The sequence below is a fragment of the Nansenia antarctica genome, assembly GCF_963989245.1.
Source record: "Nansenia antarctica genome assembly, chromosome: 7".
In the NCBI taxonomy this organism is placed as follows: Eukaryota; Metazoa; Chordata; class Actinopteri; order Argentiniformes; family Microstomatidae; genus Nansenia; species Nansenia antarctica.
This window is the reverse complement of record NC_137677.1, coordinates 41,615,166-41,686,501: the sequence shown is the minus strand read 5'-3', so window position 1 is coordinate 41,686,501 and position 71,336 is coordinate 41,615,166. Positions and strand designations below refer to the sequence as shown.

The 71,336-nt window shown below is 45.6% G+C and overlaps 7 protein-coding genes across 7 annotated transcripts in view; 2 read left to right on the top strand and 5 right to left on the bottom strand.

Moving 5' to 3' along the window:
• The window catches only part of dnajb2 (DnaJ heat shock protein family (Hsp40) member B2), a 13,225-nt gene extending 7,458 nt beyond the window's left edge, over positions 1 to 5,767 (bottom strand). The window contains exons 1-6 of the mRNA XM_080535570.1: positions 5,587 to 5,767; positions 4,431 to 4,519; positions 3,460 to 3,569; positions 3,311 to 3,364; positions 3,099 to 3,224; positions 783 to 905 (exon numbers count right to left, since the gene is read on the bottom strand). Of these exons, the coding sequence (XP_080391696.1) occupies positions 783 to 905; positions 3,099 to 3,224; positions 3,311 to 3,364; positions 3,460 to 3,569; positions 4,431 to 4,495 (478 nt within the window). The 5' untranslated portion in view covers positions 4,496 to 4,519; positions 5,587 to 5,767. The remainder of the gene's footprint in view (positions 1 to 782; positions 906 to 3,098; positions 3,225 to 3,310; positions 3,365 to 3,459; positions 3,570 to 4,430; positions 4,520 to 5,586) is intronic.
• Positions 5,768 to 8,424: 2,657 nt separating this feature from the next.
• LOC308162103 (tubulin alpha chain) lies at positions 8,425 to 10,089 on the bottom strand. Its single transcript, XM_080536205.1, has 3 exons — positions 9,894 to 10,089; positions 9,621 to 9,769; positions 8,425 to 9,533 (listed from the first exon to the last, which is right to left on the bottom strand). The coding sequence occupies exons 1-3, from the start codon at positions 10,072 to 10,074 to the stop codon at positions 8,556 to 8,558; spliced, it is 1,308 nt and encodes a 435-aa protein (XP_080392331.1). The 5' UTR covers positions 10,075 to 10,089; the 3' UTR covers positions 8,425 to 8,555.
• A 4,332-nt stretch (positions 10,090 to 14,421) lies between these two features.
• On the bottom strand, positions 14,422 to 18,390 carry LOC308162615 (tubulin alpha chain-like; the record flags this gene model as incomplete). Its single annotated transcript, XM_080536760.1, has 4 exons — positions 14,422 to 15,387; positions 15,877 to 16,025; positions 16,391 to 16,613; positions 18,385 to 18,390. The coding sequence occupies 4 exons, from the start codon at positions 18,388 to 18,390 to the stop codon at positions 14,422 to 14,424; spliced, it is 1,344 nt and encodes a 447-aa protein (XP_080392886.1).
• An 828-nt stretch (positions 18,391 to 19,218) lies between these two features.
• On the top strand, positions 19,219 to 29,721 carry LOC308162614 (creatine kinase, testis isozyme-like; the record flags this gene model as incomplete). The annotated part of the gene is made up of 8 exons (XM_080536759.1): positions 19,219 to 19,244; positions 26,616 to 26,803; positions 27,057 to 27,211; positions 27,336 to 27,468; positions 28,466 to 28,637; positions 28,896 to 29,019; positions 29,210 to 29,399; positions 29,526 to 29,721. The coding sequence occupies 8 exons, from the start codon at positions 19,219 to 19,221 to the stop codon at positions 29,702 to 29,704; spliced, it is 1,167 nt and encodes a 388-aa protein (XP_080392885.1). The 3' UTR covers positions 29,705 to 29,721.
• Positions 29,722 to 35,425: 5,704 nt separating this feature from the next.
• Positions 35,426 to 43,170, bottom strand: dhrs12 (dehydrogenase/reductase (SDR family) member 12). The gene is made up of 10 exons (XM_080536473.1): positions 43,060 to 43,170; positions 40,893 to 41,026; positions 40,196 to 40,278; positions 39,418 to 39,510; positions 39,001 to 39,082; positions 38,110 to 38,171; positions 37,700 to 37,804; positions 37,496 to 37,586; positions 37,114 to 37,251; positions 35,426 to 36,304 (listed from the first exon to the last, which is right to left on the bottom strand). The coding sequence occupies exons 1-10, from the start codon at positions 43,113 to 43,115 to the stop codon at positions 36,192 to 36,194; spliced, it is 957 nt and encodes a 318-aa protein (XP_080392599.1). The 5' UTR covers positions 43,116 to 43,170; the 3' UTR covers positions 35,426 to 36,191.
• A 1,974-nt stretch (positions 43,171 to 45,144) lies between these two features.
• rubcnl (rubicon like autophagy enhancer) lies at positions 45,145 to 52,963 on the bottom strand (the record flags this gene model as incomplete). Its single annotated transcript, XM_080536758.1, has 14 exons — positions 45,145 to 45,248; positions 45,745 to 45,835; positions 46,087 to 46,240; positions 46,415 to 46,476; positions 46,817 to 47,055; positions 47,931 to 47,995; positions 48,261 to 48,400; positions 49,317 to 49,455; positions 49,783 to 49,825; positions 50,476 to 50,791; positions 51,035 to 51,114; positions 51,270 to 51,489; positions 51,832 to 52,290; positions 52,940 to 52,963. The coding sequence occupies 14 exons, from the start codon at positions 52,961 to 52,963 to the stop codon at positions 45,145 to 45,147; spliced, it is 2,136 nt and encodes a 711-aa protein (XP_080392884.1).
• A 3,495-nt stretch (positions 52,964 to 56,458) lies between these two features.
• On the top strand, positions 56,459 to 67,183 carry LOC308162612 (F-box only protein 39-like; the record flags this gene model as incomplete). The annotated part of the gene is made up of 6 exons (XM_080536757.1): positions 56,459 to 57,090; positions 57,276 to 57,645; positions 58,414 to 58,590; positions 59,275 to 59,379; positions 59,877 to 60,017; positions 67,034 to 67,183. The coding sequence occupies 6 exons, from the start codon at positions 56,459 to 56,461 to the stop codon at positions 67,181 to 67,183; spliced, it is 1,575 nt and encodes a 524-aa protein (XP_080392883.1).
• Positions 67,184 to 71,336: the final 4,153 nt, after the last annotated feature.

Genomic DNA, 71,336 nt, shown 5'->3' with positions numbered 1-71,336 from the left:
CTAAATAAGATTAGAATCTCATCATTTGCCTGAGTGCCACAGGGAGTGCTTGGCTTTGCTCACAACGTCCATAATGAACTGCAGACTTAATTAGCAGACGACCACATAAAGAACAGTCACAAAGTAACGTCTGCTAAAAAGAGGATGTAAACAGCTTGCTGTAAATTGTTTGCAAAATAACATCTCACCCGAAGAGAATTACAGAGTTATCTCAGAGGAATCGAGTCTGACAAATGTCTTGCTTTCAGACAGTTTTTTTCTTCAAACCGATCACTGTTATTTTCTTTCTCAAATTGCTATCACAGAATGCAGTATACTTTTATACTTTAGCTCCTACATAAACTAAGAAGGACACAGCTTAAAGTATACGCATGCATGTCAGTAGAACTTTCAAGATCAAGATCAACCCTAGTCATAAGCTATGAAAGTCATGAACTGCTCAATGTAAACATTGACACACTGGAGAAAGTTGTCATTTTCAGAGACACACAACAATAGGCTACAAGTTAACAATGAAATGAAGACCCCCGATTTGAAAGTGTGAATCACCATTTCCATTCCGATAGCTTAAGACAAAGGGTTGCTAAGCGCTTGAACTGAGCTTTCTTGGTACGACAACACACCTGTTTACTTGACTCCACATCACTCACTCTAGCTTTAACGTCTTGTCCTTTGTCTGATTCGATGAATACACAAATAAACAGCTGTCTAGTAGTTGTCAATGATTCATCTAATCTCTACGGCGCTAGTTATTCTCCTGGCATTAACGTGGTCTACTTTACCTCCAGCTGAAGGGAAGGAGAAGAATCTGCTGGGGCCGAGTCTGGACGTGCCTGTGTGTCCATGGAAACTACTGTGCATCCCACTATGCATTCCGCCATGCATCCCTCCGAAGTTGAAGTCATCTGAAAGGCAGTGAGACCAGAAGGAGAGTGAGACACATAGAGCAGCAATATAAGGGAGTGTTTATATACAGAATCAGAATCAGAATTGCTTTTATTACACCAATGTACAGAGTAAAATTATTAGGTTCAGGTTCTGAGACATTGGCATTGCAGCAGATAATAAATAATAAGCAATAATAAAATAAAGCAGGATATAAAATCAACTAAATTAACAATCAACAATAGCAGCAATAGCAACAATAGTAGCAGAATACAAAATCAACAATAATAGAATAAAGTAAATGAGTAGGGTGATAATATAAACAAGTAGGATGAGGTAATAAGGTGATAAGGTGATGGTAGTTTATGGGCAGAGATCTGTGCCACTAGAAACTGAATTTGAATTACTGACATTTGAATTTGAATTGCTCAATTTGAATACTTTAATTTAAAAAAATGAATCACATAAGTTGAATTTGTATTGTTTAACTTGATTCAGTTTTTCAATTCAGTTATTCAAGTTAAACAATACAAATTCAAATGATGTGATTCAAATTCATTTTTTAAATTCAAATTGAGCAATTCAATGGGGGGGTTCGGGCAAAGTTCGGGAAATAACGCACAGTTGTCATGTGTTTATACAGCATGGATGTTACGTGCCTAATGCCTTTGATGCGCACACTTGCTACTTGCCGCTTTCATAATTTTATTTAGCCTATTCATAGTTTGCAGTCACGTGACTGGCGCAGAGCCCTGGCGGGCAAAACATAGTGGAAACTCCGTAGAACTGCAGCACCGACCTGTAATTTTCCCACCTGTTTCAAGCAATGATTATTTGGATCACCTCTCAAAAGAAGGAAAACAAAGATATGTGAACAAACTACAGCACCCGCCGCAGTATTTCAATCACTAAAAACAGCGAAGTCGCTGCCAGAGCTCCAGTTCAGTGATGTCTACATCTATCTTGTGGAGAATCCTTCCCCTCACACTGCCGCCAGGATGAAAGCGTACAAAAGTACAAACGGTCAATAATGCTATTGTTAACTAGCTAGCTAAAGGACAGACACAACCAACTCCAAGCTGGTAGCGTCCACAAAAACAAACCATGTCAGAACGATTATGCAAAGATAATGACTAAAAATAGAATAATTAGTCAAAGTCAAAGTCAGCTTTATTGTCAATCCAATATATGTACAGACATACCGAGGGCTGAAATTGTGTTTCCCTCTCATCCACGGTGCATTGCAAACAAAACCAATAAATAACAATATGATACGACAAGATTAAAAATAACTATATATACAAAAAATACTAGATAAAAGATTTGAAATGTGCGGTACAATGTACAGGGGTGGAATACAATATGAACAATGACCATAGTGCAATAGTGGTAATTGGCTCAGTATAATAGAGTAAAGGGACTCCCCAGGGACTGAGGCACGTCTAATAGCACAAATCCACAATATTCTCCTCTCTGGGTTTTCTTTTTCTGACGGAATTCTGTAGAAGCCCAACCCAGGGTCGTCTCCTCGTCGGTTAGTGCACCCGATTGCACAGCAACTATCCAGCATTTTGTCAAACAACTAATTACTTGGTAAAAACCTGATAAAATAGCTGGCAGGCAGCGGAAGAAAGATTTGTTTTGCCCGCCAGGTGGGCGTTCCCATTATGCCGTGACAACACGTGCAAACTATGAATATAGCACAAGTCATGCATTGAATGTAACCTCAAGTGCTGAACAGTATTAAGTAAACCACAATATATTTGCTAAAGCTTAGGGGCGACCGTGCCCTTTTGCAGCCATAGACTGTCACTGCCTGGTAATAGCAAGGTAGGCAAATGACAGTATCCCGTTTAAAGCTTTTCTCCGCTGGAAATAATTTCCAATCAAATCAAAATGTTCCGACTTTTCTTTTGAAACACAGAACTATGGAAATACGAATCACAACACAAACTCGCTAGTCAAGCCAAAATGCTGCAATGAAATGGATTGGGTGAGTAATCCCCACTGCTACATAGTTAACTATAACACTACTTTACATTGTTAGCACGCTCACAAAACAAGCTGTGTTAGTTGACTAGCAAATACTATTGATTTTCAACAACCCGGAAATGTATTCAACTTTTTTGAAAGAAAAGTCTGGTCATTGCATCGGATCCCAACATGAGGACCAGATGATCAGACTGTGTCACATATGATATCGGCAGACTCACCGAAGAAAGTGGCGAAAGGATCCTGCCCCCCGAAGAACTCCTGAAACACCTCCTCTGGACTGCGGAATGTGAAGGTGAACCCTGGGTAATCTGCTGGACCTGGAGAGCTACTGCTGGAGCCTGAGCCTGGTCATAAATGAATGAATGAACAAGATTGAATAACACTGTTACACATTGGCAATTGCTTTAACTGTTAACTGATATTCCGTCACCTGTGTTTGGCATTCGTTCTTTGCCGTAAGTATTGTACGCCTCCCTCTTGCTTTCTGAGAGAAACATAAGACATAACATAGCATTAAACCCAGCACAGAGAAGAGACCCTCAACAAACGGGTGGTTTTAAAAACAAAATGGTTTCTTACTGTCTGACAGAACTTCATAGGCTTCGGCGACCTGCTTAAATTTACTCTCTGCCTCCTCCTTGTTGTCTGGGTTCTTGTCTGGGTGCCATCGCAGGGCCTGCTTCCTGTAGCTGTAGACACACACACACACACACACACACACACACACACAGTTAGACACAGATCATATTTAATAACAAGGGAAACAAGGAAAGGAAGGTAAAGTTGTAGTCTACTTTTGGCCTTAGGTGGCAGCCTGCTGCACTTTATTGCAGATATGACCTGACAAGAGAATAAAGTCCAAGAAGATTTATTAGTTTACTTTGATCCCTATTTAGTCAACTCCTGTAGTCCTTTCTATACAACTGTGAAAAATACCAGTGAATTTCCCCTAGCATTTTATTTTTTGAGGGGGGAATAGCTTTGCAATAACTTGTCTTGGCTGTACTAATTGCAGATTACAGATTATGTACATATTTAGCAATTTTGTACTGCACTCCTGAAGGTGTGGGTATTGTACCCATTGACCCATTAGTATGGGTTATTACGAATAAATTACAAACACCTAAACATTGGAAACCACTGTATCATATGACACAAAATGTTTTACAACTAGAGTCCACAAAGTCAGGTTATTGTCAGAAGTGTGGTGAAGACTGTTCAGGTCTCTCTTAAAAATAAGATTAAATCTCTAACCTGGATAGTTCTTTTATTTTATTTTAAAAAACCAATCAAATAAACATGAGGGCACCCACAGAGTCAGACAATTGATTTGAAAGAGGAAACTCAATGCCACCCCTGGAGAGAGACACATTAATGGTCCTTAAGCTAACACTGCTGAGTCATGAATGTTTCAGAGACGTGTGTCCGGTAACTCTATCAGTGTAGTGAGCTATCAATAGCCCATCCTGATAAACTACATCTCTCCTCATCTAAAGGAAAGCTATGCAGAAACAGAGTAGTCACTGTCATTGAAGGAGTCTTCAACTTACGCCTTTTTGATATCCTCCTGAGTGGAGTTTCGTGACACTCCCAGAATGTCATAGTAATCCACCATGTCTTCCCCTCACCTTCACTGCAACTGTTGACAACACACAAACTGAAAGTAAAACAAACTTCTAAAGTACCTTGGTATAGCTTGGTGTAAAATCTCATCTAACCTCTTACCCTATTTTGAGGCATAGCCTACTGAGTGAGTTGGCATTTTGGTACATACATACATGTTGGTTACATTATGGTTGTCTTTCTAATAGTTTTAGTCTGTGTGTGCACATTATAGGCTTTCATCAATGCAGTTATGAAGCTTTAATAACAGTGTAGCCACATACAAGCGACTTTTTTGTTAAGGACCAAAACGACTATGGTCATTTTCCACCGATGAGTTATTGATTTATGTCTGGAAATGTTATTATTAGGATTTTAGAACTAATGTATGAATTAATTACTGGAGGTAGTTAAACTACTTAGAAACCATTTATATGGCAACCATAATGTATGGGATATTATCTCTTATTGGGAAGTCTTAATATAGGCAGCATCCTAAGCACATGTCAGTGTAATTAATAAGTCTAAAACCTAGACAAGGGGGATTCCAGACTAAACTAAACTATTCCCCCTGAGGCTGAACATGCGCCTTCAGCTCCCTGGAAGCCGGACACAATATGATGTTATTTCCAGCTCGCTCCCTGGAGATATGACACCTCTGACAGCTGCGACCAAAACACACACACACACACGCACACACACACCCACACACACACACACACACACACACGCGCACACACACACACACACACACACACACACACACACACACACACACACACACACACACACACACACACACACACACACACACACACACACACACACACACACACACACACACACCCATGCGGCTGCTGGAGGGTGGGAGAACGGGTTTACACATTTGAGTGGCTCAAAAACAATGTTTCAATTTCAAGACGTGGGGAATCAGACGGTGACTAAATGTTGCCTAATATGGTAAGCGCGCTATGTGTCGGCCGTGGGGTTGTTTTAAATGCGGGTTAATGCTTTTACACCGAACAGTTCATGAAGCATTTCACGTCGCGCCATACGATTACAATGGATAATAATTGTATGCTTATGATAATGAATGTACTATACCTTCTGAGTTGTATCCGCGGGTAGTTTGGGTGTCTCTCTTCGCTCCCCCTTTAAGAATGGGAATTAACTAGACCTTCCGTGACGCGCGTCGTGACAGTCGCTCAATAGAGGGGGGGGTCCAAGTCCAATGGATTTAGAAACGTCTACACCACCACGAAACCATATCATTCCTCCTTATTCGATGCCCTTATTCCTCGGTGGCCTGGCCGAACCATAACTTGACAGCCCCCCGCCTCTACTGGCTGTGTACCCCCCTCCTCCTGCTGGCGCAGCTACGTCACGATCAGCTGAGGCCCCCGCCGAGAGAGGACAAACACAGAAGGTCCAGAACATGCCAGTGTTCGGAAACGTCATCCCTGCCTGTTGCATTGTGATCAAACAAGCCAACAAATGAACTTTGATACCAAATGTACCCATGTAAATACAGGCAGTGAATCACAGGCAGGATAAGGTATTATTGTATAATAATCAATTATGTATACTGTTTCAGTTTAAAGGGTAAATGTATAGCACATAACACATGACCTTACCAATTAATAAACTAGCCAATTCCTAATGGCTGCAGAGAAACAGAAACAAAACGTTTCCAGAACAGTTTCATTGGCGAGTGTCATTTGCCATTTGACCTTTTGCTGCCATCTAGTGGCAGAACCCTGCTGTAGACTCCCTCTCCGAGCCTTGAAACATGACATACGAACACGTGTTTCAACATTACTTAATATTAAAAAGATGTTCATGGCTACTACGACCTCATAGTGTTTGTGTGTCTCACTTCTCATATTCCGAAAGAAAAATATACAATATACAATAAACAATATACAATATGGCAAAATATATACAACAATATCTTAATGTGACAAGCTGCAATTCCCTTTAAATGTATGTATATATGTTTTGCATTGTTCAGATAAAAAATTGTGAGGCTGCTGTTGGAACCTCGAACACTGAAATGGTTTTATGAGTGGATATTGAAGGAACATATGTGTGGACAGGTCAAATAAAGACAAATATGTTGCAATTCGAATACTATTATTTATGGGACATGCTATAGTATGCCGCATGTGGCTCTTTGCCTGTCTGTGTGCGGCTCTTTAATCCATTCATTAAAAGTGCGTGGCTCACTCTCTGTGTCTCGATAGACATTGTTTTGGTATGGCAATATATGGCACTCGCCATACCTGGATTCAAAAATAAAAAAATCCCCAGAAAATTTAATCTGAATCACGTTGTGTCATTTTGGTGATTTTATTCACTCCACACAACGGTAACTCAAAATCCTCCCGGCTCCATCTCACCCCACTAGCCAAGCGCTGTAGTGGAGCGCAGGGTTGCCAGACGGGATTTGACCATTTCCAGCCCAACCAGTCTAAAAGCTGCCAAATCCACCCATCCAGTGTGACCAAAAGTAGCCCAATCTGGCAACACTGGTGGAGCGGGACATCGGTTCCTCAGTAAACAAGCCACAAGTAACGTTAATGTTAAAACCTTGTCCATGATTCTCGTTCATTCAGGTGGGTTAAACAAACTGTATAAACGCCATAATACTGTTGGTGCAAATGTAATATATTAATGAACAAGTTCATGTCATGTTCTGTCAAACATGTTGAAAAAACGGACTTAAAAAACGGACTTAACGTCACCCGCGATTGTGAAGCTAACTCTAACAAGCTAGTTAGCGAACATTAAAGATTACAACAGCTAGTTTACATATGTCAACAATGTCTCTATTCTCAATAATTTCAGTAATAATTGTACCAAATTGGGGCCAGTAAAACGAACTTGTGTGTAAGTTATATGTGTGTGCAAGCATGTTTTGATATTGTCAATCGTCTCACTTTTAATAGGTGAGCTGGTAACACAAATATGCCAGGGGAAAAAAGGAAAATGGACATAAAGACCTTTTTTGGCCAAAGGGCAGCAGAGACACGTACAGGGACACAGGTGAGGTCTTACAATACTAGTGTTTTAACAGTGCAGTTAATTTAGAGTTGAGAATAGCTAAATCTGTAATGTTTTGTTTCTAAGGAGATTGAACCAGTCTGCCACTAGGAAAGATGTAGATTACCACCTACATACTGTAGTTGTCTCCTTTATTCATTACCTTAAAGTCATATAAGTCAATTGTATAGAAACAACTCACCAAAATTGACTATTGCACAACTGATTTGGCTAAAAAAAATCCACCAAAACCCCCCCCCACTCAGACCTTGCCATACCTTGGCCTTTGCTGAAATGACAACACTGGTCTCATAGCCTATTGGAAATGTATTGCGTGTGTGTGTGTGTGTGTGTGTGTGTGTGTGTGTGTGTGTGTGTGTGTGAGAGTGAGAGCTTTTGTGAGCCCGCATGATGTGGCTCTTTCTGGTACCCCAACCATTTTTTTGGGCTCTTTAGTCTCCGACTGGTTGGCCACCCCTGTGCTATACCAAGAGAACAAAATGAGTTTGTGAATCATTTATTCAATCTACATATTTCCCTGTGGTAAAATCTTCTGTTCACACTTTTCTCATCAATGCCAGGAAATGGGAAATAACAAACCATCTTCTCTGTGTATCTCAAAAGGCTTAGAATTTACTCAAAAGTGCTTAATTTACCCTTTTTCCTTGAAGATGTAGTGGTGGTTTCCCAGAAACAGATTAAGCCTAGTCCTGGACTAAATCACACTTTGAATGGAAAAGCTTATTTTTTCTTCTTTTTTCTTATGTATAGTCTAGGGTTAGGTTTAATCTGTGTATGGGAAACCAGACAGTTTTCTCCAAACTCTATCATAGACTGATAAAAGGACCACACATTCTGGAGGTTTATGCAATATTTATTGAGAATATTGAGTCATCATGACTTCATGTAGCAGTTAGATCATTAACATAGCATTGAGAATGTATTACCGTCATGTAAAGTGTCGGTCTCCAACAGTGTTGGAATGTAACGTGGCCAAGCCTTTGACTTCAACCTGTATGTTATTTGGACCATCAATACTCCTCTCCTTCCTCATCCTCTTCTCCCACACTATCTGTGCCCACCTCTTCATAATCCTTCTCCAGGGCGGCCATGTCTTCCCTGGCCTCAGAGAACTCTCCCTCCTCCATGCCCTCACCCACATACCAGTGCACGAAGGCCCGCTTGGCGTACATCAGGTCAAACTTGTGGTCCAGACGGGCCCAGGCCTCAGCGATGGCGGTGGTGTTGCTCAGCATGCACACGGCCCTCTGGACCTTGGCCAAGTCTCCTCCAGGTACCGCCGTAGGGGGCTGGTAGTTGATCCCCACCTTGAAGCCAGTAGGACACCAGTCCACAAACTGGATGCTCCTCTTGGTTTTGATGGCAGCAATGGCAGAGTTGACATCTTTGGGCACCACATCTCCACGGTAGAGCAAGCAACATGCCATGTATTTGCCGTGACGAGGGTCACACTTCACCATCTGATTGGCTGGTTCAAAGCAGGCGTTGGTGATGTCAGCCACTGACAGCTGCTCATGGTAGGCTTTCTCAGCAGAGATGACTGGGGCATAGGTGGCCAGAGGGAAGTGGATACGGGGATAGGGCACCAAGTTGGTCTGGAACTCGGTCAGATCGACATTGAGAGCTCCATCGAAGCGCAGAGAGGCTGTGATAGAGGAAACAATCTGACCTATGAGCCTGTTGAGGTTAGTGTAGGAGGGACGCTCAATGTCAAGATTTCTGCGACAGATGTCATAGATGGCCTCATTGTCCACCATGAAGGCACAGTCAGAGTGCTCCAGGGTGGTGTGGGTGGTCAGGATGGAGTTGTAGGGCTCCACCACAGCTGTGGACACTTGAGGAGCTGGATAAACAGCGAACTCCAGTTTGGACTTCTTTCCGTAGTCGACAGAGAGACGTTCCATCAGCAGAGAGGTGAACCCAGAGCCAGTGCCCCCTCCAAAGCTGTGGAAGATGAGGAACCCTTGGAGACCAGTGCACTGGTCAGCCTAAAAAAACACAAAAACTGTTTTTGGTTCATTCTGATATTACACTCTGCTTTCATATTTGGAAAAACCTATCAAATGCTACCTCACCAGTTTGCGTGTCCTGTCCAACACCAGGTCGATGATCTCCTTTCCGATAGTGTAGTGCCCACGGGCGTAGTTATTGGCAGCATCCTCCTTGCCAGTGATGAGCTGCTCGGGGTGGAACAACTGGCGGTAGATACCTGTACGCACCTCATCTGAAAGACAAAGGCAGAAACATCAGCCAGTGATAAACCAGGACATTAAAGGAATACGTCTTACCGTCACACCTTATAAATGAACCATAATCATACAGATCAGAAGTTATGAGTCTCTGCTCACCTATGACTGTTGGTTCCAGGTCAACAAAGATGGCTCTTGGGACGTGTTTCCCTGCTCCTGTCTCACTGAAGAAGGTGTTAAAGGAGTCGTCTCCTCCTCCACAGGTTTTGTCACTGGGCATCTGTCCATCCGGCTGGATCCCGTGTTCCAGACAATACAGCTCCCAGCAGGCATTGCCCATCTGGACCCCGGCTTGGCCGACATGCATAGAAATACACTCACGCTGGGGAAAAGAGGGATAAATGGTAAAGGAGACCATTGTGGAAACTTAAGTCGCATGATACAAATGTATACATTCGAGACAAAAAGGTTTATAGAGTATGAAATGGATGGGATTGATGACATTTTATCTAAGTGAGTAAAAGTCACGTTACACTTAGAAGTGTGAATGAGTAAATAACTAGTAGGAACCGTTTGTGTACAATGAAACATTTTGCTTTCACTGTACTTATATTGTATATTATAATGTACTTAATTATATATCTGGACATGACTTCCATGGGCACAACTGTAAGGTCTGTGTCAGAAATTTGATTAGCAAATACAAGAGGGATATGGTCACCCATTTAGTCAAATGACAAGCCTAGTAAGCTAACCACCATCTGTACTACATGAGCTTCTGCTACTAAAGCTACTGTAGTCGGAATGAAAGGCAGCTTTGTAAATCATCTCTCTGTGACTCTGTATTTACAAGAGCAGTGGAACTAGATATGTGTGTCGCAGAGGATAAAGGCCCTGCCTTTCAAGGGAGAGGCTGCTGCCTCTCTCTCCGCCTCCCCCTCCTCCTCTTTCCTCTTTTCTCTCTCCTCCCACCACCCCTGTCTGGTCCAGCTCCACACCCAGTGCAGTGTAACAGGGAGGGATATCTCTCACACATACCCTAACAGCTGCAGCAAAATGGCTACCATCCCAGAGACTGCTCCTCTCTGAGCTATTGTGCCCTCATCTACCACAATCCTCCTCACTGATCAGTCAAATCATCCTCATTCTTCACTGCAAACCTGACAAAGGATCTCTTCATATGACCTTGTTAGTGAGACGGTCACTGTCAGAACAACGGTTAGTTGAACATGTCAGACAATGACAAAGTGAGAAGAAGAAAAGAGCCATCTGACTCAGGATTTGAGGCTAGTGATGATTGTCAGTAATAGTGAACATTTGTTCTATATAAATATATATATATATTGTATTATATATTTATATCAATCTAAATGGCCATACAGCACACTAATCCCTGATCCATAGAACCTATACAATTAGAGAGACAAAGGAAATACAAATCTTATTGTTTTAATGCATAAGTAAAATGAGTAAGACAGCTAGCCTTTGTAATACAAGGAGTAATTTAAGAGACTGCTTTTGATTTTCTTCCTTTTGAAACAAACACAATGAGAGATAGAGATTTTAAACTACGTCAGCACTCACCATTTTGTCTGTTAATTCTTCAGGCTGACGTTGAGGATTCAGAGAGAAAGCAGAACTGCAGAGGAGGGGAAGGGGTGGGGTTTATATAGAGAGGGGAGGCAGAGGAGGGGGAGGGGTGGGGTTTTAAGGGAGAGGGGAGGGAGAGGAGAGAAAGGGGTGGGGTTTTAAGGGAGAGGGGAGGCAGAGGAGAGGAAGGGGTGGGGTTTTAAGGGAGAGGGGAGGCAGAGGGGGAGACAGGAAGCTGCTGCTGGATGACTCGTTGGCGGGAGAGAAGAAAAGTGGGAAGTCCTTCTGAAGAGAGGCTTATTATTCAAAAAAAGATGTGTCTGTGTGTTTCCTGTGTGATCCATCTTCCTCCACTGGTTTAGCTGCATAGAATGTGTAGTATATTTTTACTTGAACTTTTAATTTTTTACTTGAATTTTTACACACACATATACGTACATGAATTGTATAATATGGGCCTGTATTATTTGTCTTTTAACTTGCTTTTGGCTCTGTAAGATACTCCTGACAATGGGGGTTTTATGACACCTTGTAAACACATCCTTTGTCTCAAGGGCCATATGTTTTTGCCTCAGGAAGTGCTGTCCATATATGGGCATTGTTAGAATGACTTCCTGTGAATCTGATTTGAACTTTAACCTGGAATGACTTTTCGGCCAGGGTGACATCATATTGGGGTCTCCTACTCTTCACACCTCAAGCATCTATACAGTGAAGGTGATAGGCCATTGTTTGTGACTGTATTTCCATACTATTGTTTATAAATAAGGGTGTGGGCCTGAGGGGCCCTCTCTCTTCTCTCCTCTCTCATTTTGATCACACAGCTCTCTCTCTCTCTCTCTCTCTGTCTCTCTCTGTGTCTCTCTCTCTCTCTCTCTGTGTCTCTCTCTGTGTCTCTCTCTCTCTCTCTCTCTCTCTCTCTCTCTCTCTCTCTCTCTCTCTCTCTCTCTCTCTCTCTCTCAGACCAGAATCCAGCTCAACATTGTTGTACTTTAATAGATCAGCTGTGATAGTCTCACACAGCACACTGTTAGCTTCCCGTAACAGGTCTGGTGCTTTGTGAGGTGTGAATAATGCACCTACTCTATGCTCATTCATGTTCAGCACCTCATGTGCATTTGTAGTTAATTTCCCCTGTTGGTTATGAATCAAAGAATCAAATCTGAGTTTAAGAATATGTATTAACACTGCTGTACTTCTCCCTTTTTGAGCAACTTCCCAGTTAGATAATAATAAACTAGATACATCTTAGTGTTTTCCTACACTGGTGTTTATCTGTGGAACAGTCTTCTCATGCACATTAAGCAGAGCCAGAGTATGAATGTATCTAAAAAGCAGTTAAATCGGCTTATTTTAATGACAGTAATTGGTACAACCCCCCTAGTCAAATTGACTACATTTAATGTATGTACTTCAAATTGTACATTAGTATACAAAAAGTATACTTTTTTAAATGTGTACTTGAGTATACTTATACCTATTATACTTCATTGTCATGTAAATACATATTTCAGTACACCTACAAAATGTATTGATTGTCATGTCCATGAATGTTCACTTCAGTATACTTACAAAAAGTATACTTTATTACCATGCTCTTAAATATGGATGGCAGTTTACTGACATGTTTACTGTTTCATTAGAAAGTAGTATACTTGAATTTAAACAATCGTAATCCCATATTATGATATACAATTATTATAAGTAATCCCATAATTATATACAATTATGTTTTATTTTGACAAATGAGAGACTCCCTGCGTGTTAGGTAACCTGGTCCTTCAACTTGAATGCAGTTTCACCTCTAATGGGATCAATTAGAAACAATTCATTTTGGCAAGTAGATATCTTGGTCGTCTTCTGCCATCAGTAAACCATCTCAACAGCTAAAACATTAGTACAATATCCGGGAGAAAATAAAATATATGAAATTATGTATGTTAAGTAAGTATACTTAATATGCTAAAAACCTACATGATTTATAATTTTAGGAAATTAAATCAAATTGAAGTTAGTATAATTTTATATACTTAAGTATATTTAATCTCATGTACCGTATACTAGAGATATAATGAAATATAACTACATTTGGGTGTTGCTGCATGTCATTGGATGTTGTTTGTGTCACCATCGAGGACTATATTGTAAATAAGTGTTTTAGTAACATCTTAGCAACCAATCAATCAACTCTCCTATAGGAAAAGACTGCTAAACAAATACATAAAGTATGTATCTATTTATGGTGAACACATAATACAATAGTCATAACAGTTCACAATTATGTTAACAAATGGATGAACTGACAGTTGTAATTGAAAATCCCAAATCATATTTCATCTGTAAACATTCAAATGGTAATAGTCAGAGATAGGTTGAAAGTATGAAATACAAATGTTCAAGAAAGGAAAAAATCGATTTCTCTAAAGAAAGACACACAAGGATCACACTGGTCTCATTGTTCCAGCCCATTGTCTGTGGTTCAAGAGAGGGTGATACAAACAACTATAGTCACTGATTCTCTCTCTCTCTCTCTCTCTCTCTCTCTCATTAAGTCATAGAATGAGAACCCATCGCTGAATTGTATAGAGAGGCTTAAACAGGAGGCCATTCATAGCATGCATTCCACATGGAGTGGAGATGGTTGGGGGAGTGGCGAGACAACGTCCAAACAGGCCTGAGACCACTAGCTTCTCATAAAGACCACTAGCTTCTCATAAAGACCACTAGCAGGTTGTTCTTAGAAAATGAGCTTTGAGAAACAATATTGATGAATCTTTCTTTGACAAAAAGAAAAATCATACTGTACGTCTATTTATATTTCAATGTAGAAAGAAACACATAAGCACATATGAGCCCTTTAAAATGCACGAATCATACATAAAGGTTGTTTCCAATGGAGAGTTAAACAATTCTCATTTGGTCATTTGGTCACTAATGAAACTAAGGACATACGGGTACACAATTCAATGGACTGCTTTGTTCAAATTTTTTATGTTTTCAAACTACAAATAACTACAATAGCATTTTCTATAACAAGATATCAGAAAATGTGATCAAATGTGATTTGGGATTAACTTTGGTTTAAGAGACACGCCTTTTACTCCTCTCCTTCCTCATCCACACTGTCTGCGCCCACCTCTTCATAATCCTTCTCCAGGGCGGCCATGTCTTCCCTGGCCTCAGAGAACTCTCCCTCCTCCATGCCCTCACCCACATACCAGTGCACGAAGGCCCGCTTGGCGTACATCAGGTCAAACTTGTGGTCCAGACGGGCCCAGGCCTCAGCGATGGCGGTGGTGTTGCTCAGCATGCACACAGCCCTCTGGACCTTGGCCAAGTCTCCTCCAGGAACCACCGTAGGGGGCTGGTAGTTGATCCCCACCTTGAAGCCAGTAGGACACCAGTCCACAAACTGGATGCTCCTCTTGGTTTTGATGGCAGCAATGGCAGAGTTAACATCTTTGGGCACCACATCTCCACGGTACAGGAGGCAGCAGGCCATGTATTTACCGTGACGAGGAGAACACTTCACCATCTGATTGGCTGGTTCAAAGCAGGCGTTGGTGATGTCAGCCACTGACAGCTGCTCATGGTAGGCTTTCTCAGTAGAGATGACTGGGGCATAGGTGGCCAGAGGGAAGTGGATACGGGGGTAGGGCACCAAGTTGGTCTGGAACTCGGTCAGATCGACATTGAGAGCTCCATCGAAGCGCAGAGAGGCTGTGATCGAGGAAACGATTTGGCTGATAAGCCTGTTGAGATTGGTGTAGGACGGACGTTCGATATCGAGGTTCCTACGACAGATGTCATAGATGGCCTCATTGTCCACCATGAAGGCACAGTCAGAGTGCTCCAGGGTGGTGTGGGTGGTCAGGATGGAGTTGTAGGGCTCCACCACAGCTGTGGACACTTGAGGAGCTGGATAAACAGCGAACTCCAGTTTGGACTTCTTTCCGTAGTCGACAGAGAGACGTTCCATCAGCAGAGAGGTGAACCCAGAGCCAGTGCCCCCTCCAAAGCTGTGGAAGATGAGGAACCCTTGGAGACCAGTGCACTGGTCAGCCTGAGGGATACATGCATTATTGTGAGAGGAGATGTTTGAGTAAGGACTAAACGGGCCAATATATTGAAGTTATTAATCATTTGGAATGAGGTGAGATTAATTAGGTAGAGCAGGTATATCATGCCCCTCAGTCCTGTTCTAACAAAGTAACTGGGCAGAGCAATACTGTATGTCAAGACTGCCCCCTATGACCACTTATTTGCGCAGAAGTTCTATAACCGCTCACAGAGGTGATACAAACTCAAGAATGCTTAGTCCAGAGTGGATACAAAAAAAGAAAATGATAAAATCTGTCTTTGTGCAGATTACATTTTGCTTTCTCTTACTAAGCCTTTCTTCCCAAGTGTATTCAGTCAATTAACACATTCAGGTCATTCTAAAATTATTTTTGGATAAATCTGAAGCTTTGCCACAAGGGATCTTTCCTGAAAATGATGCTTTGATTGACTTGAGCTAAAACAAGGAACAACCTGCCACAGCAAAGCTCACCAGTTTGCGTGTCCTGTCTAACACCAGGTCGATGATCTCCTTGCCGACGGTGTAGTGCCCACGGGCGTAGTTATTGGCAGCATCCTCCTTGCCAGTGAGGAGCTGCTCTGGGTGGAACAACTGGCGATAGATACCTGTACGCACCTCATCTGAAAGACAAAAGTGGTACATAGACACACAAGACACATAGTTTGTTTACTCGTATATAGTAACATTGAAAATACCTGTAACAGAATTGCATTTGTTGTTACATGTGTTATAGCAATGTAAAGTTGGGTGGTTTTGGTTATTAGTGAAACAGGAAATCTCCAGTACAGTGCTGTGCATTTATAATGCAATCACAAAGTACTATAGTATACTGATTTACTGTAAAGCTATAAGAGCAATTTTAATGTGAAGTTTTACATGAGGAATACATCTTTGTCATATTTTATGTTTAAATTACAGAACGTTTTGTGGACAATAACCTACAATTCATTTTGATGAAACTATTTACTATTATCACCATACACACCTATGACAGTGGGTTCCAGGTCAACAAAGATGGCTCGTGGGACATGTTTCCCTGCTCCTGTCTCACTGAAGAAGGTGTTGAAAGAGTCATCTCCTGCCTTACGGATCTTGTCACTGGGCAAGTGTCCATCCGGCTGGATCCCATGCTCCAGACAATACAGCTCCCAGCAGGCATTGCCTATCTGGACTCCGGCTTGGCCAACATGGATGGAAATGCACTCACGCTACAGAATGAAACAATGAAATGAAGCTATTGCAGTGTGTGGATATTTCCCATATTCATAGAAAAATATTCGAAATGAGTTTACATGGTTATACACTAGTAGTATATCCCAAGTCACATGCCCATAGCTGTAGGCTATGTATTCATTGTAAGAAAAAAGACCTGCATCTCACCATGTTTCAGTTTCTCTCCGAGCCGACGTCCAGGGTTCGGAATGAAGATTAAGTGTTAGTGGGAGACACCTGACACAGCTTTATAGACTACCAGGTAACAGTGATATGCGTTGGGCGTAATCAAAGAAGAACAAAGAGGCAGATACCATCATCCGGTCCAGAAAAGAGAACAAAAAAGAGAAATGAGGTTACCACCCCTATTCTCAGGGGAATACCATCTGTGCTGACAGGAATACGCCTTGTTGACAGATTATTTGTTTAGTTTTACTTCACTTGCATGAAGTACTGTATATGCACAAAGAGTGACCGAACACACTATGTTGTTTTGTTTCATGTAACTGTGTTCAGTATGTAGTAAGCACTTATTAAATGATTTGAATCACCAGTGGGCTTAAATAATGCTTTTATGAATACATACATTAACTGAGCATATTGTATTCTGTTTCTTTCAAACCAATGTGTGTTCTCACAATGACAATGCCATTCACAGGCTTCAGGATACAATGTATGTTGGACTTGTATCTGTCTCACTAAAGATGCTTAGATACCTTAGGGAGCTAAGTAACTGAATACACTTCAGCTCTGTAACCTCAATAGGTGTTTGTTACCATTGATTGAATGGTTGAAACACAATAGTTGCTCAGTTTCACCTACCAACATTGTCAGTAGCCACAGTAGGTGAGAGTCTAAGAGACAATGTGCAAATAATAGCTTACAATATTATATCTTAATTTATATTGCCCACTGATATAGTGTAGACATAGATTGGTCATCAAAATAAAGACTAACGACCTGATAGAAATGTAGTATCTACAATTCAAAAACTTTCAAAACAAGTTTGACTGCTTTACAAACTGGCATGTACTGTAAAGGGACATAATTATTAGTTTGTTTGTATTTACAAGACCAATCTGATACTAAACAAACACCTGCCAAGCTTTGTTTTTTTCCAGATCTGTGACCACAGTCAGCCAACTCAGAGTTGTTTTTCACATGAAATGTATGGTCTCATCCTACAAACCATGCATTTCAAATGCTCAAACACAAAACACACTTACTGTGTACTCTGGCAGAATGCATGTATTAAACCTATAGTGTAATCAAGCTCATAATGATAAGCAGCACTTTCGTATTATGCGAAGTGCCTATGTGTCTAAAAAGTGTGTACTGGGCAAGGGTATTCATTCAATATACACATTGCATTCCAGTCACTGTCATGTTTTGTTTGTGCAGAGAATAGATGTTGTCTGCACCTTGCTGCATCTGTGACCTTGTTTAATTATTTAGCAGGGGTGGGGATGACGACATATAGAGACATATAGGGGAGGTTCCATGTATACATGACGAGTCACTGAGTCCTTTAACCACATAACCAGTGATATACCTTACCTGTAAAGCAATGGATACCTCTCCACAACCTGATATAGGATATGCATTTGATTTTGCACATAATGCAGTACTTCCCATTAGTGGAGCGGCTACAGGCCACATTTTGAATAAATCGTGCCTTTTGAGATAAAGCACCACATCTTACAGAGAGCAAGGGAAGGTCTTAATGAGTATTTTGTAGCTATGGGGCCATCACAGATTTGCTCAGACCTTCATGGCAACCATTTTAAAAATACCAGGTATGTGTGTCCTTTAAGTGGTTAGCAAAACTGTGACAGAAAAGTACCCTATACAATACAAGTGTTTTGTTATTGTTGCAGATTTCCCCCCTGGTTTCAGTATCTTACAAGTAGGAAATTATATTACTATTCCCTAGTGTCTACTAATTAAAATGATATGCAACATTGCAACTAATGTGATGTTAGTGTTATGAGATATGACAAGTATTCCCTGTGCGCTTCACTCTATGGGAAATCTCATAGTAATGGTTTCTGTCCAGTGGAGGGATAAAATCCCAATGTTAGCAATGTGTTTTAAAGGGGAAGTTGACCCAAAATCCATTTTTATGTGTATTTCTGGTGAATCCACGATGCCTTCCATCTAATTTGTACACATTTTGTACACATTTTTTAGCAGACGGCTTTCTCCAAAACTTACAACAAATACCTTTGTCTAAGTAAGTGAATCATCTATCCATCAGTCATCATAAGAAAAAGTATATGCTATGATCAGGGGCCATTGGCAGTCACAAGGCTAGAAGAAGGAAGAATGACAATTTACTGATTGATAGTAGAGAAACTGTACAGGGGGGTAGTGGGGATGAAGAGGTCTTTAGGAGGGACAGTTAATATAAAGACCATCGCAAGAACACCATCACTTGCAAGTAGGGAGGGGCTGTTCCCTGGACGAGCACTAGGGTCTTGAATGATGCGAATTGCTACCGGGAGCCAGTGGAGGATGAGAAGGAGAGGGGTGACATTGGAGAATTTGGGAAGGTTGAACACCAGATGTGAGGCAGCATTCTGGATGAGCTGCAGAAGTCTGATGGCAGAGGCCAGGAACCCAGCCAAGTGAGTACTTGACCTTCTCGCCTCCTACAGCCTTACCCTGTTACACTCTTCTCTGGCTCATGAGACGGGCAATCAGCCCAACCTTCACCAGAGAAAGCCTGCCTGGGAAAGCCTGCCCACCCCAGGACTTCTCCATCACAGTAGAGAACGCTACCGTGATCTCCTCCCAGACATTCAAGAACCTTGGCCTGGTCCTTGACAACCACTTATCCTGTGCAGCAAACATCACAGTCACAACACGCTCCTGCAGATTCTCCCTTTACAACATCACAAGGATATGTGCATTCCTCTCGAGAAGCAGCACAACTCTTTATCCATCTCATGGCTTGACACTGGCCGGGCTCCCCACCTCCGCCATCGGACCTCTGCAGCTCATCCAGAACGCTGTCGCCCGTCTGGTATTCAACCTTCCCAAATTCTCCCATGTAACCCCTACCAGGCGGAAAAGGGAACAGCCCCATCTTACCTGTTTTGTCAGGGGGTTGGAGTTTTCGATTGACAGGAGTTAAGTCGACAGTGGGCTAGATGAATATACACACACACACACTCAATAAAGACACACACTCAATAGAAATAAATAAGATAACATATATATTAACATTTGAGAAGTTAAATAACAATCAAAGTCAACATTTTCAACTATTTTCAACATTATAAACTATAAAAGCAACAAACTTGCACATAACAAGGTCTATAACTAAAGACAATGACAAATGCACACTAATAAAAACTTTTAATAGCAATGAACAATCAATATAAGAGTGCAACATATTCCAAATAAAGAAAGTGAACACTACAAAATTGTTAACTATGTTAACTACAAAACAGCTATAGGCTACTGTAGAAACTAAATAAAAATTAACAACTGCAAAGTATTCAATAATAAATAATAAAGTCAACATATTTAAACTATAAAAGCAACAAAAGTGCACATAACAAGGTCTATAATTAAAGACAATGACAAATGAACAATAGCAATGAACAATCAATATAAGAGTGTAAAATATTCAAAATAAATAAAGTGAACACTACAAAATGGTTAACTATGTTAACAACAAAACAACAGGCTACTGTAGACACGATAACTATCCATCCTAGCACTACTGTCCAACATCAGTACTCAAAATCTGTGCTTCCTTGCTTGCTTTTTAAGTATGGCCCCCTCTAGTGGTTGTGGCCCTAATCGACCGCACTACTTATACGTCAGGCCGGCCCTGCTTCAGGCTACACCTTAACTGTCCCTCCTGTGACCTCTCTATCCCCTCTTATCTACCTACCTGTACAGTTTCTGTATTATTATTATTAGTAGTAGTAGGAGTAGTAGGAGGAGTAGTAGTAGTAGTAGTAGTAGTTTCTTGTATATAATAAGATCTGTTATGTAGGACTAGATGTTGATATCCCTCGATAGATACATACTTAAGGCACCGATGAGACTCTGTGGTGTTCAAATGAGCGATGGCATCCTTTGGGTTGTCAAGTGGGCGCTCTCCTTCATGAATGTTTCGCTGATAAGCCCACGACACCTCCAGAGGGTTCAGCAGTGAATCCCAGCGTCCCAGGTTCACTCCCTAGATGCGATCAGCTCATTTTAATGCCCGGGTTGGGTCCTTTCTCTTCATCCACAGCCACTGGCTCCCCTTTTCAGCAGCCCTGGAGAGGTCCTTGATTGCCTGCCGGTGGGCCTTCCCTCGCACTCCCATCTCCCTGAGTAGCCTGGATGTTGAGGTGGCTACGAACCCTCTGCAGCCTACTTCCACTGGGCGTACCTTCGCTGTCCAGCCTTGTTGTTGGGCATCTGCTGCGAGTTTAGTGTACCTCAGCCTCTTCCGCTCGTAGGCCTCTTCCACTGCACCCTCCCAGGGCACAGTGAGCTCGATGATGTAAACGAGCTTGAGCGAGGCTGACCACAGCACAAGGTCTGGTCGCAGGTTGGTGGATGCGATCTCAGCTGGGAAGCAGAGTTTCTTGTCCAAGTCTGCCAGCAGCTTCCAGTCCCGTGCTCTGCCCAGCTGCCCAGTGTCTGGTCTTATGGTGGTGTGTCTGGTCTTATGGTGGTGAGGCTGGCTTGACCCTCGCCCTCCCGAACAAATGGTGCTGGGCTGGCTGCCACCGGGATGACGGGGGAGGAAGGGCGTTCACACTTGTCCGTTGACTTTCCAGCACCTTAGCAAATAATACCTTAGCAAATAATAAATGAAAAGAAAACTGAATTATTCTTTCTTCTAGAATTATGACTGCCAATGGCCCCAGCATAGATGACTTTTTCTTGCAATGACTGATGGTTAGATGGTCACTTACTGAGACAAATGTATTTGTAAAGAAATCCACTGGATTAGAGGGGAAAATATTCCACTTCAATGAAAAGTTAACTTGACCATTTTAAAGGTGGTCCCCATTGAAATTTGTGTTAGTTTAGAGCAACTTCAAACGCTAATAGTTTAAAAGGTCTAAGTAATTCTATGTCTATAGAAGGGAATTAAGTACAGTAAGTTTACACATTGTAAAGTCAGATAATGCTGTCAAGCTCAAAATATGAAAAAGTTGAGATTCACTTTAATACTGTTGAAATATAAAATATAAATCATCAGAAATATGTTGATATTGTGGTATATTTTGACACACACATACACACATTATCCTGGCTGTGGGGGGGGACTAGGGTTGTCCCATTGACCCATTGTCACTCTTAAAGCCATATGGTCATCTCAAAATGGCTTCTTGTGATCTGTGCCCTACCCCCCTGACCTATAACCTGAGTGACATCAGATGTGGGTCTCCTTCTTTTCACACCTTAATCATCTCTAAATAATGTGATGGGCTCATGTAGATACCTTGTTGTGAAACTGTATTTGCATATCATTGTATACAAATAGGCGAGTGGGGCCTGGGCTCGGCCTCTTTCCACACCAGCTCATCCATACAGCACCAGCTTTTTTCTACTGTAAATCTGTAATTGTAACTTTGTAAATAGTCTTAGAACTCAGAAGTTTTACCCGTGATCTATTTCAAACAAGTTATTTAAGTTAAGAAACAACAATATTGAATGTGGCAGAATATGTTTTTTGTTTTTTTTACACAAATTCAGTAGCAGACTGAGATAGATAGATAGATAGATAGATAGACAGACAGACAGACAGACAGACAGACAGACAGACAGACAGACAGACAGACAGACAGACAGACAGACAGACAGACAGACAGATAGATAGATAGATAGATAGATAGATAGATAGATAGAAAACAACAACAACCTAGAAATTATGACACTCAATTCTAACCCTTGACCTGCAGGCAGAAATCTCCTCTCTCAAAAATAAACATTCTACAAAATGTTGTTAATCATCAAATGCATGCGGACACGCCACACACGCCACGCGCCTTGTTTAGATTCAAACATTGTATCATTTAAGTGACAGTTTATCATCAGAACTCTGATTAACAGACGGTTTATTTTCACCTGACGGCTTCACCTGAAACAGCCATGGCAGAACATATGGAGAAACTGTAAGTATATATAATATAGATATAGAATATATCCTATTTGAATATTATCCTGTATAGATATAGAATATATCCCAGTGGAGTAAACTAACCCTAACTAAACTAAACTAAACTATACTAAAGGAGCAGTTAGCTACATGAGCAGCTGTGGCTAGCTAGCCAAGGGTGCAAGCATAGCCTAACAATAAACAACCTGGAGTAACTGTACACATCTTTAATCTACACAGACAATCAAACTAGCCAGCTAGTGTTAGCCGGCAAGGTCCCTGTGCACAACTGAACTGGTCTCAACGATGCTAGCTATAATAGTAGCTACGCTTTCACCTCTCACACGTTCATCAGCTTCTTGACCCACCTTCTGAAAAACAGCTGGATTAAAACATCAAATAAAAGGTTGCTGTTGATATCACAGTGTTTTCCAAATGAGGATGGCGATCCAGGAGCTCTCACATCAGTCTCCGCGTGTCCTGGTTGGTGAGTGTTGTAACTGGGCGGAGGAGGCGCAGGTTGACAGACTATCACATCGTGTTTGCTTCAGTTACATTGACATCTGAAGTACGTTCATTCAGGGTTCAGCCATGCCTTTCAGCACTGGCGGACTCAGGGGGGGGGGGCAGGGGTGCGCCCACGGATGAAAACGTCGCGATAAAGTGCCCTTTTGAGTGGAGAAATTCGCGCTAAAGTGCCCTTAAGTGGAGAAATTGAGAGGACGTGCCATATTGGCTGCCCTTCCAATGGGAAAACATAGCAAGAAAATTAAATAACGTGTCTTAATGAGTGCTCTGTTAGTGGATACAATACAATAATAATAATACAATAATAATATTACAATAATAATAATACAATGTGATGCAGCTTACTAGGGCAGGCTTTCTAGGTCTAGGGGTCAGTCTAGGGGCGTTGCCAAATAGTTAAACCCTGCTTACATTCAAAACACATTATATGGCCATCAGCAAATATTTTCTGCGTTTTTGCATGGGGCCGATGGGCTAATATCTAGCTAACATTTAGATGTTTCTCGATCTGCACTGTTCTGCACTGTCAAAATTAATTGTTGCCAATGATTAAACATTAACGTTTAAAATACTCATTCCCAATCCCATTGTTGAAAACATACTATTCATAGCTTTCATGTGACGTCACAGCATAGTGGAAACGCCCACCTGACGGGCAAAAGGCACTTTTTGCGGGCAAAACCCACGGGCAAAACCCACTTTTTGCGGGTTAATAACTTTGATTTCCTGTGGGTTAGGAAAATAATTCCAACGTGTCCGGATAGAGTAGAAGACAGGGAATCCAACACTATTTGAATGGAGTCGATCCTCCACTCCTATCACCGTGGACACAGCAAGGAGCGAATTCCCGGATATAAATATTCCCTCGCCTCGCTGACAGCGGGAGTTGGGAGTTTCGTCCAGCAGCCGGTGAACGCCCGGTTGATCGAGTTTCATATTAAAAGTATATCTTCTCGGGGTGTCAGCGCGGTGGTTAAGGGCTCAAAATGACCGTATACTGATGGTGAATTTAGCAATAATAGTCTTATGTTTGTACCACCTCCATAACCGGTGTTATTCACGGAAAAGCCGGTCAAGGAGGCACCCTTTGCAGGTCAATAACTTTGATTCTCCGGGGGTTATGAAAATAATTCCAACGTGTCCGGATAGAGTAGAAGACAGGGAATCCAACACTATTTGAATGGTGTCAATCCTCCACTCCTATCACCGTCGTGTATCTTGATAGTTATTCATGGGTGAGGTGGTCTAAATAGTAGGCAGCCATGTTGAGCGATGTTGCTATGATACTTTTTGCCCGTCAGGTTGGTGGTTGCTAGGGAAGAAACCACGTGACTGAAAGCTATGAATTCCATCCATTTCAGTTTTAGACACACCCCCTCTCAAATGTTCAGATGATGTCAGAGAGGGCTTTTAATGCAGTCTGCTCTAACCTGGAAAAAGGACACCCTTTGTAATCCCCACTGCTACCTAGTTAACTAACACTACTTTACATTGTTAGCAGGCTCACAAAACAAGCTGTGGGTTGACTAGCGATGTGTCATTGATTTTCAACGTTTAGCTCGCGCTTTTATTTTGAAGTTGCGAAAACGAAAACAGAAGACTATTCATAGCTTTCATGTGACGTCACAGCATAGTGGAAACGCCCACCTGACGGGCAAAAGGCACTTTTTGCGGGCAAAACCCACGGGCAAAACCCACTTTTTGCGGGTTAATAACTTTGATTTCCCGTGGGTTAGGAAAATAATTCCAACGTGTCCGGATAGAGTAGAAGACAGGGAATCCAACACTATTTGAATGGAGTCGATCCTCCACTCCTATCACCGTGGACACAGCAAGGAGCGAATTCCCGGATATAAATATTCCCTCGCCTCGCTGACAGCGGGAGTTGGGAGTTTCGTCCAGCAGCCGGTGAGCGCCCGGTTGATCGAGTTTCATATTAAAAGTATATCTTCTCGGGGTGTCAGCGCGGTGGTTAAGGGCTCAAAATGACCGTATACTGATGGTGAATTTAGCAATAATAGTCTTATGTTTGTACCACCTCCATAACCGGTGTTATTCACGGGAAAAGCCGGTCAAGGAGGCACCCTTTGCAGGTCAATAACTTTGATTCTCCGGGGGTTAGGAAAATAATTCCAACGTGTCCGGATAGAGTAGAAGACAGGGAATCCAACACTATTTGAATGGTGTCAATCCTCCACTCCTATCACCGTCGTGTATCTTGATAGTTCTTCATGAGTGAGGTGGTCTAAATAGTAGGCAGCCATGTTGAGCGATGTTGCTATGATACTTTTTGCCCGTCAGGTTGGTGGTTGCTAGGGAAGAAACCACGTGACTGAAAGCTATGAATAATGTCATAATGTGCCTCTTGTTGTCTTTCAGAGAACAGAAATGCTAAACTGCCGACATGTTTGCTGTAATAATATTACACTTATATAATATTACATTATATATAATGTAGAATGTAGAATGTAATATGACTTGGCAGTAGGCAGTCATCACTCAACGGTCGTCTCATTCACAAAACAGCATGGGTGCAATGATACTAAATCCAGTGTTTCCTCCAGGATTTTTCACATTAGTGGCGGAGCGGTTGTCTTTCGCGCGCAGCTTGATTTCATTTTTTGCACGATTTTTTTTTCCGCGTGATGGGGTCCCATGTCGTGCAGTAGGTGCCCTTTTTTTCTTTTCGCCCCTGCCCTTCAAACAGCCTGAGTCCGCCACTGGTCCAAGGTCCTGACTCCCGCCATCTACGAGCGGCTGAGGAGCAAACAAACGCCCAGTGGATTTACACTGGATGACGTCATTCAGACCGGGGTAGATAACCCAGGTAAAGAGTCAAGCGGCTTTCAACCACCCAGACACCTGTCCTGCCTGCTAACGGGGTTTAGCGAGGGGCGTTTAGGGCGTCTCTGGATCCGATGTGACGGCTTCTGATCGTCACGTTTCAAGGACACACTTCTGTTCTGCACAATGACCTTGCCGATGGGTTAAAACATTACAGCAACATTTCGGCATCAAGTGTATAGTTGCAGTTTATTCAATTGGTCTGCCTCTCACTCAGTGTTAGTAGCTGGAACATAGGTCAATTATTTGGTTAGTCAGGCATGCCATAATAACATTTAACAGGCAACAAGAATGTCACTAGCTGACAGTTGCCCCCTTACATTTACATTTTTGGCATTTAGCAGACGCCGGCTTATTCCAAAGCGACTTACAATCAACACTTAACCTACCTTACTAGCCTACCAAGTTTTTTAAGGAGAATGTAGATTTCAAAAATGCCATATGCATTTTTTTTAAGCATAACAGGTAGCTTCCCCTTACCCTGTAGAATGTGTTTGTTGTTACTGTTCAGCAATGACCAAATGGCCAAAGTGACAATCAAGAGGCTGTCGCCTGACGAGGAGTTCCCAGACCTCAGCCAGCACAACAACCACATGGCCAAGTTCTTAACCCAGGACATATACAAGCAGCTCCGAGAGAGAGCCACCCCCAACGGCTTCACCATAGACGGGGTCATTCAGACAGGGGTTGATAATCCTGGTAACACACACCCATCCCCATTCTCAGTCTCAGTATAGGCCTTGAGCTTGATGACATTCTGAGCTTTGGTCAGTGACCTGGGGGTTGTTCCATCAACGTCTATAAAGGAACATCCAGGCTTATTTTGGATAACTAGACTTATCAGAATAAGCCTGGATTTTCCCTTTAGCGTTGTTGATGGAACACCACCCTGGTCATTGGTCCTGAGTGTGTGTCTCCATCTAAGCCCCCTCCTGATTGGTCTCTCCTCCAGGCCATCCCTTCATCATGACGGTGGGGTGCGTGGCGGGAGACGAGGAGACCTACGAGGTGTTCAAGGAGCTGCTGGACCCCGTCATCGAGGAGAGACACCGAGGCTACAAACCCTCCGACAAGCACAAGACCGACCTGAACCCAGAGAACCTGAAGGTCCGGTGCTGTTCTGTTCCCTGACACACGGCTGTCAGTCTGTCTCTCTGGAGATGGGAGACCCATGGTTTATTGAAGCCCTCTACCCTCCTGCAGAGAGGCTAACCGCTGTGTGTTGTTGCAGGGCGGAGATGACCTGGACCCCAACTACGTCCTGAGCTCCCGCGTCCGGACAGGCCGGAGCGTCCGCGGGTTCTGCCTGCCCCCCCACTGCAGCCGCGGGGAGAGGAGGGGCATCGAGAAGCTCTCCATAGAGGGTACGGAGGAGAGGGGCCGTGTGGCGAGGGTTTACTTGGATGTTACTTGGAGTGATGGGGGTAGGGTGGTACGTGGAGTGGTAGGATAGGGTGATACATGGAGGGGTAGGATAGGGTGGTACATGGAGGGGTAGGGTGGTACGTAGAGGGGTAGGGTAGGGTAGGGTGGTACGTCGAGGGGTAGGGTAGTACATAGTGGAGTGATAAGGTGGTACATGGAGTGGTAGGGTGGTACATAGAGGGATAGGGTGGTATGTAGGGCGGTATAGAGGGGTAGGGTGGTACATAGAGGGGTAGGGTGGTACGTAGAGTTGAGCACAGATGTTTAGATGAGGGTGACAGGGGCGGGGTTAGATGAGGATGACAGGGGAGGGGGTTGCGGTGGACAGAAGCTGACGCACCACTAAGCAGGCTTAGGATAAAGGTGGATGTTTCTGTCCAGCCATGACCTATAACGGAGCAGAGGACAGACAGCATTCTGCACAGCAACGGGTCAGGAGCTCTGCACGCCACCCTGTCATGATGCATTTCCACATTACTGTGTAGAGGGCCCCCTCTGGTGGCAAGCCGAATTAATGCAAGTTATTGACAGGAGAGTTGGCGAGTCGTATGGGGATGTCTTTGTTAAACAGTTTTAGGTCACTGGCTTTGTTTGGCTGTTTTGAACAGGTCATTTGTGGCTTGTAATGTAAATACTGGTGTTAATAATACTGGTGTTACATGGCAGGATTAGTGAAGGTAAGAAGAGGGACACCACACATTTAATCCTCCAGATGAACGGAGACTCAAACGGAGCTGATATAATAATATAATAACATACACCATTCAGCTGACACGTTTATCCAAAGACACTTACATTGCAGTGAGTAATGTAAGTCACTCATTACATTTTAGTATATACGGTCCCAGCGGGAATCGAACCCACAACCTAAGCGCTGTTAGCGCCATGCTCTACCGCCCGAGCCCCAGAGGAGCTAACATGTCCGTTCCTCTCCAGCCCTGGCCGCCCTGTCAGGTGACCTGAAGGGGAAGTACTACGCCCTGAAGAACATGACGGACGAGGAGCAGCAGCTGCTGATCGACGACCACTTCCTGTTCGACAAGCCCGTGTCTCCTCTGCTGCTGTCCGCCGGGATGGGCCGGGACTGGCCCGACGGCCGGGGCATCTGGTGAGGCGCCTCGGGGGGTCAAACGACCATAGTCTTTACAATGGGAAGCGGCTACTTACACACAACGACCACTAGTGGTCCTGGAATTTGATCAAGTGCAAAGATATAACAATAATTTTACTCTCACGGTCAAAAGACCCCACCCACGGCTGTTCTGGTGTTAATAAGGCTTATTTATACATACATTACATTTGGTGCTTCAGAAGCCTTACTTCCTGAGCTCAGAGGAAGGTTGTTTAAGGCTCTCCTCTGTCTCAGGCACAACGAGAACAAGACGTTCCTGGTGTGGGTGAACGAGGAGGACCACCTGAGGGTCATCTCCATGCAGAAGGGAGGCAACATGAGGGAGGTGTTCACACGCTTCTGCACCGGCCTCACCAAGGTGAGACCCAGGGGGCGTCTGGTTGGGCGAGCTAGACCTGCCAATCATCTCCACCGTAACTTACCATCGTCACACGTTCAGAACGTGGTGTTTTTATAAAAATGTTGCTAGTTATCGACTCTGTGGTAACGTCGATGTCGACCTTCTTAACTAAATTCTGCCCCTACCCCCCGAATCTCCTTCTCCGCAGATCGAGTCTCTGTTCAAAGACAACGGCCACGCCTTCATGTGGAACGAGCACCTGGGCTACGTGCTGACCTGCCCCTCTAACCTCGGCACGGGGCTGCGCGCCGGCGTCCACGTCAAGATCCCCAACGTCAGCAAGCACACCAAGTTTGAGGAGATCCTCAAGAAGCTGAGGCTTCAGAAACGCGGAACAGGTAAAGGAGATGATGATGATGATGTCGTCATGTAATACTGACAATACGTTTGCCAGAAGGAATACTGTATCGGTTCTGAAACCCCTGTGTTGATGGCTGGTGACTAACGGTCTGGCCTCTCCTCAGGTGGCGTGGACACCGCGGCTGTGGGAGGAACCTTCGACATCTCCAACGCCGACCGGCTGGGCTTCTCTGAGGTGGCGCTGATGCAGATGGTGGTGGACGGCGTGAAGCTGCTGGTGGAGATGGAGAAGAAGCTGGAGAAGGGCGGGTCAATCGATGACCTGATGCCCGCCCAGAAGTAAACTCTCCCCTGGTTGGACACCCCTCCCCCCCTCCCTCCCTCCCTCCCCCTCCCCATGTCTGAATGAATGTGTGACACTATCCTGGAATGCACTCTGTATTAAAGAGCACTTACTCTCTCACGCAAGGTCTTCTTTCAACGTGAGAGTGGATCTGAAAACACGACAATAAAATGTTTCGATCTGTGGTTGACTGCGTTTGTTCTTTGTCACTGCATGCGTGCTGAAGTTACCCATGATCCTTCTTGGTATTTAAATAAGCCACACGATCGACCCTTAGCATGAGAAGTCAAGACTGTGAACCATGTTTACAGACATTTTAATTGAGACACGGGTGACTCTGACCTTGTGAGCATACATTTTACATGAATTCCATGAGCTCTACTTTTAAACAATATTTTTTAAAAATGGAGTATAACAATGTGTGGCTGTCTGGAAGTAAGATACATTATGTACACTGAAAACAATGCTAAGGTTTCATGAGGAGAGAAAAGATGAAATAAATAATACCAAAGACTAGAAATGCTCTTTGTCCACGTTCACAGCATGACAAATCATATTCAACTCGTTATGTTGGCCAAATATGGCCAGATTATACTGTAGTTATTAGTAAGTTATTCAGTGATTATTGCCAAAGCATTACTCTATACATTATAATATTCAATACATACTCTGTGTATTCTTGTTAAAAAACATTTGGAAACTGCTACTTTAATGATTGTACAGCTTAAATACGTTCTAGATAATATTCGGCCCTTGTGTTCAGAGCTTTAACTCGTTGGAGACTTTGGAAGCAATATTTTTAAAAGCGATGGATGAGCCGGATATCCTCTTGAACCTCACGCCGTTGAGGGAGAGGCGGGGCAGCTTACACACCTCCATCTCCCACTGGACAAGGTTCTCAGCGTGTCCGTCTCCGTGGACACACAGCAGGAGAGTTTCCTGCTGTTCGTAGTCGCAGTTGTTGGCGTCGAGCACCTTGCGGATCTCCCCCTATGTGGCTGGGCTCCAGTGAGCTGGTGGTCCGCATACTCCAAGTGAACCTGAGGGAGCGGGGTTTACCGCCCGCCCTTTCCCCTTTCTGATCCCCAGGTACATGGCGACTGCAGGGTGGGAGACAGGAAGACAGGAAATGACACACAGGAGACAGGAAATGGACAAAATGTATCCATCAAACCTGTACAGACACACAGAGGTCTCAATAAACCGACAACACGACCATGCAGGGTGTTGATTGCGGGGTCGTGAGCATGCGACTGACTGGCGGTTATGCAGCACACAAGCAGAGCGGTGTCATGCAGACCGGGGGAGGGGGGGGGGGGGGGGGCACAATCACAACACGCACTTAAAGCACCAACAACACCAACACACCCCATTCAGATCCCCTCATAAGCTTCTAATGGGAGGAGCGGGGAGACATCCTGGATGGACCGGGGGGGCTAGGGACTGACTGACTGACTGGATGGAGGGATGGGGGGGGGGGGGTTCATAGCATGGTGGCGGGAGGAGGAGGCTTGAAGCCTGTGGGGGTCAGGACCAGCGCAGATACCTCACATTGAGCCCTCAAATCTCCCGGTTCTCTCAAGCTCCCCTGCTGGGGACATCAGGACATCAGGACATCAGGACATCAGGACATGCAGACCAGCCTGGACGTCAGCCAGCAGGGAGGCAGAGAGAAGCTGCTCCTGAGGGTCTCTGGGCTGGCTGGGGACAGGACAGGGGATAAGACAGGACAGGGGACAGGACAGGACAGGACAGAGGACAGGACAGGACAGGGCAGGACAGGCGGAGGAGAAGCTGCTCCTGAGGGTCTCTTGGCTGGCTGGTGTTCCTGCAGCATTGCTGACGGCCCAGGGGGATAGGGGGCAAGAATAGAAAGGCCGAAAAAAAGGCTCTGAGGCTGTTATGTGGGACGGGGGGGGGGGGGGCTGTGAGGGTTTTACATACACATATGGGAGAGGGGGGGACGGGACAGGACAGGACTGGGGTGTGCATCATCAGAGTTTGTTCTCTCACATAGACTTGAAACACAGACAGGGTGAGAGCTCTCTTTGGGGGGGGGGGGGGGGGGGGGGGGTAGGGGGTTTTAATGATCCCTTACTTACGCTGTCGCTATATCTCCATCTGAGACTTCCTACAACTCTCTATATCTTCCGCTCCTGAATCTGGAAGAAAAGATGGATTCTGAAAAAAAGTAGTGTATATATTTTCTTTTGTTTTTGTTTACGGATACATGAAAAGAAAGAAAGAAAGAAAGAATGTAAGACATGGATCACAGGCCGCAAACGCAGGGGTGATAAAAGGAGGGAGAGAAGGAGGGAAGGAGGGAGAGAAGGAGGGAGGGAGGGAGGGAGTGGGAGGAGGAGAGGAGAGGTCGGTTGGACAGAAGACTTACTAAGAGTCTTGTCTCCCTGTGCAGGAGGGGTGGAAGGTTTGGCTGTCTGCCGTTTGGACGGGTCAATACTGACCCTGAGGGGGAGGAAGAGCAGTGAGAGGTCGAAGGTTAAAGGTCACAGAAAGGTCAGGGAGGAGACATAGGCACACAGCAGTAGAACTGAGGTGAAGGGTGAAGGTGAAACAGACAAAGACTTAAAAAACCACTGAGACCAGAGATGAGACCGTCCGAGTTACATCCAACCAAGAGTTTTTCCGAAGAAGTTGTGAAATAAGAAATACAATGAGTGACAAACAAAGACGCACCAAAGAAGGTAAAGGAAAGAGATGGGATCATGGGAGTGTTCGTCCCTAAGGTCAGCTGAGGCTAATCAGCTAATCGTTCCAAGAGTAAAAACAAAACACGGTGCAGCAGCTTTCAGTCACGCTGCTGCCTGCTCCTGGAACAAACTCACTGAAGAAATCAAACAGGCCCCAAACCCTTAAAATATTTAAATCTATGCTAAAAACCTTAATGTTTTGCACCAGTTATGATTAAACACAAACACTTCTATCAATGTCTTTTTTCCATTCTTATTAAATGTTTTATCTATTTACTTCTTATATTTGCTTTTATTCATTGTAATTTTCATTTTCTTACTATGCTGCTCTTGCTGTATTTTTAAATAACGTATGTAAAGCACATTGAATTGCCCCTGTTGTATGAAATGTGCTGTACTAATAAACTTGCCTTGCCATATATATAATGTAATTTTGTTAACTGAGCGAATGGCCATAAGAATTCCATGCACTTGAGTATAGCTCAAACTGTATGGATGGTATCAGAAGGTGTTTTTAAAGCAACCTGAATAGGGGAAGTCTGCATAGTATAAAGTTGTTTTGAAGTTTCTAACTTAAGTGGTTTAAGCTGTAGAGGCAGCAGAAAAAGGCAAATAATAATAACAAGTAATACGGATTACTATAGTTGAACTTACTGATGCAAGCCATATCACAAGCCAACATATATTGTCTTGTTTATGTTCGCTACCCCCTACAAACATTATTAACTAACATTGGGCTTACTGCACCAATATTTCATTCAGTTATGGCCATTCAAAATGGGAGTGGCCGACCCTATGTGATGCTTGGTGGCCATTTTGAAAAAGACAACCATAGGGGAAGCTGTGGACAAAATCTGAGATGACTCTTTATCCAGTATTTTAATTGGAATTATATTTCTGTTATTTATTGTTTTGTGTGTGGATGGTGTGTTTTTTGTTATGTGTTTTTATGATGCTCTGTAAAAACTAAGGCTGTGAGCATTGCTGACTTATTTTTTTTGTCATTTGTTGTTATGTATGTTTTAAATGTATGTCTACGTTTTAATCAGTAGGGATTCAGAAGGGACCAACAATGGTCCAGGGACCAGTTCAGGGTGCCACTAACACCTGTACTGTGAGAAACAATTTAATAATCAGCTTGAAAATTGCAAAGTCATCAGTAGAATATCATTTTCCTACTTGTCTGCATGAAACATATTGACATATTGTGGGCTGTGGGGCTGGTGTATGGGCTGGTAGATCTGTGGGCTGTGGGGCTGGTGTATGGGCTGGTAGATCTGTGGGCTGTGGGGCTGGTGTATGGGCTGGTAGATCTGTGGGCTGTGGGGCTGGTGTATGGGCTGGTAGATCTGTGGGCTGTGGGGCTGGTGTATGGGCTGGTAGATCTGTGGGCTGTGGGGCTGGTGTATGGGCTGGTAGATCTGTGGGCTGTGGGGCTGGTGTATGGGCTGGTAGATCTGTGGGCTGTGGGGCTGGTGTATGGGCTGGTAGATCTGTGGGCTGTGGGGCTGGTGTATGGGCTGGTAGATCTGTGGGCTGTGGGGCTGGTGTATGGGCTGGTAGATCTGTGGGCTGTGGGGCTGGTGTATGGGCTGGTAGATCTGTGGGCTGTGGGGCTGGTGTATGGGCTGGTAGATCTGTGGGCTGCAGGATCGGTGAGTGATGCGATTTTACTTAATGACAATGTAAAATATAATAAAAACATGCTCTAGTAATGTGAGTTATTTTGCTGTGTTAGTTTACCTGTAGGTATTATGCCAGATATGGTGTCACCATCTACGGTAATCAGCATGACAAACAAAGCTTGGTCTCCTAGCCAACAGACAGACTCAGCACCAAGACATTCCCCCTTAAACACAAATGCCATGTACCGTATGTATTTTCATATACCAAAAAAAGAAGTCCCGTCTAATAATTTCTCTCACCAACTCTGTAAACACATTGCTCACATCCTGGCCCTGACCAGCCTCCATCTTGTGTTTTCTGCTTTAAAAAGATTGCTATCCTCTCCTGACGCAATGCAACATTATTAAGCTCGGGGAGAGAGAGAGAGGGGGAGAGAGAGAGAGTGAGAGTGAGTGAGTGAGAGTGGGTGGGTGGGGGAATCACAGAGAGAGAGAAGGTATTAAGAAATAGGTAGGATATTAGTGAAGCGATAATATCTGACCTAATGCAATCATCTCAACGGCCAATCCCATTTAGTTGTTTTGTGTTTTGACAGTTTCCTGTTGATTGGTATTTATTTCCATGTGAAGTTGCCTGGTTGAATCATACGATCATTAAGACAGTGGTGGACAATGGAGATGTCTGAGGAAGAGACCTATGAGTATGCCAACTCTAGTCTGGACCCCACAATAGAGACTGGGACTGAACCCTCAGGTGAGAGAGAGAGAGAGAGAGAGAGAGAGAGAGAGAGAGAGAGAGAGAGAGAGAGAGAGAGAGAGAGAGAGAGAGAGAGAGAGAGAGAGAGAGAGAGAGAGAGAGAGAGAGAGAGAGAGAGAGAGAGAGAGAGAGAGAGAGAGAGAGAGAGAGAGAGAGAGAGAGAGAGAGAGAGAGAGAGAGAGTGTTTGTTCAGTGATGTGTAGTAGCTTTTCTTCTCCTCTCCTCTCCTCTCTCTTGTGTTCAGATTGTCCTTTGGACTCAGAGAGGAGACCCAGAGCTACTACAGTGTGTCTGGGGCTGCTGTGTGTACTCCTACTGGCTGCACTCATAGGCCTCCACCTCCACCGTGAGTTTGGTACCTTCAGACACTCATAGTTATTACACACAGCACCTGTAATGGTGAGCAGTTGGTGAGGAAGTTGTTGGTGAGAAAGATGTAGTACTTTAGTTCTGCATAAGATTGTTTTAGCAGTAGTTGTTTTAGCAGTAGTTTGCTTTTTACATTACAGATCACATGACTGAAGCCAACCTGACTGAGGAGAGAGATCAGCTGGTGAGGGAGAGAGACAGGCTCCAGTGTTTGTTAGAGCGGAGTGAGTATTAAAACCATTTTTTCTTTATTCAGGGGAAAAGTGGGAAAAAAAAATGTAATCACCCTCACAGATACACACACACCCTCACAGACACACAACCTCACACACACACACACACACACACACACACACTCTTACAGACACACACCCTTACAGACACACACCCTCACACACACACACACACACCCTTACAGACACACACACACACACACACACACACACACACACACACCCTGAGACACACATCCTTACAGACACACCCCCCACACACACACACACACCCTTAAAGACACACACCCTTACAGACACACACCCGCACACACACACACACTCGCACAGACACACACCCTTACAGACACACACCCTCACACACACACACACACACCCTCACAGACACACACCCGCACAGACACACACCCTCACACACACACACACACACACACCCTTAGAGACACACACCCTCACAGACATGCAACCACATGGACATCCTGTAGCACATAAGAGACACCTTCATTAGCTCTGTCTGGCACATTTCTGCCAAACTTTTAAAGGACAAACATACCTGGCACACGTTTGGTCACATGACTGTTAGCAGAGCGTACTCTGATCTTAGCAATCACATCAAAACCACACAATTAACATATATATTTTCACATCTTCGATACGCATCTTCAATACTAAACAGTTTGTAGCGTGGAGGAGTGTTGGTTCTGACAACCGCACCACACAGGACCAGGAGTCTCTTCACAACCTCTCCGACCCCGCCTCCGACCCCGTCATGACCTTCAGGGGCTGTGCTGGTCAGAGTGTGAGCTTGCTTGCGAGCTGTTCCAGCGCGTTCTGTAGTTTCTCCAGGTCGGCAGGAGAGGACCTGGAGAACGCCAGAGGCAGGTGGGTGGGCACCGCCTTACGGTCTGAGGCATTGTGGGAACAAAAAAAACACACAAAAGAAACACACAAAACCAACATGGTGGATGAGAGACAAATAACAAAGTTGGCCAAACTTCTCATGTCTAACACAGAGATGATAATAATAATAATAATAATAATAATAATAATAATAATAATAATAATACATTAGACTTATATAGACTTTTCTAGACACTCAAAGACGCTTTACAAACTGAAAAGATCGAGTAGTAAAATAAAAAGAAACAAAAAAATAAATAAAATAAAGTATAGGGGTCTAATACATTTTTAGATTACTAAATCTAAATTTAAGTTTCTTTGTAAGACAATCTACTCTGTATACTGCAAGTATATCTAGATTTCGGGCGGAGAAGCGGCGAACAAGCACCGCCAGCGTCCCCTCTCGACCGGCATTTTTTTAAAAGTGAGATGACTTCAAGGAAGGATTCCATACGTGCTCAAAACAAGGTGGTGAATGAGCCACTCAAACCCCACCATCTTTCCCTCTCTCCCTCTCTCCAGGTCTTGTTGTGCAATATGACAACCCTAGTCGTCTATCTGTACAGTATAGTACAGTGTATAGTGTACATAGCCTTTATTTATGTAAACCAGCTCCTTCCCTTCTTGTGATTTTTTTTTTTACGTTTTTTTTTTTCCCCTTTCCTAACACCAGGGGAGCCACCCCTCCTAAATTTCGTTGTTTGGTACCTGAACTGTAGCAATGACAATAAAGTCCATTCATTCATTCATTCATTCATTCTCTCTCTCCCCATCCCTCCATCCCTCCACCCCCCCCCCCCCCAGTGTGTCCTACCCTGGAAGAAGAGGCCGCTGGGCTGCTGGGCGGCCCCTGCTGACACAGCTAGCCACACCACGGTGTCCGCACCCATGGCCTCCGTCCTCAACTTGTTCTGCATCTTAGCATGGAAGTCAGGCATAGACAACTGGACCGCTACAGACAGACAGACAGACAGACACCAGGGTCAGGCAAGGACAACTGGACCGCTACAGACAGACAGACAGACAGACAGACACCAGGGTCAGGCATGGACAACTGGACCGCTACAGACAGACAGACAGACAGACAAACAGACAGACAGACATACAGACAAACAGACAGGCAAGCAGGCAGGCAGGCAGACAGGCAGACAGACAGACAAATAGACAGACAGACAAGTAGACAGACAGACAGGTACCTGGGGTGTCGGCCCAGCCAGGGTGCATGGAGGAGAAGTGGATCTCTTTATGCTGCGACGCCCATCTCTCTGTCAGGATCACCTGCTGTCTCTGTCACACACACACACACACACACACGCACACACACACACTCGTTGTTGTAGATGTACAACAAAGGGGTGTAAGGGCCAGGGCCAGGGTTGCAGACACCGTCGTGTCTTTACCTTGTTCTGAGCGTAGGCCATGGTGCCGTCGAACGTCCCCTTCTCACACTGCAGGTCGTCTACGTTCAGCTTCTGTACCAGCATGCCCCCTGACGACACCGTCACCTGGGAGAGGAGGAGGGAGGGGAGGAGGGAGAGGGAGAGAAAGAGAGAGAAAATATGTATATTGGCTTCAAGGCTTCAATACAAAACAGCTTGTTAAATGAAAGGCGTTGAAAGGCTGTGTGTGTGTGTGTGTGTGTGTGTGTGTGTGTGTTTGGTTAATGTCTACAATGTTTACAGGTAGGGAAGCCAGGACCCTAAACAGGGAAGTGATGGTGACAGACAGGTCTCATCTCTGAATGGATCACATGGTCGTGTTGTGTCGTGGTGAACCCCAGCCAGGGAGACACGCGGTCGGTCTAACTCACCACCCGAGGGTCCTGGGACGTCTTCAAGGCAGGGATCAACGCTGTGGTTAGGATGTAGGTGCCTGTGGGGACACAAGTAGAGGCGAAGTCAGGGACGTAAACAGCTTTCTGGCTGGGCACGCCGGTCACAGAGGTCCCCCCGGAAAACAGAACAAACACCTCCAGGGTAAAATGATGGGAATTATGGGAATTCAGTTTTCAGGTTATATATCGCTTGCCTGCCACAGTCTGTTTGACCCCCTACCATCTAAAGAGACTCAGGGAGTACAGGATCCTCAGGTCCCGTACCAGCAGGCTCCAGAACAGCTTCTTTCACAGAGCTGTCACTCTGCTGAACAATCCCCCCCAAACACACTATGTTGAACCCCCCTCCCCCCCCACCGCATGGGACAATCCAATTTAGCCTTTGCACTACTGCTAGTTGCACACACCCCTGGTCAATGTGAACACTCATTTACCCTTTGCACTACTGCTGTTTACAAACACTACCTCTGCCCATACCATATTTTTGCACATTGCACATACCTCTTTTTTATATAGCCTCTATTTATACATCTGTACACACCATACTGTACATAGCTACCTTAAATATACATAGCTCATAACTGTATTGACCTCTAAACTACCGTACTTGCCTACTGTACCTATCTCTATCATTGTGATGTTTTATATCACTATTTGCACTTCTGGTTAGATGCTGAACTGCATTTCGTTGTCTGGTACTTGTACTCTGCAATGACAATAAAGTTACATCTAATCTAATATCATTTAATATAATACAGCTGGATTGTAATACAATAGGAGTCAGAATGATCAATGTGATAACCATTTCCTCAGTGGGTGTTGTGGCGTTTCTCTCCTGTGGAGACTCCTGTGTCTGTGGACCCTTACCCAGAGTGTTGGTAGCAAAGTTCTTCTCTATGCCCTCCTCTGTGAGCTCTCGCTGGTTCACCATGCAGCCTGCGTTGTTGATCTGTGGGGAGAGACACTAAATCACATTAACCCCCAATCCTTAATCGACCCCTGACCCCTGACCCACTAATAGAGATGGTCGAGAATTGGACATGGTTTAATATCGTCACCTTCTTAAAATAATGGCTTAAGTCATATTTTCATGTTTTGCGATAAACTGAACCAAATCTAGAATATATGATATTTAGGTAAAAACATAATTTTCAATGTCTAACATAAGCCATTATTTTAAGAAGGTGTTTATGTGTATGTGTTTATATGGTTTAATATACTGTGTGGGTGCGGTGTGGCTGACCAGCTTGTAGGGAAGAGGGCTGAGGCCCAGTAGATGCCTACCAGAACATGGACACTGTGGCTCTTTGTGAAGCTCTCTGCAAACTCCCACACCTGCCTGGCACAGGACATGTCCACTATGTGAACAAACACATTCTGGAGAGAGAGAGGAAGAGAGAAAGAGAGAGAGAGGAAGAGGAAGAGAGAGGAAGAGAGAGAGAGAGAGAGAGAGAGAGTGAGAGAAAGAAGAGAGAGGAAGAGAGAGAAAGAGAGAGAGATGAAGAGGAAGAGAGAGAGAGAGAGAGAGAGAGAGAGAGAGAGAGAGAGAGAGAGAGAGAGAGAGAGAGAGGTGAGGATGACCAATGTACAAATTCAGGGAAAGACATTTCACCATTATACTTGACGGTTGGAAAAATGTGTAACATGTTTTATCGAGATTAAGGGCCCCAATTTGATTTAGCAAATACTGAGCAAAAAATACCTTACAATTGATAATACTCGACAGCATGATGTTACTGTTGCTTCATTTTAACAATGTTTTTGAGAAACACATTATTAAAAAGTATTAAATTGAATATGCATTGCATATGTAAATGCTAAAGGCAGTATTCAAAACTCCAACTGGATTATTTGTCATTGCGTCTATTACAAATATTACAGTAAAAATGGCCGACCAATTTGAACAATTCCTCCTCAAACTGTGGCCCAAACTAGCCGCTGGGAAGAAAACCTTCTGATGAGGAGTGACTGTTTGCAGCACCTGGCTCAGGTGAGCATCCTGAACAGGTGTGTGTTAGACCATATAGCTGGCTGACAGCTGCTGTGACCAAACACTCTTCACCTGGTTGTTACTCTGCTCCACGATGTCATCCTTCGCTGCCTCTGCCCGCTCCTTGTTTCTGCACACTAGATGAACCGTACCTCCTGAAGGGGGAGATGGAACAACCAATGTTTCAAGATCCTAACAATACTTCTGCCTGACACCATGTAACCAGACACTATCACATTTTATTTGTTAAGTGAGACAGTCTTTCCTCGATCCCTGAATGAAAATGCAACACTAAACAATACTAAAAGAAACCTTCAAATCACATTTTGGAGGGCGGACCAGCTACACACTTTTACAAACAAGTGTTTACACTGTGGTAGTGAATGTAAAAAGCACTGCACACCACCAACCGGTCACCGGGGGAAGGGGGGGGGGGGGGGGGGGGGGGTTGAGGGAGGGAGGGAGAGAGGCAGGGGGACTCAGAGTGGTGTGAGGTTATAAACCTTTAAGAGACCTTTAAGTTCATTCAACCCACTTTTGAACACACTCTTATAACCCTGCAGGCAATCATTAACCACACCTCACGGCTCACGCTGCATGACACTCTCAGGCTTAGTATGTAACACCACTTACATCGCAGATTGATGTGTGTGTGTGTGTGTGTGTGTGTGTGTGTGTGTGTGTGTGTGTTTCAATTTGTTTCTATTGTTCTATAAATTCTAATAGTGTGTAAGCGTGCAAACTGTAAAATTCGTTAATGGCATGATACCTCTTTTTGCTATTTCTTGAGCAGTACTTTTTCCAATCCCACTGTTTGCTCCGGTGATCACGAACGATCTTCCACTCAGGTTGACGTCCAGATCACCCGGATTGAAATGCTTAGCTGCAGCTTCATACCCGCTTCTGTGAAAGACAAGAGCAACCACAACATGACCACATGAGTAACCACAACAAGACCACATGAGTAACCACAACAAGACCACATGAGTGAACCACAACACGACCACATGAGTGACCACAACAAGACCACATGAGTGAACCACAACAAGACCACATGAGTGAACCACAACAAGACCACATGAGTAACCACAACAAGACCACATGAGTAACCACAACAAGACCACATGAGTGACCACAACAAGACCACATGACAACCACAACAAGACCACATGACAACCACAACACGACCACATGAGTGAACCACAACAAGACCACATGACAACCACAACAAGACCAGATGACAACCACAACAAGACCACATGAGTAACCACAACACGACCACATGAGTGAACCACAACATGACCACATGAGTGACCACAACAAGACCACATGAGTGAACCACAACAAGACCACATGAGTGAACCACAACAAGACCACATGAGTGAACCACAACAAGACCACATGAGTGAACCACAACACGACCACATGAGTGAACCACAACAAGACCACATGAGTGAACCACAACAAGACCACATGAGTGAACCACAACACGACCACATGAGTGACCACAACAAGACCACATGAGTGACCACAACAAGACCACATGAGTGACCACAACAAGACCACATGAGTGACCACAACAAGACCACATGAGTGAACCACAACAAGACCACATGAGTGAACCACAACAAGACCACATGAGTAACCACAACAAGACCACATGAGTGAACCACAACAAGACCACATGAGTAACCACAACAAGACCACATGAGTGAACCACAACACGACCACATGAGTGAACCACAACAAGACCACATGAGTGAACCACAACACGACCACATGAGTGAACCACAACACGACCACATGAGTGAACCACAACAAGACCACATGAGTGACCACAACAAGACCACATGAGTGACCACAACACGACCACATGAGTAACCACAACTAGACCACATAAGTGACCACAACAAGACCACATGAGTGAACCACAACAAGACCACATGAGTGAACCACAACACGACCACATGAGTGACCACAACAAGACCACATGAGTGACCACAACAAGACCACATGACAACCACAACACGACCACATGAGTGAACCACAACACGACCACATGAGTGACCACAACAAGACCACATGAGTGAACCACAACAAGACCACATGAGTGAACCACAACAAGACCACATGAGTAACCACAACAAGACCACATGAGTGAACCACAACAAGACCACATGAGTGAACCACAACAAGACCACATGAGTAACCACAACAAGACCACATGACCACAACAAGACCACATGAGTGACCACAACAAGACCACATGAGTGACCACAACACGACCACATGAGTGAACCACAACAAGACCACATGAGTGACCACAACAAGACCACATGAGTGACCACAACAAGACCACATGAGTGAACCACAACACGACCACATGAGTGACCACAACAAGACCACATGAGTGACCACAACACGACCACATGAGTGAACCACAACAAGACCACATGAGTGACCACAACAAGACCACATGAGTGAACCACAACAAGACCACATGAGTGAAGGCACGGGAGCCCGGGGCCATGGCAACTAAACAGACGGAGGTTGACAGCTTTCAACATTCAATGATCTTGGATTATCCAAATTGGTAACATAACAGAACCTTATGTCAGGGTGTAAACAGGGCCAGGTTGCGGGCTGGTTATGGAACGGCGGTAACTGGCTTATTTGATTAGGCAAAACCCACTGATGACGTGAACATGACATAAGGCATGGACAGATTATTGTTGCAGGTTTTCACTCACATTGCATTAATGTAATGAACCAGTACATGTCACCGTTCACCAATAGTATCCACCACAGTATCGCATCTGTCAACTCTGAATGTATGAATGTATGCGCTCCCAATGCAATGGGATGTAGAATCCCACTCACATCCCTAGATGTTCCTAGATAATCATTTGAGTTACAAATGTACAGATCCTACTCACTTTGTGTATTCTTGAAGTCCTTTAACCAACCAAACGGCATTCCTATAAAACGACATGATCAGACAGTGTAAGTGCAGACCAGTGAGTGACTCTGAGCAGCGGCATGTACTGCTTTCATAAGAACAAACTCAGTCCGTTTCATAATACGGCTCGTTACCAGGGTTGCCAGATGGGATTGTCATTTTCCAGCCTAACCACAGTCTAAAAACCGCCAAATCCACCCATCCACCGCCCATCATCACCTGCCCCTAAATTGTATGTCTGTTGCCAATGACATTTGTAAAATATTTTTTTTTAATAATAATAAAAAAATAAAAAAACTATTATCCAGCCCAACCGCCCAAATGCTTTTTTCCCGGCCCACTGTGATCAAAAGTAGCCCATTTGGCGGTAACCCGCCCCATTTTAATATTGCCTTTAAATGACTATTATTTTCTAAATGTATCTTTTGTTTATGTTAGTTGATTAATCTATATATTTGTATATATTGTATATAGGCCTATTTGTATATATAGTTACTTGTTTAAATCTTATAGTAATTCTTATATTATTTTGTTATTTTGTTAAAGCCCTTTGAGCTGCAACGTTTGCAGGAAAAGTGCTATACAAATAAAGGTTATTATGATTATTATTATTATTATTATTATTATTATTATTCGGCGGTAACCCGCCCCATCTGGCAACCCTGTTCAATGGGCGGGGGGAACAATAACTGGGGGAAGCTGCTTGCAACTGTCGGCAGCATTAAACATGTCTTTTTACAGTATCACTCCCAAAGGAATTCAGTGAATGATATGGTGATATGGCGTTAGGATAGCATATCAATGACAGGGAAATACAACACTGAAGCAGACTGAACTGTATAGACTTTATACATCGTTTTACTCGCCGTAGGAGTTACATGTCAGGATGGCCGAGTGGTCTAAGGCGCCAGACTCAAGGTAGCACCTTCCTTACAATGGGATTTCTGGTCTCCGAATGGAGGCGTGGGTTCAAATCCCACTTCTGACAGTGATTTTTTTTTTTTTTTCGATGTTGAATGGAATTATGAAAATACAATCCGTAATGCTCTGCGCAATGACGATATGGAATGTCATGTAAAAAGGAAAGCTCCGTTTCCGTCGTAAATGTTAGTTTCTAGTTCGTTAGCTACCCTAGCTCTCCAACTACATATATAGTTGCTGAGAAAAAGGGGACTGGTAGTAACATATTCATTGATTTGATGAATCACAACAACAAAAAACACTGTTAAATCTATAATAAGTTGCTGAATAATCAAAAACACATAATAGCTTAATGTGCGCAGGTGTCAGTATGGCCGAGCGGTCTAAGGCGCCAGACTCAAGGTGAAAGTCCTTCCTGATAAAGGAGTATTCTGGTCTCCGAATGGAGGCGTGGGTTCGAACCCCACTGCTGACAATATTTTTACACCGTTTAACTTAAATCTAAATGTTGGCTGTGTGAACAATGTGTGGAGTAGTAATCTTTCAAGCAAGTACAACGGTGGATTGATAAGAAATAGAGTATTCACGACAGTCAAAATTCACTTATATAACAGAACAAGGAAACTGCAAGTGTCAAACCTAACTGCAATCAGTTGTGGTTATAATACATGATTAGTGATAACTAGCTTTATCATTTGAACATAATAATCATCGAGTTTTATTGCCATTGAAAATATTTAGTCAAATATAGTTGTTTGTGTGGAATAAGACGAATCAAATTCATTAACTCAAACGGCCAACAGAGGGAGCCATGTTCTGTATGTTTCAGGCGCTCAGAAAATGTAACTTCAATGAATGCACGTGCACAGCATTTTAATGTTTAGAATACTCTGTATTCAGATCAGAAGAGACAAACAATAATAACATTTTTGTTTGAAAATAAATATGTTTTGTTTTGCATAGAAAATGTGAAAACAAGTCCAACACACCACCAGATAGGTCTATTTATCACACACATATTTGTTACAAGAGCAACAACCCATCACATTGTACAAAACAGTAATTTATCAGCTAAATACATGTGGTTAAAATGCAGAAGACAGTCAAGATGTAACACCTCTGCTCCGAGATGCTGCTGTAGTCAGTCAGGGTGCTTCCAGAGGTGTTTGCGTGTTTGGAGCCGTGCACATTTAGGACATGCCCCCCCACCGGTGAAACAGGCTTTGTGGAAGCAGGCCTTGCATTCTGACAGGAGATAAGTGCAGGTGTGATAAGTGTTAGTGTCTGTTGTCTGGGGCACTTGAGAACAGAGGAGACATTTTTCATTGTAACAGCGATGACAAATAACATGCTATTGTACTGTACTGGAATTGATTCTGTTCTATAAGGAAGCGCAATTGTATTGCATTGTATTCTATTTCATGCTAAAGTTAAAGTTCTATTTTATTGCATTGCACTCTATTATATTCTTGCTGTTGTATTCTGTTGTAATTCTACTCATCATTTGCCAAACATAACATTGATTTGTAAAAAGTTGGTGGACATCTAGTAGAGTTGGGCTGGGTTGCACCAACATGGTTTAAATTAATCCTGGTTTACGGTTAATCCAGATTGAGTAAATCTATGTTTAAACTAGGTTTAAAGTTTGGTGCAACAGGATTAGTAGATAAACCTTGATTTAATCCAGTTCAAAAGTTAAACCATGTTGGTGCAACCCAGCCGTAGTGTGTTGAGTTCTCACTTGGGCAGCGTGAGCACATGTCGCTCTGGAAGGGGAAGAGCACCTCCTTCTGCTTGCAGAACTCACAGAAGAAGCCTCTGGCCTGGCAGATCTGTCCAGGGGGGAGATGGGGGGCGGGGTGGGGTGGGGCGTGGGGGGAGAAGAATTATTATTAAAAGATGTATTTTTTAATTATGTTTTTACATGTTGTATGTTTTTACATCTATATGTTACTGTAGGTCAGCGGAGGCTGGTGGAGGTAGAAATCAGAGGACGTGCTCATTGTAGTACACACTTGTGAAATGATGTCCCCAGCGGAGCAATTATCATCACAACATGGCTGACGGTGGTTGGCTGACTGACCTGGCAGCCTTCCACATGGGCGCTGGCCAATCGGAATACAGTCCTGGCCAGGGGCACCAGCTGACCCCGCTTGACCCTCAGGAGGTCCTCCATGGAGAAGAGGTGTGGCTCCTGCATCAGGTGACCAGGAAGTTGCTCAAACTCCTTCAGGATCCTGCGCGTGATGACATCATCATGGAGTGAGGGACAGTGAGATCTTTGGCTACCCAGCACCATAGTTTTACCATTCCGAATCAATGTAAAAGTGCAGAGATTAGTGCGTGCGTGTGTTTGTGTGTGTGTGTGTGTGTGTGTCTATGTGTGTGTGTGTCTGTGTGTGTGTGTTTACCCGTCAGATAATCTGCATGCTGTGAGCAGCCTCTTAATGCTCAGCAGTTGCTCCTGGAGATCCTAGGGAGGGGAAAATAAAACTGTTGATGCATGTATGTATTTGTGTGTGTGTACGTATGTATTTGTGTGTGTGTGTGTGTGTGTACATATGTATTTGTGTGTGTGTGTGTGTGTACATATGTATCTGTGTGTATGTGTGTGTACGTATGTATTTGTGTGTGTTTGTGTGTGTGTCAGAGGTCTGGAGCTCTGCAGCGCTCCCTGCTATGGAAGATTAGGAGAATTAATCAAAGACACAGACACATCGTCCACATTCTGTTATAGTGACTCAGAACTTCCTTTTCATTCGATGCACATGAACATGAACATGAACATAAACATAAACATAAACCACACACACCTTGAACTTGTCCAGCTCCCGCACCTTGCCGTAGAGGGTCTTGCCCACGCAGGTGAGGTTGAACAGAGGCTGGTGCCAGACAGAGTCCAGCAGCTGCTTAGAGAAGTCGCTGACGGAGTACCTGCCAAAGTCCCAATGGGTCAGAACCCGAGCGGGGATAATTGACTCCTCCCCTCCGTGACAGCAGTCACAGAAATACCTGCCCAGGTAGTCACAGTAACGCAGCTTCTTAATGTACCCTGAGAGAGAGAGAGCAGTGTGGCCGTTAGCATAAGGATCATCATAGTACAGTATAGCAGATGATATAGCCTTGAGAGAGCAGTGTAGCCATTAGCATCAGGCTCATCATAGTGCAGTATAGCAGCTGATGTAGCCTAGACGTAAAGAGAACAGAGTAGCTGTTGGAGGCTGGAGGGGTTGATGATATCATTGATTGCACGGAGCTATGACCTAATTCTGTGGTTGCTAGGCCTTTAGTGTATTTTGTGAAACCTTCTCTTGATTAGCTTAGAATGAAATAATTAATTATTTAATAAATGAAGGTCAATGATGCAATAAAGGTGGACTGATGTGAACTTAATTCGATTACTGCCCATCAGGAAATAAACAACATGTTAGTGCTAGCATTTCTTAGTTTGGCTTTTATAAGGCCTAGAAATCTGCAGTGCACTATAGATGTTCTGTATAGTATGGTCACCACAGGGGTTTCATGGGGAGCAGAGAGGCAGTCAAATAGCTAAACCAGGACTACGAACAATAACAACAACAACATTCACACCTTATCTCCAAGCAGACACAGACACACACACACACACACACACACACACACACACACACACACACACACACACACACACACACATTCCTCCACAACAACCTGTAAAGACCACAACACTCTCTCACACAGCATCTCACTGGAAAGATGCCTCTGAGAACTGCACAGGCAAACAGACAGACAGACAGACAGACAGACAGACAGAAAGACAGTCAGACAGACACAGGCAAACAGGCAGTCAGACAAACAGACAGACAGACAGACAGACAGGCAGACAGAAAGACAGTCAGGCAGACAGGCAGGCAGACAGAGAGAGAGACAGACAGACAGTTAACTTACTGGGTTCTATCTCGGTCCCACAGCCAGCACAGAGGAAGTGTTGAGATGCAACAACCTCACTTCGTCTAGAGAGAGAGAGAGAGACAACATATTCATTACACACAGACAGACACACACATACACACACACACACACACACCCATCGAACTACCCACCCACACAAACACACACACACACACCCACCCATCCAACTGCCAACCCACACACACACACACAAACACACACACCCATCCAATTACCCACCCACACAAACATACACACACACACACACACACACACACACCCATCCAACTACCCACCTACACACACACACCCTGACATCCTCCTGACCTGTGGGCGGGGTGTGTGGTGAAGATAAGGTGGAGGCGTGGCGGGGCCCAGGTGAACCTTCCTCTCATTCTCGTCCTCAGCTGGATCTCCTCCCTCAGGCTGCTGCTGGAGACACTCACCATGGCAACCGGGCCAGGCAGCTGGGATTGGACAGAGAGACAGGAGAGGGCATCGTCTAATTAGAGTCACATGAGTGGGCGGAGGTTCATTCATGTGTGGCAGTGTGACCATGTTTGATACGTACGGGGGTAGTGGTGGTCTAGTGGATAGTGAGTTGGACTTGTGATCGGAAGGTTGTGAGTTCAAATCCCGCCTGAAGCCACACCACTACTAGTGTGCCCTTGGGTAAGGCACTTAGCCCTCAGTTACTCCAGGGGGAATGTCCCTGTAAGTCGTAATTGTAAGTCGCTTTGGATAAAAGCGTCTGCTAAATGGCAAAATTATTATTATAAAATTATTATACGTGATTGCTGATACACTTTTTACTAAACCAAGGTTAGTAACCATTGGTAACACTACAGAGACAGGAAAGCCCTCCATTATGTCATAAAAAGTGTATTTTAGTGAAGTCGCACGTTTGCACACACACACACACACACACACACACACACACCAGACACAACACACATACGCAGTGAGTGGATGACACACAGAAAGGTCTACATGTTGGACTTAAGTCATGAACACACACACACGCGGGTCGCGGGCGCGTACGCACGCACACATACACCGCGCACACACAGACACACATGCACGCACACACAGACACACACACACACACACACACACACATACTATATCCTAGTAGTACCAACTCTTTCACAGACTGAGTGCACAAACACATATTTCATAAATGTCCTGTCCACATCGCTACGTGTTCTGTTCTGTTTTGAAGGAAGTCTGCCTGATAGCGATAAACAAGTGCCCTGCAGCTGTGTGTGTGCGTGCATGTTCATGTGTGTGTGTGTGTGTGTGTGTGTGTGTGTGTGTGTGTGCGTGCGTGCTTGCGTGCGTGCGTGCGAGGAGGGGACATTTTGTAACCACGGTAATTCTCACTTCCTGCAGTGACGTCCTCAAACTCTTGCGGCCGCGGTGTATCACTTCCTGTGAGGGGAACCACTGCTTTCTGAACCTCCACACCAGCTGCTGGGCCAGGGCCTCCGCAGAGCTAGGCGCCACGGGCCCGCAGAGGGAACTGAGGATGGGGGTACATACAATGATATGCTTGAAGACTGAAAATAAAATGTGTAACTAACTACTAATACTTAGGTGAATATGCTTATTTATGCTTTAATATGATGAAATCAGTAGAGGCTGGTGGAGGTAGAAATCGGAGGACAGCGTCATCGTAATACATGGAATGGAATGAGGACTGTGTTTGATACTTTCTCTCATTCCGTTCCACACCTGACAATGAGCCCGTCCTCCGATTTCTACCTCCACCAGCCTCCCCTGGATGGAATAGCTATTGAGCTGGGCTAATGGTGCAATGGTTGGTTGGTTGTTGGTTTGTTTTTCGTACCTTTTTAAGGACATGTACGAACCTCTGCTTATCGCTCCACAGTCTGCAGGTCAAACAGGTGGAACGACATTAGTAACAACATTATTGATGTTAATAATTAACTCAACAACTCAACACAACATCACTTACTATCCACTGATACATGTCTGGCTCTCTCTCAAACCGGTTGTGTTGACTTCAGGGGAGGCCGGCGGAGGCAGAAATCAGTAGTAATGCTTGGAAGGGACTGAGGAATGGTATCACATCCTCATAATGACTTTTCTTTCGAAAAATGAGAATATATTTCCTCATTGTTGAAAATCAATGACACATCGCTAGTCAACTAACACAGCTTGTTTTGTGAGCCTGCTAACAATGTAAAGTAGCGTTATGGCACTAGGCAGCAGTGGGGATTACTCACCCAATCCATTGCTTTGCAGTATTTTGGCTTGACTAGTGAGTTTGTGTTGTGGTTCTCAACAACATTGAAACTTCCGGGTTTGTCTGAACATTTCGATTGGTTTGCCGATATGCGGACCAAAAGACTAGAACAAATCACATTTTTGATTCTGTTCCATGCGTTACAATGAGCCCGTCCTCTGATTTCTGCCTCCACCAGCTTCCACTGCTTAACCTCACATCCTTCTAAGAATACTATAGAATATTCCAGAACACCCTCCCCCCCCCCCCCCCCAATCATGCCATGTGTCTCACCTTCAAACCCGCTGTCAGTGGAAACCAAAGAGAGAGTCTTCGGAGGGTGGGGGTCGGCTTTGTCCCCTAGGATCTCCCCCAAGCCCCCTGTGTGTGCGTGGTGCCCCCCCCCATCCTCCAGTCCCCCCGTCCTCCCGGTGCTGTCCTCCATCTCAGCAGTGTGTTGTCCCGGGGTCTCTGACCGCTCGTCCAGACTGGCCGTGACGGCATGGTGCTCCGTGCCCGGCCCAGAGCCCTCCTCTCCCAGGCACACGGTCCACTTCACCCCCTCCAGGATCTCCAGGACCATGTCCACCACGATGAAGTGAGCGTTTTCCTACAACCAGGATGAACACACGTTAGGGCGATGGGTAGACCTCCATTCACCTCTCTCTACACTCTTAGGGAAAAAAAGTGCTAGTTAGAACTTGTGGGGGAACCACTCATTTGTGCCTGTGGGCGAACCATATCATGAACCGGAGCTGTGTGTGTGTGTGTGTGTTTGGGTGTGTGTGTGTGTGGGTATGTGTGTATGTGTGGGTGTAGGTGTAGGTGTGCACTAGATAGAAATATCACTCACCATGTCCAGGTCACAGCTGGTCTTGAGGATGTCTGCTGAGCCGTGTGTTATATGACTGGACTTCTTGTCCTTGACAGGCACTGAAAACATCAACATGAGTGTGTCTATGCACAGTGTACAAGTGTAATAAACAGGTTGTAATAGTGTAACAACACTGCATCTACACTGTTATTACCACATGTTATTACATCAGTTCTAGATTCACTATGATGTAGAACGGAACAGAAACAGTTACCTGATTGTGGGTGGGCCTCAGAACTGCAGCGGACTCTATGCCCCTCCCTCTGCTCCTGGTCTAGCTCCTCCCCCTGCTCCTGGTTGGTCCCCTGGAGACACCCGAAGGGGGGATGCAGCACGCTGGTCAGCTGGCGGTTCAGATTGGCCGAGAGGGAGATAGAGCGTTGTTTGTCGAGCTGGGGGGACGAAGGACTGTGATTGGAGGAGACGCAGTGCGGCTGGAGGAACGGACGAGTGCGATTTGTCCGATCACTGTTCTTTGTCACCCAATCCGCACTGTGTCTTGTCCAGTCACAACGTGGCTGTGGGGCTGATGCACAGTGACTGGGGGTAGAAGACTCCTCCTTAGTCTTGCCAGCGAGACCCTGGGCAGAAGAGAGTAACGCTGGCCTCACTCTGCCAGCTAACCCCCCTGGTACCCCCCGTGTTGGGGGCTGGCGTAGCCTCAGAGGGGTCTTAGTGCCAGGGGGTGAAGGAGAGACAGGAGGGTCCCTGGTGGTAAAGGACTCTAGGCGTGGCCCTAAAGAGACGACGTCCATTGCTGGGGGAGAAGGACAGACAGGAGGGTCCTCAGTGGCAGTAGGGGACTGGTATGGGCCCAGAGATCTGTCCATCGCTGGGGGGGAAGGAGACACAGAAGGGTCCCCGGTGGTAAAGGACTCTAGGCGTGGCCCTAGAGAGACGACGTCCATGGTTGGGGGAGACGGAGAGATGGATAGAGAGGACGGACAAGGAGAGACAGACAGAGAGGACTGAGACGGAGAGGCAGACAGCCCCATGTCTTCGTGCCAGGACTGGGGCTTCCTCCGACGGGAGATGACTGGACTGCTGCGAGGCAGGTAGAACTGCTCTTCCTCTGGGGGCAGCAGAGACACGTCCAGCCTGTCAGACGTGACCTCTGGGTCTTCATGGCTGTCGCTTGGTCCTTCTGCACCATGATCCTCCTCATCCTCATCATCTTCCTCTTCCTCATAGTTGTTCACATACCAGCTGACATAGTTAGGCCTCGGGAGAGCCTGCTGTAGAGGGGGGGAGGGGGGGGAGGGGGAGAGAGAATCAAATCCTGAATCAAATCAGTCAAAACACCAAACTGAAACCTTGTGGTTTACCCTCAACACACTGAAGACAACTGAAGACACACAGTTGAATATTGTCCTGCTGCTACCAATGTATGCAAACTAATATGCAGATCTGACTCATATACATAACAGAACCTAACTGAGAATTTCTTTAGGCATTTTTACTAGACAGGTCCACATCATCTCTGATATTACAAGGTCATTTGACGGTGAAGAATGATATTCGCTAACTACCAAAATGAGGAAAGGAAAGGTGACTATTGTTAGTCTTCTGGATTCTAAGCTGTGGTTTTCTTTGTCTTTTTCTTTTGTATTACCTTGCGGATACTGATGTTTGTTATTTATTTATTTTGTGTTGTTTCAATATTAAGAATGGAAAATTATTTTTTAAATCATGTTCGAAATAAAGATTAATTCATTCAAGAAGCGAGAGAACCACTAGTAGCTGTCTGTGTCAGGCGTCACAGGACCAAATGCGGTGGTAAGCTCTTATCACCACTCACACACAGGCTACAATGAAAAGCTGCTGCGCATAGTCATCTTTAAATAGCCAGTTCCCTCTTGTGAAAGATGTGTTGTGAACGCTGACCTTTCTGACACCCTGTGGGTCCATGCAGCTAGATAGATGTTTGATGTTCAAGTGTCTCGGCCCCAGACGTCCAGGTCACTGCTAGAGGTATACATGGAACTCCAGATATGAAGACACCTTCCAGAAATGAGTCCAGACAGACAGAAACTATCTCAGTAAATGATTGATAATACAACAACGTCATTGGGATCATTAAGATAATGAAGCATATCAGTGGGTGTGCCATATACAGCAGGGAAGGCTGGTGGAGGTAGAAATCGGAGAACGGGCTCATTGTATGGCGAGGATTAGAATGAGATGTGTTTGATATTCCATCCATAAAGCATTCCATGCATTACAATGAGCCTGTCCTCCAATGTATACTTCCACCAGCCTCCCCTGATATACAGATGGTAAACAAGTGGTGTAGGGACCATCAAGACTCAAGTTGACAAAATTAGCACCTGTTGTAAGAAGTACTGAACCCCTATCATTCAGCACAAAACACAGCACAGCTGTCAAATAATACTAAACGCTATCAAATCAACAACTCACTCACCATCGAGTGGCTGAATATATTATTTGACAGATTCTGAATCTATGCTACATCTGCCCTTGACACTGAGCACAGAGCAGGTGTCCATATGTCCCATTTAGAAGCTTTGAAACACATCATTCAATCATTAGAAACCCTTTAAAGTCACTCACCATTTTGTGTGACCTCAATCTAGGAAGGAAAATGCTGAATGTGTCTCAGTCAGCGTGACATCTCACAACTGTTGTTTTAAACTGTTGCTAAAACTATGAACATCTTGTGCAAGGGGGTGGTAGCATATCATCAGGACTTCCTGTATTTAAATTCAGTGGTGAAACAAGCTCTGTTGACACCAACCGCAAGAGGACTCTGCATGGGACGAGACATGATGTGATATGACCAGTGGAGGCTGGTGGAGGTAGAAATCGGAGGACGGCCTCATTGTAATGCATGGAATGGAATAAGGAATGGTATCAAACACACATATTATACTAACTACTGAAATGCACACAGAAACGTCTGACTGTTGGAACTCAACAAATAGTTGGAGTGTCCATGTGTATTTACAAACCTGTGGTTAGTTTTGGTAAAATGTCTACGTGATGTGTATTATGTTAGTATATGGATGGATGGATGTTATTCCATTCCATGCATTCTACGGTTGGTTGGCCCTTGTGCCACTGGTTCAATGTTGTTGAAAATCAATGACACACTCGCTAGTCAAGCCAAAACATTGCAATGCAATGGATTCAATCAGTAATCCCCATTACTCTACACTAACTTTGCATTGGATTTTTTTGACTTGACTAGTGTCATTGATTTTCAACAACGTTGAGGTTTATTTTATTTTTATTTTTAAAATAAAAATTAAGCACAACTCAATCAATCAATAAATCATTTAGAAACCACAATATTGTATGTTATATCAAGAGAAATAACCACATCCTTCACCAAAGAGGTCCTCAAACAACATTTGAAATTTGAGAGGCACCAGACCAACCGATCGTAATGTTAACATTGACATCAGGTCAAAATTGGAGGATGGGCTCATTATAATGCATGAAATAGAACGAGGTGTGGAATTCATGGACATTGCTCCATCAGCTATGCTCTATCAACTGAACCACAAAAACCTTGTCAGAAGGCTTGACGTGATCCATCCGAGTAGCCCAGAACCATGGACAGAATGGTGGCTTTACCAGGGGAAACCACACAGTGGATCCTCAGAACCATGGACAGAATGGTGGCTTTACCAGGGGAAACCACACAGTGGATCCAAATAAAATTTCTGGTCAGAGGTGTGGACACTTCTATAGTGTGTAGACTTGCATGCTTTCCATAGACTCTCATGGACATAGTGTACTGTACTTGTTGAAGTCATCCTACATACTGCACAGAAAAAACTAGGCTAGTGAAATCATTTAAATCCACAGTATTATTCTGCTAGCTAATAAGCTAACACTTGTTTGGCTAGTGTAGTAAACACACACACACACACACACACACACACACACACACACATACAGACACACACACACACACACACACACACACACACACACACACACACACGTACAGACACACACACACACACACACACACACACACACACACACACACACAATAACTTGTGAACAACACAACAAACAAAACCACGCTAAGTCAGCAAGACACTGCACAGTTTAGCCCGAAATATATAGAGAGAGTGCTGTACCGCGCCAGCTGGTGCAACTCCCGTTGACAGAGAAACGTTTTAACAGGGAATTCGCTCCGCGCTGTGTCGACGGTGATAGGAGAGTATGATCGACTCCATTCAAATGGTTTTGGATTCCCTGTCTTCTCATCTATCCGGACACATTTCAATTGTTATCCTAACCCCCGGTAAACCGAAGTTATTAACCCGCAAACGGCACCGTGTTTGTCCGTGAATAACACGGCACACAATGATACTACAGTTCATAAAGCAGACAAGTGAAGGCAGTGGTTTTAAGGGTTCAAAAAACATGACTTTATTATGTGTAGAACAACATGTGTGCAGAACAAAATCCAATAGAAATGATTCAAACATGCAGACAATCAGGCAGTAGCCATCTCTATGCTGAACATAACAATGATGCTACAGTGAGCTAAAGTAGTAGCCATCTCCTTACGATAGCCCACATAAGTTTCTTTCTCTTTTCAGCATTCCTCTTTCGAGTATCCTTCCTTCTGTCTTCGCTCTTCTGTCTTCTCTCTTTTCTCTCCAAAAAACCATGGTTAATAATTTGAGAACTTGTATCTTGAAAGTTGCACTTGTAAAATAAACATTTGCACTTGCAGATTCGATTTGAGAACTTGTACAATAAATATTTGCAGTTGTATCTTGAAAGTTGCACTGGCAGATTCGCGACTTTCGCTGCTCGAGTTAAGTCCCATTTCTTGCAGTCGGTATGGGACAAAACAAATCTGTGACTTGTGTAAAGCAATGCGAGAGCGCAGGGAAGGGCGGGCATGCAATGATTGATTGACCAATGACAAGAGAGCATTTTCGAGCGGGCATTGAGTGATTGACTGCAGTGATTGACCAATCACAGAACATTTGAGAGAATTTCAGCACGAGGGGAGTGGTCTCATGCAATGATTGATTGACCAATGACAAGAGAGCATTTGAGAGAATTTCAGCGTGGTCTCATTACAAGACAAGATGGATAACCAGCAATCGCACACCCCTCAGGTAAGTGTAGCTAGATAGCTATATTTAGAAGAAAAAAAGTTTGTTAACTCTTAAACCTTATCAGTATTATGCTTCACTTGTTTTCTTTCATCGAAATACATGTGGAAGAGTCCCTCTGAATGGTCACTTAAGTAGTTTATGCTAGCTAACTCACGACCATCATGTAAGCTAGCTAGCTAGCATGGGTTGATTATGATTGTGCTAAGTTAGCTAGCGTAGAGCTACTGTTGTTTAACCCGATAAGCTTTTTTTAAACTTATTTGATCTATTTTCACTTACCTATTTTACTTTTATGCAACAAACAACAATACAACCCATACCTGGCGCCTACAAGGAGTATGAAGAGGAGGAGGAGCAGCAGATAGGAGAGGATAAAAGAGAAGTGATGGAGGCCCAAGAAGAGGGGGAAGGAGTGGAAGCATTGGAGGAGGTGGAAGAAGAGGACGAGCCAAAATATGGCTGGGCTTATCTCCCGGACTTTTGTCTTCTCCAGGTGTTCAGGTGTCTGAGGGACAAGGACCGGGCGCGCGCCACCTTGGTCTGCCGCCACTGGCACCACGCCATGCGTTCCCCGTCCCTCTGGAGGGCCCGGACCTTCAGTTTCTCCGGCCGCATCTCCACGAGGGGCCGCTCCGAGCTGGATTCGGCCGTCTGCTACGCCAGTGTTTACGGCCGCTACCTGGAACACCTGGAGGTCCGTTTCTCCCACTCACCCAACTCCCTTGTTCTTGTCCAACCCTCCCACTCCCTCCGCCTCCAGCAGACCATGCAGGCGTTCCTGGCTGCTCTCCGCAAGACAGGCGGACGCCTGCGCTCGCTCACCATCCTCCTCATGGAGCTGGACCGTTCGGGCTGGTCCCGGAGCAACCGGACCGGCATGGCGGCGGTGTATAGTAGTCCGGGCTTCACACAGGTCATCAACAAGTGGGTGTGGGTGTGGGTGTGTGTGTGTGTGTGTGTGTGTGTGTGTGTGTGTGTGTTTGTTTGAGTGGCTCCTACATACTCTTGTTTATTAGCTACTCTTTTTTGGCTTGTGTGTGTGCAACTGTGCATATGTGCCTGCAAACACACACATACTTTAAAATGCACCTTGATTTGATTTTGGCCAGGTTCCGGGGCCTCTCCACCCTCACCCTCGACTACAGCTGTCTGTCCAACGAGCTCCTCGCCGGCCTGGCCGTGTCGTGCCGTAGCCTCTGCGGTGGCGGCTCCCTCCGCTCCTTCACCTTGCGCTGCCACATCCACGAGCCGCACTTCCAGGTGATCTGGGGCGACTCCTGGTCTCACCTGGCCCGGCGCTGCCCAGACATGCAGGTCCAGATCTCTGTGGAACGGATCCTGAACCTGGGCCCTCTGGGTGGGATCCTGCTCAGAGAGATCCCTCTGAGGTCACTCAGTCTCACCAGCGGCTACTTCAGTGAACAGAGCGCTAAGCCAGCTCTGAGCAGCTTGGTGCCCTGGTACAGCAACTGTCTACAGGTAAGGGGATTGGGAAGGGCTCCATAGAAATAGAATGAGTAGAATACTCATAATGATAATACTGCTAGACTTTGTTAGACTTTGATTGCTGCTTTTATGACATGGTTTTATGTATTTGTTTTGCTTTTGTTGTTGTTGTTTTTTTATTTTTTTTAAAAGCGCTTTATAAATGTAATCAATAATAAGCATTATTATTATTCTTAGAATGGACATGGTCCCTCAAACCGACAAGGCATTGTTATGCATTATTGCTGCAGGTGTAGAACACAGAGAGAAGTTAATTCAGAGGCGGGACTAATAGCAAGCCTCATTTTACTGAACATTCCGATGTCAGTTGAGTTTAGTTGGTTGTTAATAAGGCTGTGAGATAAAACTTCCAAATGATGACCACAAGATGGCCGCCACTACACCCACCATGGAATGTTGATTTGAATGAGGATGTTTCTTGTACTATATGGTATGCTCTGCTCTGTCAATACACAGTAGCAGTCAGCAGTGGAGTGTTGATAATGCTATAGGGGTGTTATTGAATATGTGAGCTCATTGTAATGAGGAACATGCGTTGTATACCATTCATTGTAATTCATGGAATGGAATGAGGACTGGTGTTTGATACCATTCCTCATTTTGTTCCATGCATTACAATGAGCCCGATTTCTACCTCCACTAGCCTCCCCTGATGTCCCTTTTCTGTTCAGGCTCCTAGGGGTCCTAGAAATCTATTTAATGTAGTGGTGTCCTTGATGTGGTTGTTTTCCCTCCCTTCAGAAGCTGACCCTGGACCTGAAAAACAGCCATGAGTCGGTGGACGAGGAGCTGCTGGCGCTGGTTCTGATGTGCTCCAAGCTCACCTACCTCAAGGTCTGGGCTTTCCTAGACATCAGCTTCCTGGACCAGCTGCTGCAGAAACGCCTGGACAAGAAGACCATACTCAGAACCATCAAGGTGGGTCAGACCGCAGCTTGGCCTGGGGGGTATTCTACCAACGTCGCTAAAGGAAAATCCAGGCTTATTTTTGATGAGTCTGGCGAGACCAGGGTCAGTGGTCTAGCGTCCGCCCTGAACACCCAGCCAGGAATGCCATCATAAGCTGTTATAAGTTATATTCTTAATCAATAGCTATATATAATTAATATAAAAGTCTAACATTTGTTGTACCAATCCCTGATTGCCCCTTTAATGTAAAAACAGGCAAACTCAAACGTGATCTGAATCATTGCAGAATGTCACTGTGGGTTAAAACAACTGAGGACATTTGATGTGTTTGGAATATGTTTTATTGAGCAACGTCTGCCATGGTTTATACACTGCATGTGTATTAATGTAACCAGCCCAGGAGTCAGCTTCCTAAAGTAGTACTTTATCTCTTTTGACAATCCAGAGCCACTTCTCTCCTAGACCAGAGTTGTTAATTTAATCCATTTCGTTGGTTTACGCACAGAAGATTGACCTGCAATTGTTACTCTCTTATTATGGTTTTGTACTACTTGTGAAACTGACCTCAGTGTGGTTTATAAAACGCATGTGTAACAATGTGAAGTTGAACAGTCCAGTGTGGTTCATAAAATGCATACGTGCAATAATGTGACCAGTTCAGGGTGGTTTATAAACTGTGTACGTGTGTTCCAGGTGAGGATCTACAACAACAACTACGACACACAGCATGAGGACCAACAGCTGGAGGACATCTATTCTCGTTACTGTGAGCTCATCACCTCGGAGCTCAACTACTCTGCCATGTCTTTCCCCATTGGCTGAACACGCAGAACACACTTGTGCTGCTTCATAGAATCCTCCACATTGCTTTTACAATCCTTCAAAAACTTATTGTATTAAAGTTGCTATAAATATTGCAAAATGAACTCCAGGTGCCTCATTTATAGAAAGTAGCCTACTTTGGATCAAATTTGATCTTACCCGTGTCGTACGTAGAAAACCACGTCAACATAGTTGTTATGAAGGCCCACAATTTAGAGCCAGTTAGTTTCCCCAAATCAGCCCTATTTTTGCCCCTGTTATTTCCTTAATTATTTTCCATACTATTCATGTACGTTTTCATGAAGGTGTATGTATTGTTATTGTAATTGTATAAGTTCTGTCTTGGATTTGTTCAGTGTTGTGCAAGCGCCAGATTAGTGGGCGTGGTTTTGATTGGCGTACGTGACTTGATGTATGTCCGGTTGATATATATAGCTACGGAAGTGGTCTGTGCGTTAGAGTGACATGAGAAGGAGAAGGAGAAGGAGCCCGAGGTGGAGATAGAGTACATCACAGAGGAACCAGAGATCTTCGACCCCAACTTCATCTTCTTCAAGAGGATCTTCGAGGCCTTCAAGCTGACAGACGACGTGAAGAAGAGGTCGGAGTTTTTAGTGAGTTAACAGCGCTAGCCCAGTTTAGCTGTGTCACCGTTAGCCAGCCTTGCTAGCCGCCGGCTGCTAACGTTGGCGCATAGCGAGACCCAAGCCGGACAGAGCCGTCGCCTCCGAGGTGGATTGCGACCGACCGCTGACACCACCGGAGCTGACCGTGGACCACCGGACCTGAGCCATTCACACCTCGTCGTTTGCTACGAAGACGCCCCTTTCCCTTCAAATTGCAACGTCACTCCCCCCCCTTGTCTGCTGCCTTCCTCGAGTCACATGCGAGCTCCAACCAGGCCTCAACGCGCTCATTTCAGTCCGGGACTCTAAGCCTTTTCAGGCCAGGTACTGTGTGTGAGTGAGTGAGTGAGTGTGTGTGTGGCCGGCGGGGAGGGAGTATATTGGGATGTATATATAATTTGTATAAATAAATGTGTTTGTTCATATTCGATACATTGCTGTGTGTTTAGTTGTCTGTTAGCTAATGCTAATGCTAATGCTAATGCTAATGCTAGTAATGCTAGTCTAAAGGGTTGCTGGCGCCCCCTGCCTCTATCCTCCTACACTGCCGATTTAGCTCAGAGTTAGTTAGATAACCAGCCCTTCCTAAAATTCTACAGTCCTTTAGCTACTCCCTGGTTACAATTGGTCCTTCGAGCCGGATAGGTTGTGTAGTGATAGCATGGCTGAGCGCAGCCAACCAGACAAGACAGTTACCCCCCCTTCTCCGCCCCCTGAGCCAGAGCCACGACCACAGAGAGTCCCGCGGTTGCCTCAGAGGTTACAAGAGTATGAGCTTGAGCTCGAAAGCTCACTGAGTGGTAGTGAGGAGCGCACTCCACGGGATACAGTGGTCGGAGAGGCCGAGGTGTCCGCCGGCGCGCGGGTGGCTAGCACCGAGACAGCCATCAAAGAGCACCAGCCTGAGGATGAGATGGCAGAACAGCAGGGTTTTGCCGTAGAAACGGAAGAGCAGGAAGGAGAGGCCCGGTCTGACAGCGCCTGCGGGCGGAAGAGGGAGGGCCTCAGCCTTAACGATCTGCCTCCCAGTACGGCGCGCTCGAGACCTAGCTCCTGCCGTTCAGTGGCTTCCTCCCGGTCCAGGGTTTCCGTGGGCAGTTCTGCCTCTGGGGCGGATAGCATGCACTCCAGAGGGAGTAGTGCCGCGCTGTCAGAATGTATGCGCCAACAGGCCGAGATGGCGTTAGAGCGGGAACGCCTCCAGTTCGAGCGTGAACGCCTCCAGATGGAAGGAGCGGAACGTGCGGCGGAGAGACAGCGCCAGGAGGCGTTAGAGAGGGAACGCATCCAGTTCGAGCGCGAGCGCCTCCAGATGGAGAGAGAGCAACTGCACGCGGAGACGATGGCGGAAGTGATGCAGACCATGCGCGACGTGTGCATCAGCAGAGCTCCGTCGGCCCGTAGCTCCAGAGCATCATCCGCACGGCCCTCTCGAGTGCCATCTCCTGAACCCCCCGCCGATGGCTCCATGACCCCCGCCATGACTGTCCAACTACAGGCCCAGCTGACCACCTTGAAGGAAGAGGACCAGGGACCCGACCGCTACGCGGCCCAGAGGGAGCCAGCGTCGCTGCCCGGGAGGGGAGCCATTCCCCAAGAGCGTAGCACACCCCTAGGTCCTCCAGTGAACCAAAAGGCATGCAGGCCGGACACCCAGACCGTCACTCCAGCCCCGATCATCCACTACAGGATGTTTCCCCAGGTGGAGGGACCCAAGTTCCCCTTCTTCAAGGACGAGGACAGGAGCCAGTATGTGGAACTACGCATCTGCCTAGACACGCTCTTGGACGACTCCTGCTCAGAGTCCTACAAATATGCGATTCTCCTTCAGCATGTGAGGAACCCCAGAGCCCACAACATGGTTCTGGCCCATGCCTCCGCACCGACACCTTACACCAGAGCGCTCGCCGACTTGGATGCCCGCTACGGTCGTCCCTGGAACCACGCCCTTGCTGAACTGCAAGCCCTCGAACAGCAGGCCCCCATCAAGGATGAACGGGCGCTGGATGACTTCGCGCTCCGCGTGCACACCTTGGTTGGAATGCTGAAGACGCAGGGCCCAGCTGGCGCCAGCGAGATCAACAGCACCTCCAACGTAGAGCGGCTGCTCCGCAAGATCCCACGCTTCCGGCAGGAGAGGTTCCGGCGACAGCAGCGCGTTCGTAACCCCGGGAAGTTGGGTCTGAGCATGGCTGCCTTCGCGGAGTTCCTACTGGAGGAAGTGCATGACACCAACGTAGACGCCATGGGTTACGCTGAGCCGAAGAAGGAGAGGGAGAAGGGAGACCGCTGGGACAGGCCGAGCTCGAACAGAGGACGCCCAGTAGGAGTGCTGCACACGGAGGAGGAGCCTCGGAGAGAGAGGAAAGCCCGACCTGAGGGAAAGGATTCCTCTCAACCCCCTCAAAAGGGACGGAGAGGTCCACCGCCATGTCCGTACTGCACCAGCGAGCACTGGTTCAATGAGTGCAGTGACTTCAACAACCTGAGTACCGAGGCCAAGCAGAGGTGGCTCGAGGAGAACAAGAGGTGCTGGAACTGTGGGCGCGACCATCTGGCTAAGAACTGCACCTTGAGGAGAAAGTGCAACCGCTGTGAGGAGGTCCACCTCAACATCCTACACGAGGTCTCCCTCGCCAGGTCCACGGAGGGCACCAGAAGCCCTAGGTCCGGTAGCGCACCGGAAGAGGAAACACCTGTCTACTACCTAGACCCAACCCAGAGCAGCGGCTCCAAGGTCCTACTGAAGGTGGTGAAGGTCCGACTTCACCACAACAACGCTGTGTACGACACGTACGCCGTTCTAGACGACGGGTCGGAACGGACCATCCTTCTCCAGGAGGCAGTGCGCCAGTTGGGGCTCCAAGGGACTGAGGAGAAGCTGACTCTGCGCACGATACGTCGCGACCTTAAAGAGGTCACCGGGGCGAGAATCAACTTCTCTATCTCCCCGGCGGGGCGGCCGTCGGACAGATATCGGCTTCAGAATGTCTTCACCGCAGACCAGCTAGCGCTCTCCCGCTACGACTACCCCCTGGAGAGATTACGCGCAAGATATTCCCACCTACGGCGAGTAGACCTACATCCGATAGAAGGAGCGGAGCCAACCCTTCTCATCGGCTCGGACAACGCTGCACTGATCGTGTCGCTCCGTCCTCCGCTGAGAGGACCACGAGGCTGCCCGATGGCTGTTAAGACTGCGCTTGGGTGGGCCCTCCAAGGCGCTACTGAGTGGAGAGATAGAGACGGGAGAGCTACGTCATCCCTCCATGTCCGAACCGAAGAAGTGCAGACCATCAACTGCCTTCACACCAGTGTGGACTCCATGAATGCGGCGCTACTAGACAACGTCCAGAAGCTGTGGACGCTAGACGTTGCGCCCTACAAGAATGAGAAGCTCTACGTACGGTCAAAGGAGGACGTCTACGCCATAGACCTCCTTAAAGCAAAGACAGTGCGTATCGAAGTCCAGGGCGTGAAGAGATACGTCACACCACTACTCCGAAGAGAACCCATGCCAGAGTTTCGAGTATCCCCTCGAACCGTCCTACAGTGTCTGACCAGCACTGAGAAGCGTATGAGGAAGGACGAGGTCCTTGCTGCTTCTTACAGAGCGGAGATGAAGAAACTGACGGAGTCCGGTCTGGTGAAGAAGCTTGAGCCAGCCGAGGCGAACCAGAGTGCCGAGTCTTGGTACCTCCCGCACCACAATGTTCACCACAACGGGAAGAACCGAGTGGTCTTCAACTGTAGCTACCAGGTGGGGAAGCTCAACCTCAACCACTATCTTCTCCCTGGTCCAACCTTGACCCCAGCCCTCTTGGGAGTTCTGGTGCGATTCCGTCAGCAGCCGATCGCAGTCAGTGGTGACATTAAGCGAATGTTTCACCAGGTCAGGATGTTGGAGGAAGACAAGCCACTCATGAGGTTTCTCTGGAGAGAGGACCCGAGCGACCCCGACCCCTCTATCTACCAGTGGGAGGTGCTACCCTTCGGGACAACCTGCAGCCCCTGTTGCGCCACCTATGCGCTACAGACTCACGCCGCGCAGGAGACGGCACCTCCTGGAGTGTTTGACGCCGTCCATAAGAGCTTTTACGTGGACAACTGCCTCCACAGTTCGAAGACAGCCACGGAAGCCCGCCAGCTAGTCCAGGACCTGCGTGCTCATCTCCAGGAGGGTGGATTTGAGATCTGCCAGTGGGCCAGCAACGACCCGCAAGTCATCAGAGACCTCCCGGAGGAGGCCACCTCGACCAGCAGCGAGGCTTGGGTCTCTCACTCACCAGATGATGCTCAGGAGATGACGCTCGGACTTATCTGGCAGTTCCAGACCGACACTCTACGCTATCGCAATAAGCCTGCCAAGCCCCAACGCGTCACGATGAGAACGATATACAGCACTCTAGCGAGCCAGTACGACCCACTGGGATATATCGCTCCCTTCACGACGATGGCCAAGGTGCTTGTCCGGGAGCTGTGGGCCCAAGAACGAGGATGGGACGATCCTCTGCCTCGTCACCTAGAAGAGAAGTGGAAGGCCTGGGAGCAGGAACTTCCCACTCTCCAGCACATCAAGCTGCAGCGGAGCTACTTCCCTCCCTCCACGGACCTAGAGAGGAGTGTCATCACGCTACATGTATTCTGCGACGCCTCGGAGATGGCGTACGGGTCCGTGGCATACGTCAGAGCGGCAGAGCTTGGAGGTGAAGTCCACGTCTCGTTTGTCCTGGCACGTTCCCGAGTGGCGCCGAAAAAGCAACAGTCCATCCCAAGACTGGAGCTGTGTGCTGCCCTGAACGGCGCGCAACTGGGAAGGTTCCTGCTCGACGAGCTCCAGCTACCGCTGATGAGCGTCACCATGTGGTCAGACTCCACTACCGTCCTCCAGTGGTTGAAGTCCAGCTCATGTCGGTATAAGGTGTTCGTGGGCACCCGAGTCGCAGAGATTCTGGAGTTGACTGAGGTGAACTGCTGGCGTTATGTAGACACCAAGAGGAACCCTGCTGACGTCATCACGAGAGGGGCAACTCTCCAGGATCTGGCTGAGCCCCACCTGTATCACACGGGACCAGACTTCCTACAGGAGCGGGAGTCAGAGTGGCCAGCCACGCCGGCGTTAGCAGAAGACAGAGAGGACAAAGAGCTGCGTAAGACGTTGTTCTGCGGAGCCACCCAGGTCGTAGACCCTGAGACTACTCCGGGAGAGGAGTGTGAGACGCTCGAAGAGCTGCAGAAGAGGATGTTCTGCTCCAAGGCCGGTCTACCCCTAGATACTACGCTCAGCGCCGAAGATTACACCGCGGCGGAGCTCCTGGTGCTGCAGAGTGCCCAACAGGATGCCTTCTCCCGAGAGCTGGAGTGTCTCGAGAAAGGGAAGCCGATCCCCTCGGACAGTAGACTCCGCGGCTTAGCTCCAGAGCTCGACGGTGTTCTCATTCGCGTGGGTGGCAGACTGCGCCGCGCTCAAGATCTAGACCTAGACACGAAGCATCCCATCGTGCTTCCCACTAAGCATCAGGTCACCAGATTGGTCATCAAGCACCATGATGACAAAGTGCAGCACGCGGGTGGAGAGCGTGTCTTCGCGGAGGTACGACGGAGATTCTGGATACTCCATGGACGGGAGGCGGTACGGAGATATCAAAGGTCCTGCTCGGACTGCCAGAGGTGGCGAGCCACGCCGCCGCAGCCCATGATGTCCGATCTGCCCGAGGACCGGCTGCGACTGAGACAGGCTCCGTTCCACTCTACTGGGGTCGACTGTTTCGGGCCACTCCTAGTCCGAAACCGGCGAGCCTCCGAAAAGCGGTGGGGCATCATCTACACGTGCCTGACGACGAGAGCAATGCACCTTGAAGTTCTGCACCAGCTCACAAGCGACAGCTTCCTCATGTCCTTCAAGAGGTTCACCTCCAGGCGAGGGACCCCTAAGACCCTCCGGTCGGACAGAGGCACCAACTTCGTCGGTGGTGAGGCCGAGCTGAGGGCGAGCTACGCTGCGATGACTGAGGAGGCCCGTGACAGACTCGCCTCCCAGCAAGTGAAGTTTGAGTTCAACCCCCCAAATGCTCCACCCTTCGGGGGAGCCTGGGAGCGGGAGATTCGCTCAGTAAAGAACGTCCTACGTACCATTCTCGGACAGAAGGTGCCTACCGATGAGGTGCTCGAGACTGTACTAGCAGAGATTGAGGGCATCTTGAACTCCCGGCCCCTAGGCTATACCTCCAGTGATGTAGCAGATCTGGATCCCATTACGCCCAACTTCTTGCTGATGGGGCGGCGAGACTCTGCACTGCCTCAGGTAGTCTACGACCCTGCAGAGCTCACCGGAAGAAGATGGTGGAGGCACAGCCAGGTGCTCGCGGACCAGTTTTGGAGGCAGTTCATACTGCACTACCTGCCGACCCTGCAAGTCAGGCAGAAGTGGACGAGGGAGAGAGACAACTTGTCCGAAGGTGCCGTGGTACTGGTGATCGACCAGTCCCTTCCACGCGCCGCCTGGCAGACAGGCAGAGTGACCAAGGTCCTGCCGGGTCCGGATGGAAGGGTGCGGACGGCCATCGTGGACGTTGGTGGTCGCACGTACACCCGACCTGTGGCACGCCTGATTGAGCTCCCTCAAATTACAAAGGACACTATCACCTCATACCTCACGCTGCTAGAGCAGCCTAGCCAGTGTGCCTTCCATAGTTAAATGAAACCGAGGGTTTCATGGGGCGGCTGTTATGAAGGCCCACAATTTAGAGCCAGTTAGTTTCCCCAAATCAGCCCTATTTTTGCCCCTGTTATTTCCTTAATTATTTTCCATACTATTCATGTACGTTTTCATGAAGGTGTATGTATTGTTATTGTAATTGTATAAGTTCTGTCTTGGATTTGTTCAGTGTTGTGCAAGCGCCAGATTAGTGGGCGTGGTTTTGATTGGCGTACGTGACTTGATGTATGTCCGGTTGATATATATAGCTACGGAAGTGGTCTGTGCGTTAGAGTGACATGAGAAGGAGAAGGAGAAGGAGCCCGAGGTGGAGATAGAGTACATCACAGAGGAACCAGAGATCTTCGACCCCAACTTCATCTTCTTCAAGAGGATCTTCGAGGCCTTCAAGCTGACAGACGACGTGAAGAAGAGGTCGGAGTTTTTAGTGAGTTAACAGCGCTAGCCCAGTTTAGCTGTGTCACCGTTAGCCAGCCTTGCTAGCCGCCGGCTGCTAACGTTGGCGCATAGCGAGACCCAAGCCGGACAGAGCCGTCGCCTCCGAGGTGGATTGCGACCGACCGCTGACACCACCGGAGCTGACCGTGGACCACCGGACCTGAGCCATTCACACCTCGTCGTTTGCTACGAAGACGCCCCTTTCCCTTCAAATTGCAACGTCACTCCCCCCCCTTGTCTGCTGCCTTCCTCGAGTCACATGCGAGCTCCAACCAGGCCTCAACGCGCTCATTTCAGTCCGGGACTCTAAGCCTTTTCAGGCCAGGTACTGTGTGTGAGTGAGTGAGTGAGTGTGTGTGTGGCCGGCGGGGAGGGAGTATATTGGGATGTATATATAATTTGTATAAATAAATGTGTTTGTTCATATTCGATACATTGCTGTGTGTTTAGTTGTCTGTTAGCTAATGCTAATGCTAATGCTAATGCTAATGCTAGTAATGCTAGTCTAAAGGGTTGCTGGCGCCCCCTGCCTCTATCCTCCTACACTGCCGATTTAGCTCAGAGTTAGTTAGATAACCAGCCCTTCCTAAAATTCTACAGTCCTTTAGCTACTCCCTGGTTACAATAGTGATTTATACAATTTCAACGTGTATCAATTTGACCGTGGAAACGATCGTACGCACATTACCTACTGGTTATGCAGAGTTATTACAGGCATGTGACCCGCACTGCCTACTGTAATTCATGCAAGTGGCTCGTGTAGTGCACAATTATGGGCTGTCCCTTACCAAGTTCCCACCATTCTGCAGGCTGGGAAAGGGAGGAGGGGCCAAGCCTCCTGCCGGGATCCATCCCTCTGAGGGAGTGTCAAGCAGGGAACAGACAAAGCACATCTTCTAGGCCCACATGAGATTGACATGACAACAAATTTGAGCATGCTATACAGTACAAGCACATAATTGTAGTTATGGTTGTCTCATCACAGCTTAAATACACTTAGAAAGTATGGCGTAATTAAAACGTATACAATGTATAGTCTATTATATCTGATGATCTACACATTGTTGCAACAATGATGCCTTGTAAATCAACATTATAATGTTTCACATCAGTGTGCCTTAGCATTGTGGATAGGCATGGGAAGCTCTCCCTAGTTTCTAATTCAGACCTCTTGAGGTTTCAACCATTTCAACAGTCTGTGGCGCCACCTACAGGCATTTCTGAATGTTTTTTCTTTTTTTCTATTCAGCTAAGCTATGAACATCTAACTGCATGTTTAACACAATCACACCTGAGAGAACATCAACATGGTAAAAACACATAACTACACATAATTAGATGATCACACAGTCCTTGCTTTTGAACACGTCCTAAAACCTAAGTTTGTTTATAAACCGTGTATCATACGAAACAGGACAGCAGCGATACAGTGAATCCAATTCACTAAGTATTTATAGTGGGGGGGCAATCTATGGGTAAATTGTTGTTTTCATTTCAAATGTGTGCTAAAGTTTGTTTTTCACATCTAAGTTGAAGATAATAGTTACCCTCTTGGCTGTGGTCTGAGCTACCAGGGTAAAGAACCTTATTTCTTGAGTATGTGTGGCTGTTGAACCTGTAAAAAGAGTGGAGACAAATATGACAGCTCCTCGAGGATCGCATGCTACCAAACCTTTTAGTGTGTTGGTGGATTTGTCGTCAGAGTATGACTGACTTTGTAAGCAGTAATGAGCTTGGCTTTTCCATTTTCAAATCGGTGCAGTCAAGTATTGCAAATGTATTTGGGTGGTCTTCCTTGTATTTATCTGGCATGTTTGCAGTGATGATATCTCTATGGGGCCATATTGCTTAAGAACCAAGCTTGTTATACATATAATCAACCCATGCTCCAAAAAGTCTGCTAACATTAGGTGTGTCGATATCAAACTTGAAGGCAAGGTCTTTCAGGTCCCAGTTGTTGCGTAACTTCATGAGGACCATCAGTAACTGTTGACGCAGAGGAATTGCACATATGTGGCAGTTTGTCTTTCTGTATGTCAGAGGGATATTTGTTTGTGGGCATACACTATTGTTAGGGATCTCAAAAAAAAAACTGAAAATAATAATAATAATAACAATAATAACTTTTATTTGTATAGTGCTTTTCCTGCAAATGTTGCAGCTCAAAGTGCTCCAACAGACAGGACAGATCATTGTACTGTCCATATGTAAAACCTGTACAATACACAAAGTAGTTGGGTACTTTGCTTTCATTGACTGACTCAGAGGTTAAGTAATTATGTGGATTTTGGTTTTTCTCAAGATCTCTAATGCGCTTTTTTGAGAGCCTCAATTTCTTTGTTGAAAGATAGATTCTGTTCAGTCAGGGTGTTGCTTTCATGGTCTCCACGTCTCTCCAAGAATTGGTTGTCCTTTTACAATTCTGTGAATAAAACACAAGATCGTGTTAGGTATGCTTTTTTTTGTTACCGTTTATGCTCACTGACCTTCTTTTACAGGTCCCTCTACTTGACCAGTCATCCCCACAAACTGCAACAGCAGCAGCAGCATGTTGTGGAGATCGGAATATTCAATATCAAAATAACTAATTACAGTATCAGTCTGTGCTCCATTCACACTTATAATAATAATACATTAGACTTATATACATCTTTTCTAGACACTCAAAGACGCTTTACAAGCTGAAAAGATCGAGTAGTAACATAAAAAGAAACAAAAAAAAGAAAAGAAAGTATAGGGGTCTAATACATTTTTTTATTACTAAATCTAAATCTAAGTGTCTTTGTAGGACAATCTACTCTGCATACTGCAATTACACCTAGATTTCGGCCGGAGAAGCGGCAGACAAGCAACGCCAGCGTCCTCTATTGAACTTGAACTTGAACTTGAACTTGAACTTGAAGAAGTCCAACAGATACAGAGGGAAACATCAGCACAAACCAACAGTGACAAGTGACACCAAGAAAGAGAGGGGGGGGGGGAATAACCACATGAAGATTTGTAATGAAAAAGTAATGAATAGGAAACACAACTCAGAGAAGTTTTGTAAAGTCAGTGCACAGCCCAAGTCCATTCACATCTGAATCATCTACAAGGTATGGCTGTACCAACGAGGCTGTGGCAAAAAAAATATGCCGGTAGATGTGGGACTTTAATCGTGATGTTGTGGGTTCGTTTTGTGCACTTGTATCTTGAGATTTGCACTTGTAAAATAAATATTTGCACTTGCACTTGCAAAGTTGCACTTGCAGATTATACCACATGCCGAGGGAAAGGCATAGGATAGTTGCAAGTTCCTCCATTCTGCTATTGTTGCTGTGTTGTGTCTCGTGAAAATATACGTCACCACCATGGCGCGCTGTTATGACGCGTAACTCCGCCTACTATCGTCTACTTCTCCTACTAGTCCGGGTCGGTTGTGTATAATGGAAAACCAGAACTGATCAAAAGCGGGCCAAAGCGGGCTAAAGTGACCCGACCCGACCTGGGCTGAGCTGCTGATGGAAAAACGCCATTATAGTACTATAGTGTATTATATCCGCGGCCACTGGCTGGTTTTGTGGCGCTGTTCCGACTTTCAGCACTTCAGCAAACGAACTAGTCTCCGAAGACTAGAAAAGTCTGACACACGTATTGCTTTCAGACAGTTTTCACCGATCACTGTTTATTTAAATTCTCGAATTGCTATGAGAGAATAATATAGTATACTTGTATACTTCAGCTCCTACATAAACTAAGAAGGACACGTAACCTAGATGAACACTATGCTCGAGAGTCTACCATCTGAACCACAAAAACGTTGTCAGAAGTGGGGTTCGAACCCACGCCTCCAGTCTCAAATTCTTGCGCTTGACCTACTTTTGAGACTGGCGCCTTAGACCTCTCGGCCACCCCGACAATTGTAAATCAATTAAAGAACTGAGCTGAATAAGACATTAAACCTTTACTGTCACACCAGACAGACACGATAATACAACAGGTGTATACACTTGCTATACGTTTAATTACCTGAATATATCTGGCAAATTATATGTTTTATAATAATATGACAAGCACACATGCCATTGAGTAGACTATGAACCGAAGGAATGTACAGCTGAATGAGCATATGGATAGGCTATAGAGATAGGAAATGTTAGAATAGGTATAGC

Coding starts and splice junctions, on each gene's coding strand:
- dhrs12 (XM_080536473.1), bottom strand. CDS start 43,115: ATGTCGTTTTATAGGAATGCCGTTTGGTTGGTTAAAGGACTTCAAGAA. Junction 39,083..39,417: donor GCCACAGTGTCCATGTTCTG/GTAGGCATCTAC, acceptor CTCTCCCCACAG/ATCAACAACGCAGGCTGCAT. Junction 37,805..38,109: donor CGTCCCAGGACCCTCGGGTG/GTGAGTTAGACC, acceptor CTCCTCTCCCAG/GTGACGGTGTCGTCAGGGGG.
- LOC308162103 (XM_080536205.1), bottom strand. CDS start 10,074: ATGGGCAATGCCTGCTGGGAGCTGTATTGTCTGGAACACGGGATCCAG. Junction 9,770..9,893: donor CCTGGAACCAACAGTCATAG/GTGAGCAGAGAC, acceptor TTTGTCTTTCAG/ATGAGGTGCGTACAGGTATC. Junction 9,534..9,620: donor TGGACAGGACACGCAAACTG/GTGAGGTAGCAT, acceptor GTGTTTTTTTAG/GCTGACCAGTGCACTGGTCT.